The sequence below is a fragment of the Staurois parvus genome, unplaced genomic scaffold (assembly GCF_062004578.1).
Source record: "Staurois parvus isolate SC_StPar_1 unplaced genomic scaffold, SC_StPar_1.0 ptg001053l, whole genome shotgun sequence".
In the NCBI taxonomy this organism is placed as follows: domain Eukaryota; kingdom Metazoa; phylum Chordata; class Amphibia; order Anura; family Ranidae; genus Staurois; species Staurois parvus.
Genome location: NW_028318849.1, coordinates 1,004,120 through 1,076,208, shown reverse-complemented (window position 1 = coordinate 1,076,208; position 72,089 = coordinate 1,004,120). Strand labels below are relative to the sequence as shown.

General features: G+C 44.7%; 2 protein-coding genes across 3 annotated transcripts in view; one reads left to right on the top strand and one right to left on the bottom strand.

Moving 5' to 3' along the window:
* TEX12 (testis expressed 12) overlaps positions 1-17,385 on the bottom strand; it is a 20,572-nt gene extending 3,187 nt beyond the window's left edge. Inside the window, exons 1-4 of one of the 2 annotated variants that reach the window (XM_089658163.1) lie at positions 17,247-17,385; positions 10,714-10,788; positions 245-341; positions 115-166 (exon numbers count right to left, since the gene is read on the bottom strand). In XM_089658163.1, coding sequence (XP_089514289.1) covers positions 115-166; positions 245-341; positions 10,714-10,773 — 209 coding nt within the window. In that variant the 5' untranslated portion in view covers positions 10,774-10,788; positions 17,247-17,385. Of the gene's footprint in view, positions 1-114; positions 167-244; positions 342-8,738; positions 9,023-10,713; positions 10,789-17,246 lie in introns of those variants that run through there. The other variant, XM_089658164.1, reaches the window with a different exon arrangement.
* Positions 17,386-25,315: 7,930 nt separating this feature from the next.
* LOC149440787 (interleukin-18-like) lies at positions 25,316-70,962 on the top strand. Its single transcript, XM_089658161.1, has 4 exons — positions 25,316-25,373; positions 59,050-59,190; positions 67,299-67,438; positions 70,064-70,962. Exons 1-4 carry the CDS (start codon positions 25,316-25,318, stop codon positions 70,280-70,282), a joined length of 558 nt encoding a protein of 185 aa, XP_089514287.1. The 3' UTR covers positions 70,283-70,962.
* The last annotated feature ends 1,127 nt before the right edge of the window (positions 70,963-72,089 follow it).

The following is a 72,089-nucleotide window of genomic DNA, read 5'->3' as shown; positions in this document are numbered from 1 at the left end:
GGTTAATATTATTAGTTACTATGAAAGGTATTACTGATATTACTGACTTTAATTAATTGAGCAGTATTACATTACTACCAGAATGGTGACCAAATTATCAATAAGCACCATTACCTCAATGACGTTGCATATTTTGAAAACAGAAGGTTTATTTCGTTCCTTAGGTCTGTTAAAAGAAATAAAACAGTTTAATACCAAATAAATGTATAAAAGCTCTATGCAATTGCAGATCTAAAATACCAACCTTTCAATACTCCATCAACGTGTCCTTGAGAGATGTCTAAATCAGAGGATGACTGATTTGATGGTAATGGGTACTGAAGCATCTCTGAGTCTGGGACCTATCAGCAGTTGAAAGACATTGAAAGACATGACACAATCACTGACTTACTTTGAGTAAAAACATGACTTTAGTTTCATTATTCACATACAGTGTGTTTCAAAAAGAATGACTCGAATTGAAAACCTTATATCTATGCAACCACAAATCACCAATGAAATCTGTACTATTTGAAAGGGCATGTCCTAGGATTTGAAATGACAGCCGCTAGACACCATTACTAGCACCCAAATAGACGCGGACCTCAGTCGTTAATAAGATGGCATCTATGCAACAGAAAGCGTATTGTGTTCTCAAATTTTGCAAGATCCGTAATAACAATGCAGTGTGCATCTTGACAGTGGTTTGGGGATTGATCCACCAGTGGCAAAGAACATTCGTCGTTGGTATTTTATTTATTTATTTCAGGTACTTATATAGCGCTGTCAATTTATGCAGCACTTTACACATATATATATTGTACATTCACATCAGTCCCTAACCATCTAGGGGTGTACAATCTAAGGTCCCTAACTCACATTCATACATACACATATTAGGGCCAATTTAGACAGGATCCAATTAACCTACCAGCATGTCTTTGGAGTGTGGGAGGAAACCAGAGCACCCGGAGGAAACCCACGCAAGCACCGGGAGAACATGCAAACTCTATGCAGGAGGCGCCATAGTTGGGAATCGAACCCATGACCCATTTACTGCAAGGCAGATGTGCTAACTACTAAGCCACTGTGCCGCCCTGGTATAAACAATTTGAAAAATTGATGTGCTTTGTGAGGTTTCATTTACAAAGATTTATGGCCCTTTCTTTTTTGAGGGAAACACTATTATAGGACATTCCTTTCTTGAAATGCTGAAGGACTGTCTTTTCCCACAACTTAATGAAGACTCTAAAGATTTCATTTTTCAGCAAGACAGAGCACCGCCACATTGGCACAACAAAATACGTCGATTTATAAATATAACATTGCCCAAACATTGGATAGGTTGCATGGGACCCTAAGACTTGACACTACTGTACATTCTTGACCCCAACATCTCCAAACATTAGTCCTGTGGCGAAATGTAAAACGTGTTTTTGTTCCACCATCGCCTGCTGACTTGGATGAGCGCAAAAACAGAATCAAGACTGCAGTAACTTCTGTGGACGAGGACACTCAGACGCCTTGAGGATGAATTCAGCTGCCGTCTTGATGTTATCCGGGCAGCAGGTGGAGGGCACATAGGACATTTATGACATGGTGAGTGAAACTTAAGGACTTAATAGTTTGTAACTAACACATTTTCATTATTAAATATAACTATTTGAAATTGGGTCATTCTTGAAACACACCGTATTTACATGACTCGTGCTATCCCTTTTTCTGTTGCAAGCTCCCCCTTGATTTTGCTTTCATGTCACAGCTTTCTAGCAATCCCTAGATTTATGTTTTTGTTTTTTTATATGCTTTGTTTTGTTTATTATGGCTCTGTTTATAATTCTAGAATTGTGTGTTAAATTTCCCCGAGGAAGCAGGCTTTTGTCCTACGAAACATTTTGAAGAAAAATCTCAAAGAAGTTACATAAGAGCTATTTATACATCTACTGTAATATTTATGAGAATTTGATGGCGTGATCTGTAACAAGCTTGATGTAGTCACAATATGTAATGGTTACCTATTTTTACCTACTTAGCTATGTTGATGCTCAAATCTTCTGTAACAATCGTGGTTTTAATGATGTCTAATAAAGCTTTATTTTTTTTACAATCTGTGTATGGAGTTCTGCTGGCATGGTTCATAAAAAAACCCCTATAGCTTCATTTTGGTTAGGGCCCATGTATTTTTCAAATGAAAAAACAACCTGTGATGTCACTAATCACTGCCAAAATTCATTCTACCTTTGAGCACATTGGGAGGGCTGCACAGAACTACCTATCTCTCATTAAACTTTGGGAGTGTGGTAACATGATTAGGTGGTTCTGTGGGGGTGCCAAAGGTGTTTTCTTTTCCTGTCACCGCACCCACATATGGGTGAGGAGAGAAGCAGTCGCAGGCAAAGATAGGCTTCCCACCTTCTTCCCACCCCGCTACAGTCCAGACTTAAATCATGACATGAGTGCTGTGAATCTGAACTACAGCAGGACTATTCTATGACCGGTCTCTGCTCATAGGGAGTGGAGAGTGGTGACCAGTCTTGCAAACAGGAAATGACTTGCTACTGCAGTGCTCAAAAAAATGAAAGGAACACTATGAAAACACATCAGATCCCACTGGGGAAATATCTCCTGCTGGATATCTATACTGATATGGATGGGTAATGTGTTAGGAACGTAAGGATGCCCCATTGTTTGATGGAAATGAAAATTATCAACCAAAAGAGGACTGAATTCAAAGACACGCTGAAAAACAAGTGAAAAGATTATGCAGCAGACTACTCCATTTGGCTGAAATTTGCAGCAACTCAGAATGGTCCTCAGTAGTTTGTATGGCCCCCACATGCTTGTATGCATGCCTGACAACGTCGGGGCAGGCTCCTAATGAGACCACGGTGTCCTGGGGGATTTCCTTCCAGATCTGGACCAGGGCAGCACGGAGCTCCTGGAGGTGCAACCTGGCCGCGTCGGATGGACCAAAGCATGATATCTCAGAGGTGTTCTACTGGATTTAGGTCAGGCAAGCGTGGAGACCAATCAATGGTATCAATTTCTTCATCTTCCAGGAACTGCCTGCATACTCTCCCCACATGAGGCCGGGCATTGTCATGCACCAGGAGGAACCCAGGACCCACAGCACCAGTGTAGGGTCTGACAATGGGTCCAAGGATTTCATCCTGACACCTAATGGCAGTCAGGGTGTCATTGTCTAGCCTTTAGGAGGTCCGTGCGTCCCTTCATGGATATGCCTCCCCAGACCATCACTGACCCACCACCAAAACGATGTTACAGGCAGCATAACGTCCTCCACAGCTTCTCCAGACCCTTTCATGTCTGTCACATGTGCTCAGGGTGAACCTGCTCTCATCTTTGAAAAGCACAGGGTGCCAGTGGTGGACCCGCCAATTCTGGTGATCAATGGCAAATGTCAATTGAGCTCTATGGTGCCAGGCAGTGAGCACAGGGCCCACTAGAGGATGTTGGGCCCTCAGGCCACCCTCATGAAGTCTGTTTCTGATTGTTTGATCAGAGACATTCACATTAGTTGCCTGCTGGAGGTTACTTTGTAGGGCTCTGGCAGTGCTCATCCTGTTCTTCCTTGCACAAAGGAGCAGATACCAGTCCTGCTGATGGGTTTAGGACCTTCTACGGCCCTGTCCAGCTCTCCTAGAGTAACTGCCTGTCTCCTGGAATCTCCTTCATGCTCTTGAGACTGTGCTGGGAGACACAGCAAACCTTCTGGCAATGGCACATATTGATGTGCCATCCTGGAGGAGTTGGACTGCCTGTGCAACCTCTGTAGGGTCCAGGTATGGCCTCATGCTTCCAGTAGTGACACTGAATCTAGCCAAATGCAAAACTAGTGAAAAACAGTCAGAAAAGATCAGCAGGGAAAAAAAGTGTCAGTGGCCTCCACGTGTAAAACCATTCCTGTTTTGGGGGTCGTCTCATTGTTGCCCATCTAGTGCACCTGTTAATTTCATTAACACTAAAGGAGCTGAAACTGATTACCAAAACCCCCTCTGCTACTTAACTGACCAGATCAATATCCCAGGAGTTTCACTGACTTGATGCTAGACTCTGATTAAAAACCGGTCCTTTAATTTTTTTTGAGCAGTGTATATACAGTTGTGTTCAAAAGTTTGCATACCCTGGCAGAAATCCTGAAATAAACAAAGTTTGTTAGCTTGTGGATACACTGAGCAGACTAGATACTGAGCCATGGAGAGCAGAAAAGAACTTTCAAAAGACCTGCATAACAAGGTAATTGAACTTTATAAAGATGAAAAAGGATATACAGTCCTTGAAAAAGTATTCATACCCCTTGAAATGTTCCACATTTTGTCATGTTACAACCAAAAATGTAAATGTATTTTATTGGAACTTTATATGATAGACCAACACAAAGTGGCACATAATTGTGAAGTGGAAGCAAAATGAGAAATGGTTTTCAAAATGTTTGCAAACAAATATCTGAAAAGTGTAGCATGCATTTGTATTAAGCCCCCCCGAGTCGATACTTTGTAGAACCACCTTTTGATGCAATGTTTTGGGGGGGGGGGGTGAGCTCTAAAGGCCCTGGGAATCTTGTGAAAATTGATGGCAAGAGGAATGCAGCATGTTATCAGAAAATACTGGCAGATGATTTGCATTCTTCTGCACAAAAGCTGCGCATGGGACACTCTTGGACTTACCAGCATGTCAATGACCCTAAGCACAAGGCCAACTTGACCCTCCAGTGGTTACAGCAGAACATAAGTGAAGGTTCTGGAGTGGCTATCACAATCTCCTGACCTTAATATCTTCGAGACACTCTAGGGAGATCTCAAACGTTCAAGCAAGTCTTTGCATGACCTGGAGGCATTCTGCCAAGATGAATGGGCAGCTATACCACCTGCAAGAATACGGGCCCCATAGGAGATTACAAAAGACTGCACGCCGTCATTGATGCTAATGGGGGCAATACACAGTATTAAAAACTAAAGGTATGTAGACTTTTGAACTGGGGGCATTTCATTTGTTTACTTGTTGGCATGTTTTGTTTTATGATTGTGCCAATCTGTTATCACTTACAGCTGAATATGAATCCCATAAGGAATAAAAGAAATGTGTTTTGCCTGCTCACTTAAAAGGGTATGCAATCTTTTGAGCACACCTGTATAACTACAATGTCAGCATTTGTTTTTAAGGATATGCTGCAATAATACAAGAATTAAAGTAGAACTAAAGGCAAATCCTTTTTCACCCTGGAGAGTAAGGGAGGGTTATAACCCTTGCCAATTTTTTTGCCATCTGTGTCCCATTAGGAACATTTACCTTTACTTTCTGCTCCATAGCCACAGGAATTGAGAAGAAATCCCTCCAAAGTGAGGGAACCCTTGTTACCATGGTCACCAGATATGTGTCTCCAGTGGAAGATTTCCCCTCTGTGTCGGTTCTAGTGACAACTAAAAATGTGGAATTTCTTACACTTTCTCTCAAGAGTCTGGTAAACAGGACAAACAGAGAGGGGTAAATCTCCCTAATGGGGGCACAGACAGCAATAAAACCTGACAGGAGTTTTAATGCCTCTTCTCATCCAACACTAAAATAAAGTTTTGCCTTTAGTTACTCTTTAAGTGCAAATCTGGTAAAGCAAGGAATTGCAAATTATTTCTCTGATATTCAGCTTTAAGCTGGTGTAGAGGAGTCATCCACCTGCTATAATGTAAATACAGCATTATGCTGCAAGGCTTTGTTATTATTATTTTCTCCTGTTCTAGTGTGGAGAAATAAAACAGACAACTGCTCTTTAACAGACCTTATGGGGTTTATTTACTAAAGCTGGAGAGTCCAAAATCAGACTCCCTTCTGCATAGCAACCAATCAGCTTCTAACCTCAGCTTGTTCAATGAAGCTTTGGCAATGAAACCTGGAAGCTGATTGGTTTCTATGCAGAAGGGAGTCTGATTTTGTACTCTCCAGCTTTAGTAAATAAACCCCTATGAGTCAAAAATTAAATTCTTAACAAAACATACTGTAGAAAAATATACAGACACTGAATTTGTATCCCTTACAGGTCAGAATTTACAACAATTTACACAACAAATTTATTAAAATACATAATTCTGAAACATAGAAAGGATAATACTGCCATCTAGTGATGAAATCTAAAAATGTACTTAGAAAATATATTTTTGATGTTAAAGTACATCCCAAGGCAAAAAATAAAAGTTTTCCCATACAGTGGTCTTCTATCACATAAAATACATTTACGTTCTGGGTTGTAACAAGACAAAATGTGGAAAAAAGGGGTATGAATATTTTTCAAGGTACTGTAGCTATTTCAATTACATACAATTTATAAGCTGGGTATATTATTGTATTTCTCTTATTGTATTTTATATAACTTATTAATAACTCCTTCTCTCTAGTTCCCTGGTCTCCTCCTCCCATGCCCGCCTCCAGGACTTCTCCAGGGTGTCACCCATCCTCTGGAACTCCTGCCCCAACCCATCAGATTATCACCTACTCTCCTCTCCTTTAGGCGCACCCTGAAAACCCATCTCTTCAGGGAAGCCTACCCCACCCCCTGCTAACCTGCCGACCTCCTCCACTCTTCCTACCACTCCATCCCCCACAGCTATCTCCTCCTGTGCCACCATCCCCTCCCTCCTAGATTGTAAGCTCGAAAAAGCAGGGCCCTCAATCCCCTCATGTTTTGCATTGTATTGGTATTGTTCTGTCACATGTTCTGTCCCCCTTTGTAATGTACAGCGCTGAGCAAACCATTGGCACTTTATAAATAATGTATAATAATAATAATAATTGGGTATTTTTTTTTCTTATGGGTACTAACATGCACTTATTATCCATACATGATTCAGTTGTTAATTTTAAGATATATTTTTAATCCTGAAACTCTAAGCTATAAAAAGCTGCATAACAAGAACTTTTATTTTATGCAACATTTAGGCTACTTTCACAAAAACGAATATGTGACTCAGAAAACACAACAAAAACATAACCACGGGTGCGTTTTTGATGCATTTTTCATTCATTTCATTGAGGATGTATGTTTTTTGTGTTTTTTTTACTGCAACAAAATTGCAACTGACCTGCTACTGACCAGTGTAAAGAGTCCCATAGGATTTAATGGTCATGCGTTTTTGGTTCCACTTTTTGTTAACTTAACTACAGCCACTGTACATATACAGCGGCAGGGCGGCACTCGCAGGCAAAACCACATTTTAAAATGTGTGTTTTGTAAACAAATAGGGGGAGCGCACGAGGCGCGCCGCCGCCCTATCTGTCCCGCGGATCACCGCTGCAGATGTCAGTCGCCGGGTCACAGCGGCTATGTCCCGGCGATCGGCGGCAAACAGTGACAGACAGCACAGCTGCAGTAGCTGTGCTGTCTGTCACTTTCCTGTCAGCTCGAGGATGAGCTGATCGAGAAAGAACAGTTTCTCTTTCTAGATCAGCCTTGTCCCGCCCAGTACACACCCCCGCCCCCTAGTAAAACACTCCCCTCACTCCTATAACCCTTCCCTGCAAAATAAAGTTAACCCCTTCCTCCCCATTGCCATTAGTACAGTGTCAGTGTTTTTTTATTTGCACTGATCACTGTATTAGTGTTTTTGGGGATGTCAGTGACCCCAAGTCAGTACCCCCCAATGTCAGAATGTCCGCCACAGTCCCGCCATAAGTCGCTGGTCGCTGCCATAAGTCGCTGATCGCCGCCATAATTCGCTGATCGCCGCCATTATTAGTATAAAAAAAAACCTAAAAACCCCAGTATCTTTCCCACCATTTGTAAACGCTATAACTTTCACGTAAACCAATTAATTTACACGTATTGGGTTTTTTTTTAGCAAAGACATGTCGCAGAATGCATTTTGGCAGAAATTTATGACTAGATTTTATTTTTGCATTTTTTTTTACTGCACATGTTTTATAGCAAAAAGTCCAAAATAGTCCAAAATATTGTTTTTTTTCCTCAAAATTGTCAGTCTTTTTTTTTATAGTGCAAAAAATAAAAACCGCACAGGTGATCAAATACCACCGAAAGAAAGCTCAATTTGTGGGGAAAAAAAGGATGTAAATTTCATTTATGTACCATATTGCATGACCGCGCAATTGTCCGTTAAACTAGCGCAGCACTGTATAGCAGAAAAATGGCGTAAATTGCAGTATCTATACCATAGTTTGTAGACGCTATAACTTTCACACAAAGCAATCAATATACACTTATTGGGATTTTTTTTACCAAAAACATGTAGCAGAATACATTTTGGCCTAAATTTATAACCAACTTTGAGTTTACTATATATTTTTTATAGCTGAAAGTAAAAAATATTGTTTTTCTTCAAAATATTTGGCCTTTTTTTGTTTATAGCGTGAAAAATAAAAAGCGTACAGATGATCAAATTACACCGAAAGAAAGCTCTATTTGTGTGAAAAAAAGGATGTAAATTTCGTTTGGGTGCAGCATTGCATGACCGCGCAATTATCAGTTGAATTAGTGCAGCACCGAGTAGCAAAAAGAGGCCTGGTCATTAAGGGGGGTCAATCCTCTGGAGCTCAAGTGGTTAAAAGCGGAAACAAAACTGTATTAGTGTGAAAGCAGCCTTATATACAATTTTATCACCCTTAATTCTGAAGAAGGGAGCATGTTCAACTCATGAAATAAGCTGAATTTTATTTATACTCAAAGCACACCTTGAATCAGATAGTAGTTGTTTCAAATACTTCTGTTAGTGCTCTTAAAGTGGAGTTATACTTACCTTTTCTTCAATGGTCCCCATCCTTCGGCGGCATCTTCTGCTGGGTGCTGGTCTTCAGCTGTCTTCACTGGCTGCTGCGGAGTGATTATGTCACTTCTGCACACGCGAAGGAGTCAGTCATACCGGCATACAGGGACTGTGACAGCTGTGCAAGCTGAGCTGCACATGCCAGAGAAGACAGCGAGCAGGCAGGTAGGAGTATTTCTTCTGCAATGAAGAGATTGCCCGCTCCCAGTCTGCGACAGCAAAACTTACTTCTACTGTAATGAGTATATTCATACAAATAGGATTCATTAGATTTTTCTGGTTTAAAAAATGTTTGTGGTGTAAAGGGAAAGGTTTGATTTCTATTAGTCAGTCTAGAAGCTAAGATACAATGTGAGATGTGTGTCACGTCCTTCCTCTTAGCATGTGGCCAAGTCTCATTTAGCAAAATCTGCAAACTATGCAGCATGCTATTAGCAGAAATTCTTCAAAGAAAGGAAGCCACACCTTTTGTACTGTGAGTTCATTCACATAAATTCAACATTTTACCAGACATCTGGTGATGACAGGGTTTCATGGCCCATTCACACCATTTTCATTGGGCTATGCTGGCCAGCACAGTGCAATCACAATGCAAAGACCTGGCGATCTGCCTTGGTTGCTATGAAATCAGTTTGCAACACTGTGTTGTGGTGGTGTGCGTAGAAAAATAAGTAATGTATGCAGCTTTTGTTTTAACGCAGTAAGTTGCAATAAAACCAAAACAACACAACACGGCTGCAGTGAATAGCATTGAATGAAATGTCACTTCTGACATCTCAAAGTTGCAGCAAAAAAGAAACAAAAAGTAAACAGCATGATGCACTCTGATGACACTGTGGGGTTGATTTACTAAACCTGGAAAGTGCTTCTAACTTCAGCTTGTTCAATTAAACTTTCACAAAAAAAAAACCTGGAAGATGATTGGTTTCTCTGCAGAGCTGCACCAGATTTTGAACTCTCCAGTTTTAGTAAATCAACCCCTGTTCCTCTCATTGCACACCACATGGTGTGCGTTAAGTAGGCTGCTGGTGTGAATGAGCCCTCAAAGTTAGCTTCAGAACCTTTTTGGTACAAAGGGAAAAAAAAAGAGGATACATTGTAAGGCCTCATACAGGCGCTGATGCCCATATACTGCGCTGATGCCCATATACTGTACTGTGAACAGGCCATTTGTTTATCCATCCCTGACTGGTAGCTGCTGCATGTAGGCAGCCCATTCATGTCAATGAAGAAGCAGAGGCTGCACAGGCAGAACCGCTAGTCCTAATGTGACAGGCATGTGAGTGGAAGTCCTCAAATGCAGACAGTGTACTGAAAGCTGTACTGTAGCTAGGCTCAATGTACCAATGGTTGTTTATATCTTAGCAAGCAACACAAAAAACTCCTGCTGATGATGATCAGGGATGAAATCGTGTGTTTGGAAACAAGTTGGAACCCATCTAAACTAACTTGCCGGGAAGCTGTCAAAATGTACAGCCAATCATGCCCATAGCCACATACGCCCCTTGCATACGTGTGACTGTGGAGAATGCCTTAGCTGATTAAAGCTGACCATCACCCTATTTGTCCTGTTTACCATTGTCATTGAAAGTGAAAGTAAGAGAAATTCTGGGTTGTCCCCAGAAAAGTAATTTCAATTGGGACACTAGTTCTGGTGACCAAGGAATCTCCTTAATTTGCAGAGATTTTCTCACTTCCTGTTTTGGCTATGGGACAGGAAGTGAAGGTAAATCTCTCCAATGGGACACAGATGACAAAAACTGACCGGGGTTATAACCCTCCATTACTCTATTCAAAAAGGAAATAATGTTGTGCCTATAGTTCTACTTTAAAGGTACAAACACAAAGGACACAGCTACTAAAGTGTATTAGCCACGGACATTTTCTTTGTGAATGCTTACTTATCTAACTGGGTCAAAAAAAGGAATAAAAGGAAAAATCTACTCACCTCCGAAATTCTCCTGTGTTTGACACTTTTACTTTCATCATTAGAAGCAGTACTTGCCATTGCACCCGGAAACAACTGAAAAGCAGATGAGGAAACAGTAAGTAAAATAAAGGAAAGCATGGTGAAGACAACAAAAATAGCAATGCAAAATAAATTATCATCAAACTGATCCAGCTCCCCAGATCACTTTTACCTGATTCACATATATGCGGCTGTGCGGGCCGCGTTTTGCACGGGCATGAGAGCCCATTCATTTGAATGGACTCCGTGCCCCGTGACACAAAGGGAAGAAGTCCCGGCACTTCTAAAAACGCAGCCCACACCAGAACCTCGGTTACCAGTTCGGTTGCGTTTTCCAGTGCGGGCGGCGTGTCATTAGAACTAATGGCACCCGCCCACGGCTCCGCATTCCTCTGTGCGGGTAGTGCGGCTGCATGGATTTTCGTGTGGATCTGTAGCGGCACCACCCGCACAGATGTGAACCTAGCCTTACTGAACAACCCATCACCAGCTGAAAACAAAATTATATCTAAAGACATGCTGGTAGGTTAATCGGCCCCATATAAGTTTGCCCTTGTATGTGTATGTATGAATGTGAGTTAGGGACCTTCGAATGTAAGCTCCTTGAGGGCAGGGACTGATGTGAATGTATTGCTTTGTGTGAAATCCCTGGTGTTCCAGCCAGTCCCTCTGCTTTCCTATTAAAAACTGACCACACTAAGCGTGATAGCACAGCATGGCGAGTTCTCTAGCTGTGCTGGGAACACTGCCTGCTCTCCTCCAATCCTGTCCTGGCACCCCTCCCCCCCCCACATCCTTTCACTGAAAAGATCAGTGTGCTGCTGTTTCTCTTCCCACAGCTCTCTGAGCTCCTTATGCAGCTGAGAACAGAACGTGTTATCAATTATAAAAAGGGGGAAAAGGGTCTTTATAATGTTCTTTATATCTCTACACAAATGTTTTGCCTTTTGTTTCTATTTCAAACTGAATAGGTTGTTTTACAAGGTGAGGGTTCATATACTGGTGAAAAACACCATAAAATTCAGTCAACTCCTTCTTTCCTTTATTTTGCAGAACAAATATCTTTTACATGGACTTTCTAGGCCAAGCAGAAGATCCACATTTTTGCAAACCCCTTGCCCTTAACAAAAATGGCTTTAAAGGATAAGTTCACCTTTGGTAGCATGTCACACCCATATTTAACCTCCCTAGCAGTCTGATTATGTCAGTATTTCTGTGCTCAAAGCGGTACCATTATTTTGCATGGAAATATGTATTTTTTTATTGTAGGCTGTAATTTTTAGGAATAACTCACTGAAATCTGTCCGAACAAGAGTCTAGTAAACATCCCGGGTATGATAAAATTTGAAACACGAAATCATAAATTATAATATAATAAATAATCATAAAAAATTATAATATAATAATAATAAATTTAATTCAATAATATAATCAAACCAAAAACACTGAAATTTGAAATATAGCGCCAAGTTCACACATCACTGAGCAAAGTCGCAAAATTGTTTTCAGTGTCTGATGACGAATTTCCCCCACGAATCATTATCACTCAATTCTGCAAGTGGTTCTGATTTACTATCGCTGTTCTCTAGCTGGTCTAAAACCGCTTTTGACCTAAAGGGACGCTTTTTGGATGCCATGGACTTTTCTCAGTTTTCAGGCAGAAAGAACAGTAGAAAGAACAGCAGGCAGGGCGCCGGACAAAGCACTCGAGACAAAATGTATGTGAAATGGTTTGATACAGTAATGTTTTACTATGTGATTTTAGTGAATGTCACTTTTTGTCATTTTCAAATTTCCCGCCAGTTCCGTCCCCGTGTGTCCCGACGTTGCAGGGAACGGAACCCGGAAGACAGATGCCGGCATCGGCCGGAGGACATTACAGGGGACACTGCAGGAGGGACATCGCAGGAGCGCAGGACAAGGTAAGGGAAGAAGAGATCCCGGAGCAACACTGCAAGGTATTCCCGAGTGTAGCTCGGGGTTACCACTTGTGGTGCTGAAACTTTACCCCGAGCTACACTCAGGAAAACTGCCAGGGAGGCTACGGTGTAACATGGTACCAAAGAAAACCTGCCCGCATCCCCCCGCCCCGATCCCTCATTGTGACAGTGGGTGGGGGATCCTCTCCCTTCACCCAGTCACAATTCAGAAACAGCAATCTGTGAACGAATGAACTACAAGTACCATCTTCCATTGTGGCTGGCGGCTTGTAGTTCTCAATGATCTGAGAGGGCGCTCTCTTGTAGTTCATTGATTCTTCCTGCTCTGCAGTAACTGACTGTGCATATGGGGTATGGGAGGTACAGGCAGACAGCTATATTGACAGTCTTCAGGAGCCTCACACTGCACCCGTAAGCTGCTGATCATGGATGCAATGCTTTACAGGCTGCAGAATAAAAAAATAGTAAATGCACATATTTTACCTGCAAAAAGATGTGATTATTTTTTAATAAAAGGTGAACCTAGCCTTTAAACAGATGGCTTTACTTGTCTCTAATGCTTCTGGGAGGCATGGGTGACATCACTGTGCCTTCCTACAGAACTGGGAGCTCACATTCACACAAAAATGTATTCAAGTCTATTGCAACAGTGCACTTCAGTGGAATTTCGATTACTCAGCAATCCTAGAAGACAGCGGCGATTCCACCTGTGCCGCCTGGAACCTCTGAGGCTGCGGTTGGTCATTTTTTCCCAGTTGATGTGTGTTTACATATGGCTTTTTAACCACTTCAATACTGGGCACTTTCACCCCCTTTCTGTGTAGGCCAATATTTCGCTTTCAGTGCTGTCGCACTTTGAATGACAATTGCCCGGTCATACAACACTGTACCTTAAATGAAATGATCATTTTTTTTCACACAAATAGAGCTTTTTTGGTGGTATTTAATCACCGTTGGGTTGTTTTATGTTTTGGTAAATAAACAAAAAAACGTTTTTCTTCATTTAGGTCAGAATGCATTTCACAATTTTTATTTTGTTTGTACATAAACAGTGCAGTACAGTCATCATATAACTTGTGTGGCAATGTTCAGGGACACTGACTGGTGACAGTAAGTAAAAAAAAAAAAAATTAAAAATTAATTTATTTTCAATTTTTTTTCTTCATTACATTTTTTTTCACTATTTTTTTTTAACACACTGTGACCAGAGCAATATAATGTTACCATTATGACTCTGTACTATTGTGAAGAAGTGATAAGGATTTCTTCACACTTTGATTGCATATACCACTGAATTTCACTGTTATAAGCAACCATTTTTACTGAATGAAATTTGTGTTTACTATTGTGGTTAGCTGTGATTGGCCACAGCTAATCACATGATATAGATGCGCTGTGATTGACCCTGTCTGTACCATGTGATCACTGTGACCAACACAACGGATGGCATGTATGAAATCCATCCATCGTGTACAACTGTCATGTGATCTGCTGTGATTGGTCACAGCAGTCACATGGTACTGGCAGTGGCTGCTACACTGATTGGTCATCCACTGTGTTTGGTGACAGACTGCTCTGCAGTACGGCCCGCAGGGCACGCACAAGGTGCGTTCCGGGAAGAGGTCATAGGATGTCCAATTGGAGCAGTGAATGTCCCATTCGGCCGTCATTTGGCTATAGGCTGGGCAGGAACTGGTTAACCACCTGCCAACCACTCACAGTAAATATTCTGCGAGTGTGCGGCAGCTACAGGCACGGTCATGTACATTGATGTTACAGGCCTTCTTCCAGGATTGGACGCAGCACGAGTTTGACACCAAATTTCAGCCAATGATTTTGGCTGAAACCTACTGAGAGGATGTGTCCAATCACACACAGAATTCTGTGTTTACAAACACACAGAACTCTGCATACATAAGAACAGGGATCTGGCTGTTTCTTCTCCCTGGAAAGCAGGGAGAAAAAACAACCAGATTAGTAAGTAAAAGCAGCACTCATTACACTTGTTAGGAATACAGTTAACCTCTTGATTGCCCCTAGGTGTTAACCCCTTCCTAACCAGTGTCATTAATACAGTGTCAATGTACAGTATTATATCTGATCACTGTATTAGTGTCACTAGCGACATCAGTGTCAGTTAGTGTACCACCCAGCCAGTGTCTGTTAGATTGCCCGCCACCCTATCACAATCCCAATGTAGGTCACCAGTGTCTGTTAGATTGCCCGCCACCCTATCACAATCCCAATGTAGGTCGCCAGTGTCAGTTAGATTGCCCGCCACCCTATCACAATCCCAATGTAGGTTGCCAGTGTCAGTCAGTGTCTGTTAGATTGCCCACCACCCTATCACAATCCCAATGTAGGTCGCCAGTGTCAGCTAGTGTCTGTTAAGATTGCCCGCCACCCTATCACAATCCCAATGTAGGTCGCCAGTGTCAGCCAGTGTCTGTTAGATTGCCCGCCACCCTATCACAATCCCAATGTAGGTCGCCAGTGTCAGCCAGTATCTGTTAAGATGCCCGCCACCCTATCACAATCCCAATGTAGGTCGCCAGTGTCATACAGTATCTGTTAAATTGCCCGCCACCCTATCACAATCCCAATGAATGTCGCTGATCACCGCCATTACCAATATAGTGTCATAGCTGCGTAAATTCCAGTATATATACCAGGAATGGGCAAACTACGGCCCGCGGGCCGTAAACGGCCCGGCGGACCTTTTAATCCGGCCCGCGGAGCGTGATACAAAAAAAAAACAGCCAGGGCAGGCAAACATTTGCATCATTCAGCGCGCTCAAATGCAATGATTGGCCAGTCTCCCTGCCACTCACATCCTGATAGCCAGTGATTGGCTGTCAGGATGTGTGTAGGCGGGGCAGCGTGACGAACGTGAGGGGAGCTAGGCTCCTCTCACAGTCCGCCCTGAAGACCAGAACGGCGTGGGAACACGGTGAGAGGAACGCGCGGAGCAAAGGTAAGTAAATTGACACAGGGGGGACTTGGCTTACTACTTGGGGGGGAATAGTACTATGGGGGATGAAATGTTACAAATTTTAATTGAATTTATATTAATTCACACATACACATCATTCATCTACTCTTGGTCCGGCCCCCGGGTCCAATATATGAACCCATTGCGGCCCTCAAGTCAAAAAGTTTGCCCACCCCTGATATATACCATAGTCTGTAGACGCTATAACTTTCACACAAACCAATCAATATACACTTATTATGATTTATTTTTTTAGCAAAATCATGTAGCAGAATATATTTTGGCCTAAGTTTTTGAAGAAATTAGATTTTATTGGATATGTGTTATAACAAAGTAGAAAAATATGTTTTTTAAAATGTTTGGGTTTTTTTGTTTATTTAATAATAATAAAAAAAAATCCAGTGTTGGTCAAATACCTTAAAAAAAAGCTCTATTTGTGTGAAAAATGATATACATTTCACTTGGGTACAGTGCTGCATGACCGAGCAACTGCCAGTTAAAGTAGCGCAATGCTATGTACATTATACAATAAACCTACACCTGTTAAAAAAAAAAAAGTAGCGCAATGCTGAAGAGCAAAAAAAGCCCTGATCGTGAAGGGGGCCTTCTGGACGTCAAGTGGTTAAGGCTGCTTTCTCATTGATCTGTTTTTCTTTCACTTTTGCGTTTAAAAAAAGCGGGAAAAAAGCGTGACCATGTGTTCCTATGGAACTCTTCACGCTGATCCGTTTTTTAAAACTCCTGGTTGCTGAATTTTTGGTGCAGAAAAGAAATTTTAAAAAAGCATCACCCCATTAAAAACAATGGGAAACGCTGCACAAAATGCATCAGAAATGGTCCCGCGTTGCGTTTTCGATGCGGTTTTTGAGTCACATGCCTTGTAAAATAAAAAAGTACAGCAAAAGCGGTAAAAATACGCTGCGGATCATTGTGTAAGTAGCCTTAATCTGTGTCAGAGGTTCATTGAACTTGCTAAAAAAAAATTGGAGCCTTTATTTGGCGCGGATACAGCTACTGCTCTCAATCCGACAGTCACGTGAGTGCGCATGCGTGGTCCCGTATGCAGATAATGTGCGCTTGGTGAGGCGCACACCGCACGACTGTTGAATGGATGCAGCGCAGGTGTCTGTGCAGCCGCTGCAGCCCAGTTAACATAACTGGGACTGCTTTACGTGGATGTGGGAAAATCGCAGCCCTCGCACACTTCAATATACACGAGGCCATAGAACGCATCAAATCTAGGAAAACGGCGGGCGCTCAGCGTCCTCACATACAATCCTGTGCTTTACGTGATGACGTCAGAGAGCTGTGAGCATGTACTGAGGGGGGGAGGGGTAGTCCTAAGTTATCACCCCCTAAATGGGCTATTAACCTCTTCAGGCGGAAGGCCTGCAAATTGAACTTCTCAGTCCAGCTGGGAGTTCAGGTATAGCTGGTAACTGCGTATATATATCTATGGACACCGGGATACACGGTGCTAAGAGAACGCAACAGCTGGTATCCATTTATTGAGGTGCTCTCTGTCCCTCTATACCGTGTAGACACCATATGCTGCCGTTTACACCCCTTCCAAAGCATACCGGGGTCACAGACCGGCCGAGACGTCACCCGAGTACAATATGGCGCCGGCCGGTACTCCAAGGAACGTGCGTCACCACTGCGGAGCTCCCGCGCCGGCCCAGCGCACCTTGAGGTGATTGGCAGGTTGTACGCGCCAATAGGAGAGCGCCGCCACACACGTGACTGGCAGAGGGCGGGGCTCAGGGCAGCGTAGCTGGTCATGGCGATCAGGGCTGTGACAGTACAAAGGGGGGGTGGCGGTCTGTAGGTGGGGAGAATGGACGCATGCTCAGTGTGTGTCTACCCGCATAGAAGCTCTAATAGGCCATTCAAAAAGGAATTTGTAATATTCTTGACTTGTGCAGCTTTTCTGGAAATAATACACGGGGGTCCTGCCATGGACCTGCTTTATTCAAGGACTCCCTGTTACTGGAAAAAGAAAAACTTCTAACTCCATCAAAAACAATGTTAAAAGTAGAAAGACAGGCAAAACTTTTTTTTTATTTTCCCTAGAAGTTATCCCTAAGTTATCACCTCTGTCATTTTTTTATTTTTTTGCCATCGGTGTCCAATTGGGGAGACTTCCCTTCGCTTCCTGTCCTATAGCCAAAACAGGAAGTGAGAGGAAACCCCTGCAAATTATTTATTTCAGGTATTTATATAGCACTGTCAATTTACGCAGCACTTTACATATATATTGTACATTCACATCAGTCCCTAACCCTCAAGGGGTGTACAATCTAAGGTCCCTAACTCACATTCATACATACACATATTAGGGCCAATTTAGACAGGAGCCAATTAACCTACCAGCATGTCTTTGGAGTGTGGGAGGAAACCGGAGTGACAGGAGGAAACCCACTCAGGCACAGGGAGAACATGCAAACTCCAATGAAATGAAAGGAATTCCTTTGGGGGGGGGGGGTCACCAGAACCCAATGGAACGCAAAATGCATCAAAAATGCAATGCAATCCTCTATTACTTTTCTGGAGACAAAACAAAATGTGAGATTTTCTTTTACTGATAATGGTGAACAGGACAAAGATTTATTATTTCAGGTACTTATATAGCGCCGTCAATTTACGCAGCACTTTATATATATATAGTACATTCACACCAGTCCCTAACACCGCGGTCACACCGATCCCGACTTTGAAATCGTGCGACTTAAGTGAAGTCGCACGATTTCTAAGTCACATGACATGTCGATTTCAGGTGCGATTTACAAGACATCTAACACAGATGTCTATGCAAATCACACCAAAAGTAGCACATTTACTAATTTAGAAACTGGTGCGGCTCCGACCAAGTCGGAACCGTGCCAATATGACCGCAGTAAATGCTACTGGGCATGGGATTTGCAAGTCGCATGGCATGCAAATTGCATGCCAAGTCCCACTCAGTGTGATCAGGGACTTAGACTAGGTTCACACCTATGCAGTTTGCATTTGATCCATTTCTGCAGTGCGTTTGTGTTTTTGACGCGTTTTGATGTGTTTTGCTTTTTTTTCCTTTAAAACGCAAAATGCAGCAAAAACGCAATACATGCTTTACTGCAGCGTTTCCATTGAAGTCTATAGAACCAAAAACGCAGCTTTTTGCGTTTAAAAAAGTCCCTGACCCTTTCCAAAAAAACACACCGGGTGAAAATGTGGAGATGTGGACCTGTCCCCATAGGACATCATGTTACATGGACTGTAGTGCGCTTCTGTAAATGCAAAACGCTGCAGAAAATGCTTAGGTGTGAAGCCGCAAGCTGTCACAGCCTGGCACCCACAGTTGAGATGCCAGCACCGGGGAGAGAAGAAGGAGAGAAGGGACAGCACGGGTGAGCACATCGCTGGACGCTTGGACAGGTGAGTGTGTGTTTATTGAAAGCGGCTACAGTTTTTGTAGCTGCTGACTTTTAATCAATACAATAACGTCTGGAACTCCGCTTTAACCCCTTGCCCTCCAGAGGATTTACCCCCCTTCCTGACCAGTCCATTTTTTGCGATACAGAGCTGCGTTACTTTAAATGACAATTGCGCAGTCATGCAACGCTGCACCCAAATTAGATTTACGTCCTTTTTTTCCCACAAATTGAGCTTTCTTTCGGTGGTATTTGATCACCTGTGCGGTTTTTATTTTTTGTGCTGTAACAAAAAAGGCTGACAATTTTGAGAAAAAAACAATATTTTTGACTTTTTGCTATTAAACATGTCCAGTAAAAAATCAAAAAATTTAATTTCTAAATTTCTTCATAAATTTAGCCCAAAATGCATTCTGCTACATGTCTTTGCTAAAAAAAAAATCCCAATACGTGTAAATTAATTGGTTTACGTGAAAGTTATAGCGTTTAGAAATGGAGGTATAGATACTGGGATTTTTTTTTCTACCAGTAATGGCGGCGATCAGTGACTTATAGCAGGACTGCAGCAGACATTCTGACACTGGGGGGGAAACTGAGTTGATGTCACTGACATCACCAGTGACACCAATACAGTGATCAGTGCTAAAAAAAAGCACTGACACTGTACTAATGGCACTGGGCAGGAAGGGGTTAATATAAGGGGCGATCAAAGGGTTAACTGTGTGTAGGGAATGTTTTACTAGTCGGCGGTGTGCCACAGAACCTTTAGTATATGTTCCGTTTTACCTATCATTCACTACACTATTCTAGGAGCACACTAGAGGGTGCTTGCAGCTTCACAGCCTGGTGCCCACTGCGCTGCGCTTCCTGAATGGCCCCGTCGTCTTCTGGGACCTGTCATGTGTACCCTCGGGGAGGGAGGGTAGGAGGACAACTTCCATTTCCGATCGCCTAGGCAATCGCAGCGGAAGTGGGAGCGGGTACCTGTCAAGTGACAGAGCTGTCACTATCCCTGGAGTTAAAGGAAGCTTTGTTTCTTTTAAGAAACTAAAAGGCAACATTGTTTCTTTTAACTTGGGGAAATAAACTAAAAGGAAACTTTCTCTTTTAGCTGGGGGGAAAGTGACAGCTATAGTGAAGAAAAAAAAAGCGGTAATTACATTAAAAAAAACGGCACCATAATAAATAAAAAAAATAGGGAGGGGTCCCCCCTCCCATCCATACCCAGCCCTTCGGGTCTGGTATAAATTTTGAGGGGAACTCCCACGCCAAATTTGTTTTAAAAATGGCGTGGGGGTCCCCCCCAAAATCCATACCAGACCCTTATCCAAGCATGCAGCCTGGCAGGAAAAAACTAAAAGAAAGTCCCCGCAGTAGATCAAATGTCAATCACGTGGCCCGCCGCCGCCGCTGTCCCGAAAAAAGAATTTGAAAAAAGGGCTTCGCTTCCAACGATGGCGTTGCGCTCCACTACCAACTGCAATAATAAAATTGTGAATAAATAAATATTAAATAAATAATAGTCCAGCATCAAAAAAATATATATCAATATCACTGCAATTATATTACTGCTGCAAACATGTCCTTATTAAGTCCGTGACATTGACACTTCATCTAGTGCTGTGATACGAAATAATAACCGTTCAGTCTACCAATTATAAAGAGTATTATACACCTTCACCGGTTGTGCTCTCATCTGGTGTATATGACCAAACCATTAAGTGAGGTCATAAAAAGCTTGTCCAATCTGCTTTAAATTTGCAGCGGCGTTTGTGCAACCATCCTCTGGCTGTATGTTTGGTTTTAGGTTGGTAGTTGGACATTTCCCAGTTTTATTGTTGTGATGTAGCAAATCATCTACTGTCGGGTTTGGCATATTGTACATTCATGAGACTCCAGAAACACAACTTCCATAGACTAGAGTAAAAGCCCTCGATGTAAATAGAAGAGTAAATAAAACTAGGGAAATACATATAAAATCAGGAACGTCATAACAGGATGTCATTAGGAGGGGTTCTGATTCTACAAATAATGGAATATTTGAAATCGTGCAAATCATATTACATTGCACAATTGGTTTGGTCTTTGCAGGAAGCGATACATTCTGCTGCATGTCCAAGATAACCCCTGGATTATAAGCAGTACTGCTTCTGTATATGATGCAAGAACACAATTGTACAATTCAGTGTGTAAATTATAATGTAGTACCCTTCTAGTTATTTTGCTAGGATATTAGGTACATTTAGTTCTCTGTAATCATTGGAGCGGTTTTGATCACTTTTAGCTGTTCTTGATCTGACAGGCTTGATTGCTCTTCCCTGTTTTCCAGAGGCTTCTGGAACATAGAGGGTTGGGCAAGGCAAAGCCATGCCTGAATATTTATTGTGCTTCAACCAATCCCTAGGAAGGCATGCCCAGAAGGTGACCAGAGAGGCATATACAGTTGCGAGAAAAAGTATGTGAACCCCTTGGGATTACGTGGAGTTTTTCATGAATTGGGCATAAAATGTGCTCTGAATGTCATCTAAGTCACAATAGAAGAACACAGTCTGCTGAACATAATACTACACAAACATTAGATGTTGCCATGGTTTAATTGCACATAACATGTAAACATTCACAGTGCAGGGAGGAAAAAGTATGTGAGGCCCTAGCATAATGACTTCTCCCAGAGCTAATTGGAGCCAGGAGTGAGCCAACCTTGACTCCAATCAGTGTGATGATATTGGATGTGTTGCTGACAGCTGTCCTGCCCTTAAAAAACACACACCTGTTTTGGGTTTACTGGTTTCAAGAAGCACTGTCTGATGTGAACCATGCCTCACAGAAAGAGCTCTCAGAAGACCTACCATCAAGAATTGTTGACTTGCATGAAGCTGGAAAGGGTTACAAAAGTTTCTCCAAAAGCCTTGATGTTCATGTGTCCACGGTAAGACAGACTGTCTACAAATGGAGAAAGTTTAGCACTGTTGCTACTCTCCCTAGGCGTTGTCCTCCTGTAAAAATGACTGCAAGAGCACAGCGCAGAATGCTTTTGTAGACAGTAGCAGAGCTGGGGGGCTGATTTATCAGGATCCTGGTTGGATCTAGTCAGGGAACCATCACCTGGAACGTGGTCTGGAAAGCCCACTGAAGAGTGCCCGGTGGAAGTTAGGAGTCTGGCAGTCCTTTGGCATTGTGAGCTGTAACCCGTCCAATGGATACTCGAAGGAGACATCCAGTGATCCTGTGACATTGTGAGTACTGAGCTGATCCCAGGGCTTTTGTGATTGTGTGCTGCATCCCCTGGGTGGATAAACCAGCAGCATTCCTGCATGGGATTGCTTCTAAGAAGGGGCCCAGTCTTTGCCATCCGCAATTGTTCCTGTTCAAAGATTACTCAGAACGTTTTGGGAAAATTAAAAGTCCTGCTTTAAATATTTAGTGAATCTGGAGTTCTCCATACTACCCTACACCCCATCTAAGATCTTCAACAATAAAACATCTAAAAGACACCCCTCTAGACTGATTATTGAGCCAGAATGAATAACTTGTTGCTGTGTGCTTGGCTGCCTCTGCACAAACTTTTGGGGGAGAATTGGTAAATTTACAGCAGCTCCTATGGGGTTAGTTGCTACACTTACAGTACGAGGTGGTATCAAAAAGTTTAGAGACTAGTTTTGTAACACACCAACAGATTGCAGCACAAGGCTGCATGCACAGTCACAGGGAGCACCGACCTTTATAAGTCAGTGTGCCAAAAGACATCATTCTGTGTATATCGGGAGCTGTGCAACTGGTGCTATTCTGACCACATGTGTTACCACCTCTGCTATTTCATCATGGACAGCAAGTTAGAACAAAGAGCAAATTTGAAATTCTATGGTAAAGTAGGCAAATCTGCCACACAGACATTTGACATGATTCAGCAAGTTTACGGAGATGCTGCAATGAGTCGTTTGAGGTGTTTTGAGTGGCACGTGTGCTTCAAGAATGGAAGAACATCACTGGAAGACGATAAGAGATCAGGAAGGCCTTCAACGAGCTCAACTCCTGAAAATGTCGAAATCATTTGGCAACTTCCGCACCCACCCTACTTTCCAGATTTGGCCCCTGCGGACTTCGCCCTGAAGATGAAGATCCAGCTCAAAGGTCGCAGTTTTGACAACATTGAGGAAGTCCAGATGCTTGACACGCTTCAAAAAGAAGACTCCCAAGCAGGGGCGGGCTGACCATTCAAGCACTCGGGCACTGTCCGAGGGCCCGGGGTCAGTAGGGGGCCCCATGAAATGCCCCTGGTACCTTTTTTATAGGCTTTTTTGGGTGTGCTTTGAGTGTGGGCAAGGACACAGGGGCCCCATGATCCCCTATTGCCCAGGGGCCCCATGAGTTGTCAGTCCACCCCTGCTTCCAAGACACATTCCAGAAGTGTCAGGAACACTGGGAGCGCTGTATTGCTGTGCAAAGGGACTATATTGAAGGTGATAGCATGTAAACAGAGATAAATAAAGTACTTTCTTATTAACAGAGCTAGTCTCAAAACTTTCTGATACCACCTGGTCTGTCAGTAAAGAGCAAGATTCAGCTGTTGTCTGGTAGCTGCACTCATGATTGTCTTTGCAATAAATAAATGGTTCTCCAAGATCTATTGCTTGAGGACTCCTTTAAACCAAGCCACAGATGTAGAGGACCTTGTCTACTAAAGAACATTTTAGATTGTAAAAATCGATCTTTTTGTGTTCAAAGTAATATAAGTATTATTAAATTATTTTATGAACCTTAATACTTTGCAGATCTCTATAGGCAAGCAATGGTATTGTAGAAATATTGAGTTGCTTTTATGTGGAGCAATCAGAGACGTAATCCAAGATCCAAGCTGGTCGTTATTCCTATTTCTGGCTCCACATTTTAGGCTTTTTTTTAAAATGTAGAACAGCTCATCAGCAGCTTTAAAAAGAACAACAACTCCCAGTTGGAGTTTCTTTATTACAGGTGAATCAATTTTCATGTAGTCTGTAATTTTTTTCTGGTTTATTCTTGAAGATTTCAAGATTACAGTTTTAGCAAGAACCTAGTTTCGTCCACAGTTTCGCTATAGCATTCTTCATTGTTTCTATCCTGTCACTCATCAAGCATGCCTTCATGCATACAGCTTTTCACTCACATTTATCAAGCTGTTGAGATTCATGACAGCTTTCATTGCATGTGTGACAAATCACTTTACTCGGTATTTTGACTTCTATTCTTCCTGTTACTCACACTTTTGTCTTCACTATGCAGTAAGTTCCATCGCTAATTGATGGAAAATCTGTTTCTGTGACATGATTTGGGCTTTACATCCCGGTCACACCGATCTCGACTTTGAAATCATACGACTTACAGCGAAGTTGCACGATTTCAAAGTCAGACGACATGCCGATTTGAGACGCGATTTGAAGGACATCTGACATTGACCAAGTCTGAACCGCACTGATATAACCACTCTAATTACGGACAATAGGGTGCAACTTGGCATTTGCAAGGCACATGGCATGCAAATCGCACACCAATTCACATCCAGTGTGGCCTGGGACTTAGGGCTCATTTACACAGATGCTGAGACCCATCCGCCATGCTGAGCTGCTTTTTGTTATGTGGGCATCCGCCTTGGAACTGCATACAGGCAGCCCATAGAAGTGAATGGCATGCAGCGGCTGCACGGACACAGTCATATGTCAAAAGTTGACATGTGGGCAGGAGCAGGGGCGGACTGACAACTCATGGGGCCCCCGGGCAATAGCGGATCATGGGGCCCCTGTGTCCTTGGCCAAACTCAAAAAAGCCTATGAAAAAGCTACCAGGGGCATCTCATGGGGCCCCCTACTGACCCTGAGCCCTCGGGCAGTGCCCGAGTTTCCAAATGGTCAGTCCGTCCCTGGGCAGGAGCACTTACACAGATCCGAATACAGATATCCGCATGACATACATACAGACCTCTCCCCTGTCAGTGTTCTGCGGCAATCACGGAATCTCCAGCCAGGACCCGGTGATCGACAGCCGAAGCTGCCAATGGTATATATACGTGATTTTACACAGCCCTGCCGCCCCGTAGCAGTATTTGTGCTATAGGGTGGTGGGGAAGCGGTTAATATCTCCTAAGCATGCACCATTAAGGAGATATTCTAGTTAGCGGCAGCCTGTGACACCTCCGGCACATGTGCTCTGAAGGAACGGCACACCTGTGCTGTTCCTCTAGAGTTGTGTGCTGTGGTCATAGCATGAAGATGGAAGCCTCTGCAGTGTTGAAAATGCTCAGCTGGAGGGCTTCATTCTCAGGTAAGTCTTTCCTAATGTGCTAGTATGTGATGCATAGTTGCACATTATGACATTACCTTACAGGGGAAAATCTTCTTTTTTTTTATGTTTACTACCACTTTAAACTATTACAAAAAATTTTTGCAAATAGATGAACAGTAGCAGGAAATTTACAAAAACAAACAATTGGTGTAGAGAGCAACCTCTCCTAAAGCTAATACTTGGGGCAATCCTAACTATGGAGATTTACATGACAGTTCAGTACTTTGTAGTATAACATCTCTCTTCTGTCAGCCAGTTTGTTGGGGCCCATGTGCTATGTTGGAGCTCTCAGGATAATGCACCTTTAAGCACTGATAAAGGCACTAACTCTGTGATAACTGCAGGCAACACTGTTCCTCTTTTGTCAAAGTGTAGTAGGGTTTTGGCCAGCAGCCTCTAACCAACTCCTGTGGTAATAGGTGATCTCCATTTGTTTACTGTTGGCAGCACAAGCAGTCAGTGTTTGCAGCATCCTTCCTATTGTTCAGGCAGTAGGCTCCGTTAGCATCCGTGGCTTCTTCTGGGCCATGCTAGGCACCTAAAACAAGGTCTGGTTCCTACACATGGGGTACCTTTACTTTGCGATGCATCCTGGCATTGCAACAAGGGTGAGTCCACCATGGGGGAGATTTGACCTTAAGGCAGACCTCCACCATCAGAGATGAGCTATGCACCATGTACACTTGCACAACCGTTTCCTAGTTAATTCTCGGGTTCCCATGCTTGTGTACATTTCCCTACATAGCTTGCAATTTGGCATGATGAACACCAACCATAGCTACCCGCCGTTTACGTGAATGGAACCCCACCATGCTCATAGCGTGGGCTCCACCGTGCACATAATCTGAACTCTTGACTTTCCATACCTCTGTGCAAGATGGGGATCTCTGCTTAGCATTTCTGCTCAGGTTGCTCTTGGAAATGGAATGCAGCATAGGGAGCGCCAACATCATCTACCTCGAAGCTGGAGGCTAATCCAACTACAACAGGTGCATGCTGTAGACAGACTGCTTGCTAACTTGTACTCTCAGTTGTTAATAGCGACCACATGTATAACTTGCTTTAGGGTGACTTTAGCGGGTTTACAAAATTTCACATGCTTTACTTTAAGCAAAGTGCAGAACATTTCACAGTTCAAAGCACGTTAAACACAGTCTTATTTCCTATTCCCTAAAACCTAATCAGGCTAAGTGCTGCCCTGGCGTACCTTCAGAGGGGAATTCCATGTCTCTGACGTTTGACGTATGGCAGGCACCAGCAGCTGGCATCTTCAGGGATAAATCCCTCTAATCCCCCGCCAAAACCAGGAACCAGGAAAACAAGTTAGCTCATAACTTCCCGTTCGGGCTGCACCTAAGTTCTAACCTGCTTGCAAATGCACAGTCCTACCTTGCATAAAAATGTACCTATTGCTCCTCCAAGTCTGTTCAAGTTCCCAGATCAACAAGTTTTTTCACCCCTTCCAGCTCAAAGCCTGTGGATAAATCCACCACTTCATGAAGGTCCACCTCCACCAGTTCTATAAAAGGTGGGGGGACACTTGATGGCTTTTGAATAGGTGTCTGCTTTGTCTGTTCTTTTTCAATGTCCTCTTGCTAACATTTCACTGATTCGTAATTTCATACACTGGGCTGCACACTTTCCTCTCCCCATTAGGCTTCCACTCCATTCTTATGTAGCACCCTTCTTGGTAGCTAGGGGGAGCTAAGTTAATTTGTTTTTAGAAAGAAGCTGAATAGCAGCTGGGAGAATTAGTCAGAGGGGTCAAATTTTGCTCAGGGTTGAGTGACTCTGCAGACTTCCCCCCGATCTATAGACTGGAAGAAGTCACTAGAATTCAGTGGGTGAGGGTAAGGAGAAGCTGGTCTGCACTCTCAAGGGATCCTGGCCAATTCCCAAGCAGGAGGCTTGGCATGGGGTCAGGACAGCCCTTAAGAGTGACCAAGCCTGCTCAGTAGCAGGAGAGTTCGGGTGGAAGATGGAGTGAGCAGGATGGTGTGTGGAGCCTGGGAGGGGTCCCGGGAGAGAGGCCTACCTACAGGTGGATGAGCTAGAAGGGAGGATCTCTCAGCCTCATCGTCCCAAGAGAGGACAGCCTGGGAAACAGGGAAGGAGCCAGCCAAGTGTAAGGCCTGAAGGCAGCCACCAACCCAAAAGCTTGCAGGAATGACTAAGTGAGTAAGCCCACACCCCCTGGGCCAGATAAGGAGAAATGGTATTCAAGTGGGAAACCCGACTAGCTCTCATCTGGGACTGCTTTCATCTAAGATGGCAGTTTCTGGGTCCTCCTGCCCAGGGATTCCCTGAGGCAGCTGGGTTATAAGGAGATTTTATTTGGGGTCTGCGATGGTACACAAGGAGAGGCTGGATAGCTTTCCAAGAAGAGAAAACCCTTCTGAGTACTTGTACATAGTTCCAGGAAGATGTCCTCAATTTTACAGTTCCTTGGGCATCCCATGTATTCCTCATCCCCAGCCAAGTTTCAGTCCCCTAATAAAATCCAAAAAAACAAGTTCAAGGACTGTTTACTGTCTCTGGAGTACAAGGCTGGAGGGAAAAGCGTGCTGCCTGGCTGTGCAGGACCATAGAGGGACCCAAATCTCTAGCGACTCCTAAGGGGGTAGTGCTACACTTAGGATTCCTGTTCTTACAGCCTCATTGCTGTATATCTGCAGTGTGAGATCTAAGGTACTGCTGGTTCTGTCTGCTAGTCCCAATGGATTTTAAAGAGGATCTTCACCCTAGAAAGAAAAAAAATAAAATTCAGCAGCTACAAAAACTGTAGCTGCTGACTTTTAAAATACAGCCACTTACCTGTCCCTCGGTCCAGCGGTATCCACCCCACCGCTGGTTTCACCGGCCCTCTTCTCTCCCTGGCACTGGCATCTTTAGTGTGGGCACCCGGCTGTGACAGCTTGCGGCTTCACAGCCAGGTGCCCACTGCGCATGCGCAAGAAGTGCTGCGCTTTGTGAATGGTCCCGTAGTCTTCGGGGACCTGTCACGTGTCCCAGAAGACTATGGGGAGGGAGGGGGGGGGGACAACTTCCACTTCAGATCGCCTAGGAAGTGGGATTAAGTACCTGTCAAATTCAGGTACCCTCTCCCCCCCCCTCTGGGGAGCGGGGGACAAAGCATTAAAGCGGAACTTCCTCTTTTGGGTGGAACTGCATTTTAAAGTAGAACTAGAGCCAATTTTTTTTTTCATTTTGTATAGCATAAGGGAGGGTTATAACCCCTGTAAGATTTATTTTCGCCATCTGTGGTACAATGGGGAGATTTTCCTCCACTTTCTGTCCCACAGCCAAACAGGAAATTTCTTTTCTGGGGACAACCCAAAATTTGGAATTTTTTTTTACTTTCACTCTTAATGATAATGGTAAACAGGACAAATAGAGAGGGTAAAACTCCCTAACGGGGGCACAGACAGAAATAAAAACCTGACAGATGTTCTAATCCCTCTCCACTCTATCCTAAACTAAAACAAAGTTTGCCTTTATTTACACTTTAAGCCTAAATTCACATATTCACATGTATGCAGATTATGGATTTTTTTGCTTTTTTTTTGCCAACAGGAAAATATTGACTTTGATTCAACTTTGATGTGACTTTGGATGTGTGAGACTTTGATATGACTTTTTTCTTTTTTTTCTTTGCTAATAGGAAAGTATGACAGCTCTGTTCATTTAGCACAACTTTACACTCTCTGACACTCATAGTAAAATCAATGATGCATCAAAATGGTACTACATGAACAAAACTATCATACTTTCCTATCAGCAAAAAAGAAAAGTCGCACCAAAGTGGCATCAAAGTAGCACCCAACCAAAGTGGCATCAAAGTTGCATCACCGTTGCATCAAAGTCCATACTGTCCTATTGGCAAAAAAAAGGAAAACGCATAAAAAACACTTGCGTTTTCGGTGCGGATCCATTGACATCTATTACACGCAAAATGCAAACTGCTGTGGGAAAAAAAGTCCCTGACCCTTTCCAAAAAATAGATCGGCTCAAAGCACACAGATGTGAACTAGATTCATGGGAAATCATGTTAAATGAGCACTGATAGGCGGCACTGATGGGCAGCAGTGTTTGGCACTGCTGGGCGGCACTGACTGGCATCACTGCTGGGCACTGATGGGTGGCACTGGTGGGCACTGATGGGTGGCACTGCCGGGCACCACTGATGGTGAGCATTGCTTGGCACTGGTAGGTGGCACTGCTGGGCACTGATGGGTGGCACTGCCGGGCAGCACTGATGGTGAGCACTGCTGGGCACTGGTGCGTGGCACTGCTGGGCGGCAATGCTGGGCACTGATCATCAGTGCCCTGATGATCAGTGCCAATCTTTCCTCACACTGTGACAGCATGAGGAAAGTGCAGCCGATAACCGCCAACTGTATTTACCTGGTGATCTGCTGTGTCCATTGGACACAGCGATCATGGAGATTGCCGCTGGGGACACGTGGGAGGGAGCATTCTGGGAGGACGTCATATGACACCCTGCAATGCAGAGCCATACAAAGCAATGTGCAGGAGCTGACAGGGGAGAGATCTGTATTGTTTACATACAGGTCTCTCTCGTCAGTGATACTCGGCGATCCAGTGATTAACAGCTGACACCACCCTACCCTGAAATGCAAAATCACATATTTATATATATATATATATATATATATATGTAACTGTGTGTAAGCAGGTATGATATTTATGCACTGTGTACTGTTTTATTAGGGAATGTGTTGAGTTTTATTCCCTGCTTTGCAGGGAGATAAAAAAAAAACAGCATATTCTCACTGACAGGAGAGAAATTTGTGTTGTTTACATTCACAGATCTCTCTCCTGTCAATTGCTCCGCCGATCTCCAGGTCCTGGCCATGAATCACTGGCCGGGACTTAGTGGTTGACACATACAGGAGCCAATGACAGCATGGGTAGGCGGGCATGCAGATGCGCCACCTACTCAGAAATGTAGACTTACGTATATTTACGTGATTCTGCATAGAGCAGCTGCCCTGTACCAGTAAAGCTGCTATAGGGCGGCCAGGAATGACATTTGTTTATTTGACATACTTTAGCATGTTAAATGTCATTCAGCTTAAGATTACATGTAGTTAAAGCGGAGCTCCACCCAAAAGGGGAAGTTCCGTTTTAAACCTTTGTCCCCCGCCCCCCATTGAGGATTGGAACCTTTGGGGAGCGGGTACCCGAATTTGACAGACACCAGTTCCCACTTCCGCTGCGATCTCCTAGGTGATCGGAAATGGAAGTTGTTCCCCCTACCTCCCCGTAGTCTTCTGGGACATGTGACATGTCCCAGAAGACTACGGGGCCATTCACAAAGCGCAGCGTTTCTCGTGCATGCTCAGTGGGCTCCCGGCTGTGAAGCTGCAAGCTATCACAGCCAGGTGCCCACACTGAAGATGCCGCCGCCAGAGAGAGAAGACAGCCGGTGAAACCAGCTGTAGTGAGGACACCGCTGGACTGAGGGACAGGTAAGTGGCTGTATTTTAAAAGTCATCAGCTACGGTTTTTGTAGCTGCTGACTTTTTTTTTTCAGGTGGGACTCCGCTTTAAGTTTTGGTTTATGTGTGGGTTTATGCATTTTACTGTTTATACCATGGGGGGGATTTACTAAAAAAAATATGGTTATGTTGGATGAAGGAGAAGCCTGCAGCTTCTTTGCACCAGTGATGATCTAGCCTGGACATGGTTTAAAATTCGTTCTCATCACCCTTTTTTCTGTCTTTTGCTAGCTATGCATTCATTGAAACTCGTTTCATGTCAAACTGAAGCAAAAAAAAAGAAATGATGCAATCTTTGTAGAAAAAGCTTTACAACCTCTGAAAAACAGAAGCTCCCACAACTCAAATTGACCTCTTGCTTCAACTGGGAAACCCCCTTTTCTCTAAGGTAGTCAGGATAGAAGAAGAGCCCTCCCTCTATTGTATCACCGCAGACCATAAAGTATTTAAGATTGATCATTTGTGCTGACAACATAGAACACCCCAGGCAGCAAGAGATCTACAAGTCAGGTAAGATATTTCACTTCCGTATAACAGGGAGGTGTGTTCAGGTACAGGACGGCATTGCTGATCTTCTTACTGTCCTTGGCTTCGGAGAAGGGAGCGCGCCATTCCTGTTAGTCATCATATATTGTCTTCCTGCCAATTCATTTACTTGGTATGTGGCTTACTGCCTAGGATCTTTAGGTTAACTGCTTATGTGTGGTTTTTTTTCATGTTGTTTGCTGATGCACATTTTATTGCAGTGTATGTGTGTGTAGCCTGGATACTGTATGTCCCAAGTGAGATAAGGAGTACACGTGCTGCAAGAAGTAAAGCTGATTGTGTCTTCAAATAATTTAATTTTGGGGAAAAACAGTAGTATTGGTTTGCAGGCATGACAATAATATGTGGAGAGTTATATAATACCCCCACAAATGTTATATAATACCCCCACAAATGTACATTTTTTTATAGATCCTCTGCTGTCCCCTAATACAGGTGGGGCTGTCTTAACCATAAGGGGCCTTGTGGGCAGATCCGGGACAAGGGGTGGGCAGATCCGGGACAAGGGGTGGGCAGATCCGAGACAAGGGGTGGGCAGATCTGAGACAAGGGGTGGGCAGATCCGGGACAAGGGGTGGGCAGATCCGGGACAAGGGGTGGGCAGATCCGAGACAAGGGGTGGGCAGATCCGGGACAAAGGGTGGGCAGATCCGAGACAAGGGGTGGGCAGATCCGAGACAAGGGTGGGCAGATCCGGGACAAAGGGTGGGCAGATCCGAGACAAGGGGTGGGCAGATCCGGGACAAGGGGTGGGCAGATTCGAGACAAGGGGTGGGCAGATCCGGGACAAGGGGTGGGCAGATCCGAGACAAGGGGTGGGCAGATCCGGGACAAGGGGTGGGCAGATCCGGGACAAGGGGTGGGCAGATCCGAGACAAAGGGTGGGCAGATCCGGGACAAGGGGTGGGCAGATCCGGGACAAGGGGTGGGCAGATCCGAGACAAGGGGTGGGCAGATCCGAGGCATGGGGTGGGCAGATCCGGGACAAGGGGTGAGCAGGAGGAGAAGCTGCCGTAGGCACTCTGGTATCATGTAAAGGGGGGGGGGCACCACGAGAAGATTGGGCTAGGAGATTTGTTTTGGAAGTTGGAATACGGGGAGCGGCAGGGGTTAAGAATTGTTCTGGGGGGGGGGATTTGGGGAGTGGTGATTAGATTGTAAGCTCCATGAGCAGGCCCTCCTATTCCTTCTGTACTGAACAGTATTGTAATTGTACGGTCTCCCTTATACTGTAAAGCGCTGAGCAAACTGTTGGCGCTATATAAATCCTGTATAATAATAATAATTTGGGGGGGTTTGTGTTGGGGGGGTGGGGGAAAAGGATTTGTGCTAGGAGCGGGGATTTGGGGGGTTTGTGATAGAAAAGGTAATGGTAGAGAGGAAGGAGATTTGTGCTAGATGGGGAATTATTTTTTTTGGGAGGGGTTGTGCTAGGATGGGGAATTGGGGGAGGGGGATATGTGCAGGGAGGGGGGATTTGGAGTGGGGGGAAGAGGAGTTGTGGTGGCAAAGGATTTGTGCTAGGTGGGGGAAATTTTTTTTGGGGGGGAGGGGGGGTTGTGATGGGGCATATGGGGAGAGAGAGAATTTGAGCTGGGGGGTCAGGGGGCAAAGATTTGTGTCGGAAGGGGAGTTTTCAGTAGGGGGCCAGATTTGTATTGGGAGGAGGGGGAATTTATGTGTAGGGGCTAAGCATGCAGATTAATGGTCAATTTGATTTTTGGGATGGGTCTTTCTTTTTGCTGACATGTAATGCTCACACATCTTGGGGGGGGGGGGCTAATTTGGCATGTTCACCCTGGGCTCTAGCAGACCTTGTTCTGGCACTGCTTGTGGGCCAGTGACTAGGGCAGCAAGGTTAAAGGGGGCAGCACCAAACCTAAACATTTAGAAAGTGAAATAACCTCTTACTTGTTTTCTTTCCTTCTTCTGTCCACCTCTGGAGTCCACACATAGATGCACTTACTGACTTATGAGATACTCATGCTATAGGCAGCGAAAGGAAAGCCATATACACATAGATTATACAATGCAGATGGATCAATCTTCCCGCTGTGCAGTTAATGTATTGGAACAGATGACAATTTTGCACCCATCCCCTTCAATTTATTAATCAAGGGATGTCAGGTGGATACAGTAGGTGCCCAAAAGGTCCATCCACAAAGCAAATTTTTGCAGGTTCATCAAGAAGAAACAGAAATTAGCTCAGTGTATGGCCACCATAAAGGAGGCAAAGTGCTCTATGTAAGTTCAAATAGTTCTAAAGTCAAATGCTTTTTCTGTAATGCATTCCTTGCATTAAACACCAGTTCACATTACATGCATTGCAATTGCTTTTTTTCTGCATCCAAAATGCACAGAAAGTAAGTTATACAGTTGTCAATGTCATAGTTCACATCAGTGGTTGGGTTGCAGAAAAAAAAGTAGAACAGGCTGCATTTTTCCTGCACAGAAGTGTACTGGAACACGGTAAAACACAAAAAAATGCACTGGAACGCACCAAAACGCATAAAAAATGCATTGGAATGCACATGTCCCTATTTAAATTGGAAAAAAAGAGTAACGGAAAAAATGAACTGGAACGCATAAAAAACGCACTGGAATGCATCAAAAACACATTGGAACGCGTCAAAAACGCACATCTGGAACGCATCTGGACTGTGTTTCTATAGTGTGAACCAGCCCTAAAGTAAAAACACCCCACTACCTGTTCTGCCCACCCCATCCCTAAACACTTGGCTCCTGTCACCTTTCCAGCACTGTCTTTCGGATGCAGAACCACTCCCCTCACTGACACTGACAGCAGCAAAAGCCTCAGGCTGCTGTCAGTCAAACTCCTGTAAGGAGGGATCGGGGGCGTGTCTTACTGGCGCAGTGTGGGTCTATGGATACACACAGCCCGGCTCAGGAACACATGTGCACAGGTGCCTCCTTGGCACCCGGCTTGCTAAGGAGGCACCCGGAAGAAGGAAGACCGGACAACTTCAGTGGGGGGGGGGGCTTCTGGAAGAGGAGGTAAGGGACTGTTTTGTGCAATATTGTTGAGCAGGTAAGTATAATCTCTTCTTTATTTTAACAAGACAAAAATGTTATCCCTATGTGGCTATCTTTTCAAGGGAAGCTTGAACCGGAGCGAAGAAAGTGGATCAGCAGCTCTAGAAATAAGGAACTTGTGGCAAGCAAAGTCTCAGCTGATGCAGAGCTTGAAGGGGGGGGGGATGAAAGTTCCAAATTTTGTCCCAGCTGAGTCACGCGTTCTGTGCCTGAACATGCTCTCCTTTACTAATAATATAAGAAAAGCCAGACTGCACAAACCAAAACTAAAACAGTTAGATAATATAGCTTCTAGAGCCCTTCATTTATTTACTTTTCCAGCCACGTGTGCTGCGTGGTCAGACACGCCTTAGTTAGCTATCACACATTATACCGGACCATATCTTCTACTGGGTATTTCTGTGTTTGTGATACAAGTGTGCTCTATTCATTATGGGATTTGATGTGCCAAACAGACAGTTAAGCTGCATCCTAACTGTGGTATGATTTTCATTTGTATGTCAGAAAACGAGCAAACAGCTGATTGTCTGTCATGATCAACAGATATTTAATTCCCATAACTAGTTCCTGTCAGCCCCAATTCTGACATTTCTCTTATACCCGGAAAATGTTTTTTTTTTGTCAGAAAATTACTTAAAACCACCAAACATATATATATTTTTAGGCAGAGGCCTCGGGGAATAAAATGGTTGTTGTTGCAATTTTATATACTGCATGGTATATCAAATGTAAATTTTCAGGACAAAACACAATTTTAGCAAACACAAACACAATATAATACCCAATTTTTGGTAAAAAATAAAAGATGATAGTACGCCAAGTAAATAGATACCCAACCTGTCACATTTTAAAATTGTGTACGCACGTAGAATGGCTCCAAAATATAGTACCTCTTCACGCCTCTCGGCGTCTGGGCCTTGACGTTGAGCGGCCGCACATTTGCGTGCAATTAAAAAAAATGTGCTGAGAGCGCGCGCCCTGCTCGCTCCCAGCACACATGTCCAGTACTCACGGAAAGGTCCCGATCTCCTCTTGTGGTCGGGACCTTTCCCAATCATGTGACCGCTGTGACAGCGAATCACTGCGGTCACATGACCCTAAAATCCCGCCCGCATCCCAGCTTCTGAAACCCTTAAAGAGCCAGGAGGCGCTAGTGCCAAGGGGTTAAAATTCTCCTAAAGTGACTCTTTAAATGCCTTTACAGGTTACCAGTTTAGAGTTACACAGGAAGTCTGGCACTAGGATTATTGCTCTTGCTATTATGTTCGTGATGATACCTCACAACTGTGGTGTGATCACTGCAGTGGCGTCACTAAGGTTGGTGTCACCCAGTACAGTAAAACATGGTGTCACCCCGCCCCTGGCCTCTGAAACCATGTTTTACCGCATTGCCGCGGCTCTCCTCCACAGCCTGCCACAGTGCTCTGTCCTGCTGCTGTGGAGTGACGGCAGGAGCAGGACAGAGCAGTGGACACTGGGCAGGCTAGCTCATCGGGCTCTCTCCTGTCAAGCCTGCTACAGTGCACTTGATTGTGTCACCCACACCCAGAGCTTTTTTCTCAGAGAATAGGTGCAGGAACTCAACCACGCCCCCACCGGAACCCCCTCTCCCCCACAGGAGAGCAAACTGCATGAAAGAGTAGGTGTGACCGAATTGCACTAATAATGGGAGGGCTTTACAAAGGTTAAATATCATGAGCACATTAAGCACAGGGTTCAAAAGTGCACTACATACAGAGTGCAGGGTTCAGGAGTGTGGTACTAACAGGGTGCAGAACTCAGGAGTGCACTATGTACAGGGTGCAGGACTCAGGAGTGTGCTACGTACAGATTGCAGGACTCAGGTGTGTGCTACGTACAGATTGCAGGACTCAGGTGTGTGCTACGTACAGATTGTAGGACTCAGGTGTGTGCTATGTACAGGGTGCAGGACTCAGGAGAGTGCTACGTACAGATTGCAGGACTCAGGAGTGTGCTACGTACAGATTGCAGGACTCAGGAGTGTGCTATGTACAGGGTGCAGGACTCAGGAGTGTGCTACGTACAGATTGCAGGACTCAGGTGTGTGCTACGTACAGATTGCAGGACTCAGGGGTGTGCTACGTACAGATTGCAGGACTCAGGTGTGTGCTACGTACAGATTGCAGGACTCAGGTGTGTGCTACGTACAGATTGCAGGACTCAGGTGTGTGCTACGTACAGATTGCAGGACTCAGGGGTGTGCTACGTACAGATTGCAGGACTCAGGAGTGTGCTACGTACAGATTGCAGGACTCAGGTGTGTGCTATGTACAGATTGCAGGACTCAGGTGTGTGCTATGTACAGATTGCAGGACTCAGGAGTGTGCTACGTACAGATTGCAGGACTCAGGAGTGTGCTATGTACAGATTGCAGGACTCAGGTGTGTGCTACGTACAGATTGCAGGACTCAGGAGTGTGCTACGTACAGATTGCAGGACTCAGGAGTGTGCTACGTACAGATTGCAGGACTCAGGAGTGTGCTACGTACAGATTGCAGGACTCAGGAGTGTGCTACGTACAGATTGCAGGACTCAGGAGTGTGCTACGTACAGATTGCAGGACTCAGGAGTGTGCTACGTACAGATTGCAGGACTCAGGAGTGTGCTACGTACAGATTGCAGGACTCAGGAGTGTGCTATGTACAGATTGCAGGACTCAGGAGTGTGCTACGTACAGATTGCAGGACTCAGGAGTGTGCTACGTACAGATTGCCGGAGTCAGGTGTGTGCTATGTACAGATTGCAGGACTCAGGTGTGTGCTATATACAGGGTGCAGGACTCAGGAGTGTGCTACGTACAGATTGCAGGACTCAGGAGTGTGCTACGTACAGATTGCAGGACTCAGGAGTGTGCTACGTACAGATTGCAGGACTCAGGTGTGTGCTATGTACAGATTGCAGGACTCAGGAGTGTGCTACGTACAGATTGCAGGACTCAGGTGTGTGCTATGTACAGATTGCAGGACTCAGGTGTGTGCTATGTACAGATTGCAGGACTCAGGGGTGCGCTATGTACAGATTGCTGTATTCAGGAGTGTGCTATGTACAGTTCGCAGGACCTTGGGGTGATTGCAGGACTCGGGAGTGCGCTACATACAGACTGAAGGACTCAGGAGTACGCTATGTACAAGGACAGGACTCAGGAGTGTGCTACATACAGATTGCAGGACTCAGAAGTGCGCTATGTACAGTGGCAGAACTCAGGGCTGCGCTACATACAGGTTGCAGGACTCATGGGTGCGCTACATACAGGTTGCAGGACTCAGGAGTGCACTACATACAGATTGTAGGACTCAAGGGTGAGTTACATACAGACTGCAGGACTCAGGGGTGTTCTATGTACAAGGGCAGGACTCAGGGGTGTGCTATGTACAAGGGCAGGGGTGTGCTATGTACAAGGGTAGGACTCAGGGGTGTGCTATGTACAGACTTCAGGACTCAGGGGTGTGCTACGTACAAGGGCAGACTCAAGGGTGTGCTATGTACAAGGGCAGGACTCAGGGGTGTGCTATGTACAAGGGCAGGACGCAGGGGAGCGCTATGTACAAGGGCAGACTCAAGGGTGTGCTATGTACAAGGGCAGACTCAAGGGTGTGCTATGTACAAGGGCAGGACTCAGGGGAGTGCTATGTACAAGGGCAGGACTCAGGGGTGTGCTATGTACAAGGGCAGGACGCAGGGGAGTGCTATGTACAAGGGCAGGATTTAGGGGTATGCTATGTACAAGGGCAGGACTCAGGGGTGTGCTATGTGCAATGGCAGGACTCAGGGGTGTGCTATGTGCAATGGCAGGACTCAGGGGTGTGTTATGTGCAATGGCAGGACTCAGGGTTACAGTACGTACAGCAGGACATAGGAGTGCGCATGATGCAGGGATGTGCTACGTACTGACTTCAGAACTCGGGGGTCTGCTATGTACAATGGCAGGACTCGGGGGTGCACTACATGCATGGTGCAAGGCTGAAGAGTTCGCTATGTGTAGGGTGCAAGGTTAGGTTCTGCATACTTCACAGGAGAGGAGAGAGGGGCTGCTGCCAAAGAGCAGCTACAACTTACAGGGTGTGTGCAGTCTGCGGGCTGCAAGGAGCTGCCGCCAGAACAGTAGAGCGGCTATGCACATCTCCCACCTCCTCTGCTCTCATAGGGATACTGCAGGGCAGAGAAGGCTGTGCTCAGCCCCAGGAGAGGAGCGCTGTCACCTGGAATTGACAGCTGTGAGCAGCGAGTTTCAGGACATCCAGCAGAGAAAAAGCCCTGGTGTCACCCCTCTGGCGACTCTGGCAGGCCGCACTCCCCGGCAACTTTATTGCTATCACAAGAGATGAATAGTTATCTATTTACTTGGCGTAACATTTACATTTTAGAAAAAAATTGGGTATTATATTGAGTTTGTGTGCAATAAAATTCATTGAAGTGTATTTAAAAAAAAGCGTTTGAAAAACCACTGCGTAAATAACTTGTCACATAAAAAAAGAACACCCATCATTTTATTCTATAGGGCCTCTGCAAAAAATTTTGGCCTAAATTTATGACTAAGTTTGATTTTTGAAATTTTTTTTCTGGACATATTTAACCACTTCCAGACCGGACACCTTTACCCCCTTCCTGACCGGGGCAATTTTTAGCTTTCAGCACTATCACACTTTGAATGACAATTGCGCGGTCATGCAACACTGTACCCAAATAAATTTTTTACCATTTTTTTGACACAGATAAAGCTTTATTTTGGTGGTATTTATTCACAGCTGGGATTTTTATTTTTTTTGCTATGTAAATGAAAATGTCCAAAAATTTTGAAAAAAATTGTTTTTTTTATAAAATTTTGCAAATAAATAATATTTCATCATAAATCTTTGCCAAAATTTATTCCGTTATATTTTTAGTAGAAAAAAAAAATCCAAATTAGTTTATAACCAAAAATTATAATTTTTAAACATTTTTTTTAACATTTTTATTTTAATTTTTTATATTATTATTTTTTATTTTTTTTTTACATACTGTCACCCTAGCAGTACAGTGTCACCATGGTGACACTGTACTACTTATGGGGGGTGATGAAGATTTTTTTTTTTTTTTTTTTTACACTGATTGCTTTTACACCCATATAGGATGTAAAAGCAATCATTTCTCTTTCTCTCTGTCTGCATTCTTGCACTCATTGAGAAGTACTGAGTGAGCTGTGATTGGTCACAGCTTGTCACATGGTACAAGGCTGTTGTGAATAGCCTTGTACCATGTGACCTCTGTGATCATTCACAGATTTCACACGTAGTAAGCCATGATGTCACAAGTGACATCTTGCTTACTACTTTGCATGTGATCACTGATTGGCCAATTAGTGATCACATGATCGGGACCTCGTACAGAGGTCCCGTCCGACGATCGGTGCTTCACTGTGTCCGGAGGACACAGCGGGCACCGGATCACGGTGCTGCGAGCTCCCAGGGAGCGTGCACAAGCAGGGTGCAGGGAGGCCACCCGACCCTGCACTGCCACCGTCCGGCCATTTATATGCAACGTGCGGTCGGGAAGTGGTTAATAGCAAAAAGTAAAACAAATTGTTTTATTTTAAAAAATGGTCTTTTTTTGTTTATAGCGCAAAAAATAGAAAACACACAGGCGATCAAATAACCAAAAGAAAGCTCCATTTGTAGGAAAAAAGGACATACATTTAATTTGGGTGCAACGTTGCATGACCGCACAATTGTCAGTTAAAGCAACACAGCGCCGTATCGCAAAAATGACCTGGTCAGGAAGGGGGGTAAATCCTCTGTAGGGCAAGTGGCTAAATGAGTATAACCTAGTTTCATATACAAAATACAAATCCTCTGCTTTCCGGGAGACCTTATTATAACCTGGGGCCTGTAGGACTAATATTTAGCGGATGATTCATTCACATTCCACCGTAGATAGTTGGAGATATTAGTCACTTTGTGATACACATATCACTATGAAATAGTCATTACATTAATATGTGCGTGTGTTCTGTATGAACAAACAGACACAATTAGATTTTACTAAGCCTAATGAACACAAACAGGCATTGTTCTGTCTTGGCATCGGTTGTACTTGTTGCGAGATTCGTTTAGACCCAGTCTGTCAGAATGTGTGCAGCAAGTTGAATGATCGCCTTAACTGATAGTTTACTCAATGAATAACAACTTCAGAGGTGTTTTCCAATGCTTCTTTATGCTTCAAGGTAGCAAAGGTATGAACAGGGGCGGACTGACGGGCAATAGGGGATCATGCGGCCCCCGTGCCCTTGCCCAAACTCAAAAAAGCCTATGAAAAAGGTACCAGGGTCATCTCATGGGGCCCCCTACTGACCCCGGGCCCTCGGGAAGTGCCCGAGTTTCCAAATGGTCAGTCCGCCCCTGATGTGGACTAAGTTGCTTGCTTTCACACCTTCTGGGCTATCCAGTAAACAGTATCTATCCTTCTCTTAAAACATCCTCACCTATATGGAGGTCACATATAGTGAAACTTTCTATAATGTTTTATTTAGCACATAATATGAGTTGAATTTGAAAAGAATAATTACCTTTTTCCTTGATAGAATAATTAGAAAACTGTGTAGAATTGGTGCCTTCTGTGTTCCATTTGAAAAACTGAGCAACCATCATTTATCTTTTGGACAATATATCTTCCATAGAAATGTTATCAGTGGATGAAAATTGTGACATTGCCTTATCAATTATTTTTTTAATTTTTCTTTTGTAATCATCCCATTTTTTTCTGCATTCTGGAAGTGTTCGCATAATATTACCTCCCATATTAACAGTTCTTACCACTTCATCCCAGATACCAGCTTTTCCTGCAGCATTGGCTGTTTTAGGTCCAAACAACTGCTCTCTGTATTTCAGGATTGTATCTACAAGAGTATGGAGTTCCTGATCAGTAAACCTAACCTTCCTCTTTTTAGAGTTTCCAAATGGTCAGTCCGCCCCTGGGTATGAACATAGAGGTGTTTTCATAGGTAAATTTCCAGTGATGTACATAGCTTCCTCACTCTACAGCAGTGGTTCTCAACCTTTCTAATGCCGCGACCCCTTAATACAGTTCCTCATGTTGTGGTGACCCCCAACCATAAAATTATTTTCATTGCTACTTCATAACTGTAATTTTGCAGTGGGAGGAGTAGTGCCATGTCATTGGTGTCAGTGGAAGGAGTAGTGCCCCATCACTGATGTCAGTGGGATGAATAGTGCCCCATCATTGGTATCAGTGGGAGGAATAGTGCCCCATCGTTGGTATCAGTGGGAGGAATAGTGCCCCATCACTGATGTCAGTGGGATGAATAGTGCCCCATCACTGGTGTCAGTGGGAGGAATAGTGCCCCATCACTGATGTCAGTGGGATGCATAGTGCCCCATCGTTGGTATCAGTGGGAGGAATAGTGCCCCATCACTGATGTCAGTGGGATGAATAGTGCCCCATCACTGGTGTCAGTGGGAGGAATAGTGCCCCATCACTGGTGTCAGTGGGAGGAATAGTGCCCCATCGTTGGTGTCAGTGGGAGGAATAGTGCCCCATCGTTGGTGTCAGTGGGAGGAATAGTGCCCCATCGTTGGTGTCAGTGGGAGGAATAGTGCCCCATCGTTGGTATCAGTGGGAGGAATAGTGCCCCATCGTTGGTGTCAGTGGGAGGAATAGTGCCCCATCGTTGGTGTCAGTGGGAGGAATAGTGCCCCATCGTTGGAGTCAGTGGGAGGAATAGTGCCCCATCGTTGGTGTCAGTGGGAGGAATAGTGCCCCATCGTTGGTGTCAGTGGGAGGAATAGTGCCCCATCATTGGTGTCAGTGGGAGGAGTAGTGCCCCATCATTGGTGTCAGTGGGGGGAGTAGTGCCCCATCATTGGTGTCAGTGGGGGGAGTAGTGCTCCATCACTGGTGTCAGTGGGGGGAGTAGTGCTCCATCACTGGTGTCAGTGGGAGGAATAGTGCCACATCATTGGTGTCAGTGGGAGGAATAGTGCCCCATCATTGGTGTCAGTGGGAGGAGTAGTGCCCCATCATTGGTGTCAGTGGGAGGAGTAGTGCCCCATCATTGGTGTCAGTGGGAGGAGTAGTGCCCCATCATTGGTGTCAGTGGGGGGAGTAGTGCCCCATCATTGGTGTCAGTGGGGGGAGTAGTGCTCCATCACTGGTGTCAGTGGGGGGAGTAGTGCCCCATCACTGGTGTCAGTGGGAGGAGTAGTGCTCCATCACTGGTGTCAGTGGGAGGAATAGTGCCACATCATTGGTGTCAGTGGGAGGAATAGTGCCCCATCATTGGTGTCAGTGGGGGGAGTAGTGCCCCATCATTGGTGTCAGTGGGGGGAGTAGTGCCCCATCATTGGTGTCAGTGGGAGGAATAGTGCCCCATCACTGGTGTCAGTGGGGGGAGTAGTGCCCCATCACTGGTGTCAGTGGGAGTAGTGCCCCATCACTGGTGTCAGTGGGAAGAATAGTGCCACATCATTGGTGTCAGTGGGAGGAAAAGTGCCCCATCATTGGTGTCAGTGGGAGGAATAGTGCCCCATCATTGATGTCAGTGTGGTGGAGGGGAGAATAGTGCCCCATCGTTGGGGTCGGGGGGGGGGGGAAATAGTGTCCCATCGTTGGTGTCAGTGGGGGGAGGAATAGTGCCCCATCATTGGTGTCAGTGGGAGGAATAGTGCCCCATCATTGATGTCAGTGTGGTGGAGGGGAGAATAGTGCCCCATCATTGGGGTCAGGGGGGGGGAAATAGTGCCCCAACGTTGGTGTCAGTGGGGGGAGGAATAGTGCCCCATCGTTGGTGTCAGTGGGGGGAGGAATAGTGCCCCATCGTTGGTGTCCGTGGGGGGAGGAATAGTGCCCCATCGTTGGTGTCAGTGGGGGGAGGAATAGTGCCCCATCGTTGGTGTCAGTGGGGGGAGGAATACTGCCCCATCGTTGGTGTCAGTGGGGGGAGGAATAGTGCCCCATCGTTGGTGTTAGTGGGGGGAGGAATAGTGCCACATCGTTGGTGTCAGTGGGGGGAGGAATAGTGCCACATCGTTGGTGTCAGTGGGGGGAGGAATAGTGCCCCATCGTTGGTGTCAGTTGGGGGAGGAATAGTGCCCCATCGTTGGTGTCAGTGGGGGGAGGAATAGTGCCCCATCGTTGGTGTCAGTGGGGGGAGGAATAGTGCCCCATCGTTGGTGTCAGTGGGGGGAGGAATAGTGCCCCATCGTTGGTGTCAGTGGGGGGAGGAATAGTGCCCCATCGTTGGTATTAGTGACACAAATGATGGGGCACTATTCCTCCCACTGACACCAATGATACTTACTTTGCTGACCCCTGCTCCAGCCTGGGCTCGCTCTCTCACTTACCTGTCAGCTGTCTTCCTTCTCTGGCCGCTCTCCTCTTCACTCGCTCCGGCAGCTCCCTCGGTCTTCTTTGATGTACGCGCGCTGCCGCTCGGCTACTCCTCTCCAAGCTCCACCTCCTCGCCGGTGATTGGCCGCCTGTGTGCCTCTCCTGAGCTACAGTTCCGGTGGCCAATCAGCGGCGAGGAGGCGGAGCTGCTGAGCGATCCCGGAGGTGTGGCCAGGTGACAGCAGCGTATCATCCCACCCACACATCGCCGGAGACTGCAGCGGTGTCTCGGTTCCTAAGACCATCGGAAATATGTGTTTTCCGATGGTCTTAGGCAACCCCTGGGAAATGGTCGTTCGACCCCCAAAGGGGTCGCGACCCCCAGGTTGAGAACCGCTGCTCTACAGTCTCTTGATAACCACTAAACAGCAGGAAATGAAGGTGGAAGCAACCAACTAGTCAGAAACAGCAGAAGTGTGTGGATGATACCAAATAGAATTATAACATAACATGTAATAACAACTGCTAATCAGTAAAGCTGCGTGGCAGCACAGGCATTCATTCCTAAAACAAGGCTGCATGGCAGCCCCAAGTGATCATATGGATCATATGGAGCCCTTTGATAACGTGCTCGTCCGCATGAAACGCGTCAGTGTGGAGCCTAGCCGGTGATGTCACGCCGCCCCGCACCTCGTGGAGGCCGGTGGCCATCTTTGTTTCTGGGCTACCCTATGTGAGTGTACTGCATTATGTCCAAATAAAAATCTCTGAACATACTACACTATCAGTGTTTTTTGGGGTGGGCTGTATGGTTGAGCCCCCCCCTTTTCAAGGTGGATATCTATTTTGAGTGCCCTGCTCTGAGGAGTCCTGACTAGCTGTATGACAACCATTGCTGGATGCCTGGTGCCCCCCTGCTGGTTAGAGGAAGGAGCATCATCAGAGTGACAGCCTGCTAGATGACCCACATTGCCTCAGCCTTCTAGTACCAGGAGTGGTCTGACAACTCAAATGCGCATATTATGCGCTTTCTGGTGAGTGCATAAAGTTTACCCACCTATGTGCACGGAGTCAACAGCATTTGCACCTATTACTGGGACGATTGATATATCACCTGAGGGCGTTATTTTCACTTTAAGCACTTTAGCCACCACCTATTTTAATTTTAATTTTATTAGACGCATGATGTATATATGAGTCATTGATTATCCTTTTTTAGCGCTGCATATGTTTTTATTTTGTAATAACAACTGATAATCAGTAAAGCTGTGTGGCAGCACAGGCATTCATTCCTAAAACAAGGCTGCATGGCAACCCCAAGTGATCATATGGATCCATACATGCAGTGTTTGTGATCCCTGAACCTATCTACTGTAGCTGATCACACACTGATGTCCAATGCGTATGATACAGGCCTAGATTTTATTTTGTGTTTCTGTGTTACACTGTCTCACCTTGCTCTGCATATACTCAGTTGCTCTCTATTTTTTGGCACTTCCCAGAAAATCTGGAGGCCAATCTGCTGACAGCCTAAAGATTTACAGCTGCTAAAGACTCTGGACTTTGGCAAAATGGCAGCTTCCAGTAAGAAGAAACAGGAGCAAAGCTGGGGGCAATTTACAGCACACACTCATTTTAGTAGCCTAATTATTAATGTGGAATGCATGTTTCTTGCTAAAGAATATTATTTTCTATCAAGTTGTTATGAGTAAAGTTCTGCTTTAAAGAAATGCCCGCAGTGATAAAAGAAGAAAAGAATTAGCGAAGGGCAGGCATGACTAGGCCCAGAGTGGGAAGGAAGACGTGTGAGGGTTAATGATTGTTTAGAGTTGGTAAAGGATAGCTGGGGGATCTGGTTGGTAGAGGAGAGTGTAGGAGGGGTCTCCTGCACTTTAGGGTGGGGTGTTCTGGGGAGGGGCGTCAGTTGGGAGCTGGACGTGGGAGAGAGAGCTTCCCTCCCGCCTGCCCTGTTTGGTGAATGTTGTGTTCCTCCTGGGGGGGGGGGTTAATTTGGTTCCTGGGCGGTGGTTGGTCTTTGGAGGCGGTTCTTATCTTGGAGGTACAAAATGGTGTGGGACCCATCGTTGGTATGGTGTGCCCGGGAACATTCCCAGTTAACCGAGGTTTAACTGGAAGGTGGTGGTGCTGCACTGCGGATGGTATGGTTGTCTCCGAGCTGGTTGGTTGCGGCTGGAGGCCTAATGGAATATGGTTGTCCTCAGGTGCATTTCGGATCGTTTTGGGGGTGCCTTCAAAGACCAATGACAACTCTTTATGTTTTCTGTTATAAGGAATGGTTGATGTGTTTAAACTTGATTTGTTAATAAAAGGCCGTGCTGGCCATTTTACTCCAAAATTGGTGTTGTGTTTTCTGTAAGTATAGTAAGTAAAGGGGATTGGTATGGAAGGGTAAAGGGTAACGGTGGTGTAGTGGGGTCTGGATGAACCTATCTCGGGTGCACTAGTCATGCATAGGTGTGAAAAGGCAATGTACATAGGCCGACCAGTAGTGGAAGGTTACAGCCCTTGAATACGGATTGACAGGGGTATCTCTTCAACACAGGCAAGACCTACATTACCAGGGCGCCATCTGCTGGAGGGGTGGCTGTCTGGCGGGGTACTGACACAGGTAGTGACACTGGCTTGCACAATCGGACGGATCGTGACATCGTCACATGCCTGATGAAAGGTTATGAAACATCGCTGCTGTATTTATGATATGATTGCTGAATAAAGCTTTTGACCCACTTTGAATGTCTTTCATCCCAGCCGGTGGTCGCTGCAGTACCCACTTACATTCACAGCCATTTTTCAGGAAAATGTGCATTGGGAATATTGGAGATTATTTACTAAAACTGGAGAGTGCAAAATCTGGTGCAGCTCTGCAAATAAACCAATCAGCTTCCAGGTTTTATTGCCAAAGCTTAAAGTGGAGCTCCAGTTTCCCCAAAAAATTTAATTCAGCAGCTACAAATACTGTAGCTGCTGACTTTTATTATAAGGCCACATACCTGTCCAGTGGCCCAGCAATGTCTTAACCTGAGACCATTCTTCAATCGGCTTTGGGTGAAGGTGCCAGCATCCTAAGTAAGGGAAACCAGAAGTGAAGCCTTGTTTCATAGCCGGTTTCCTACTGCGCATGCGCAAAGCATGCTGCACTTTGTGAATGGGCTGCAGTCTTCTGGGACCTGTGAAGTGTCCTCAGAAGGCTGTGGGTGTTAGAAGGGGGGGGAACCTCTGCCTCAGATCGTCACATCAATCTGACCCGGAAGTGTCAAAACCAAGTACTCAATCCCCCCCTCAAAGTGCCAAATATGGCAGTGGTGGGGGGAGGCAGACAAGCAGAATGTCTCCTTTTGGGTGGAGTTCCACTTTAATTGAACAAGCTGAAGTTAGAAGCTGATTGGCTACCACGCACAGCTGCACCAGATTCTGAGCGCTCTAGTTTTAGTAAATCTACCCCAGTGTGTTTTGATTTGTGACTTATGGGGAATATATTTAAATTAAAGTTGTCTGGAGTTCAGCTTTAAGAGCTAACAGCCAGAGATGATATTTTATTCATAGCTGGACACTAGATTGTTGAATCATTTACTGGCTTTTTGTATCTCTTCGTGACCCAATTGCAGAATTTCCAAACGGAAGGTTATTTTACCGTTTTCTCCACCTCCTCAATCATTAGTGCAGAGAAGGACTTCTCCCCCCTTCCCTTTCTCGCCATAATGATCAGCAGCTTGGCTTATCGGGACTTTCCAAGTAACCACTGAAAAATAAAACAACTAACTTTTGGTTCAGCCCACTGAAACCCAGCCAATAAAGAAATGCCACGTATGCCATTTCAGAAGTTGAATGAGCGCGTGAGTCAATCTGGTGAGGTCATCAAATGAAACGAGAACTGCTGGCATAACATTAGTTATCGATATTAGTGTGATGCAACAGCATCTCAATTCTTGGACTTCTGTGTAGTAAGTATTGTTTTCAATCTGTTCTTTTTTATTTCTAGTTTGATCTAGTTCTGCTAAATAATACAATTATGCAATATTGTTCTCAAGATCCTTAAATGAATCGCAGATGAGCTTGTCATTGTCAAAGGCACAAATGTTCTACTTGTACATAAAGCAGCATTTATACAGTAAGGGATACAATTCCTCCAAGGCCACTTTCACAGGAAGAGTCCAATTAGGTCCACCTGTCAGTTTTTCAGACAGACCTGATCGGACCCTCCATTCACCCCTATGGATTGGCAGGTGTAAACAGACTTGTGTCCATTTACATGCACCTACCTCCAATTCGGTCTGGTCCGCTAAAGAAAAAAAATAGAAAGGGTATCAGTCCTCCTCCGTTTAGGTGGATCGGATCAGAGTGGGCATAAACTGAGTGGACATGGACCTGTCATCCACCCACTGTGCTCTTATCAGTAAGGGAACAGTAGACAGATCTCCTTCTAATCTAAACAGAGCCCGTCCCATGTGAAAGGGGGCTTAGTTTTATTACATGTGAGCAGTCCCAGTGCCCTGGGTATTATTGAGGCACTACAGCTGTGAATTCTTCCCTTCGGCACACTTTTCCTTGCTCACTACATCAGTGAGTGTGACCTGATGGAAGATGTGCACAACAAATAAAAGATGCTCTTTGCCCATGCATGACTAGTGGGTGTACTAAAGCTGGCCATACACTAGTAGAATGTCATACGAAAATGTTCATTTTCATAATATTTGTTAAATTTTCTAATGGATATTGGGGTTAAATTGGCATTCAGGTATATCTGAGATCGAAAACAACCAGAGGCAGTCCCATAGAAGTCTATGGGGCTGCAATGCTCTGGAAGGTGAAGACTTGTGGTGCTCAATGTAAACAAACAACGGAATCGCGGTTATCAAATCTAGGTAAGTAAGCATCTGAGGACGGGTGGGTAAGTTAGATTAGGTCCTGAGGTATAAAGAATAACTGTTTTAAAGAGCACTGATCTTTAAACCTCTCTGTGTCCTTTGAGCTAAATAAAAGCCCTGGTCCAGAGTGATGGCTAGGGTGCCAACCTTCGGTCTCCCTGGCCAGGTTCCCCAGCCTTAAAAAGACCTGGATTCTCTGTTATTCCTGGGATAATTGATGGAACCATCTGAGACAAGGTATCCTTTTAAATAGGAAATTCCTGTTTAAAGAGTAGGTGTGCAAACACAATCTGTGAGTCTCAACGGACAGACTTGAGCAAATAGTTCAAGTCCTCAGTTTGTTTATATTGTATGTTGGACCAGGGGCGGACTGACAACTCATGGGGCCCCCGGGCAATAGGGGATCATGGGGCCCCTGTGTCCTTGCCTAAACTCAAAAAAGCCTATGAAAAAGGTACCAGGGGCATCTCATGGGGCCCCCTACTGACCCCGGGTCCTCAGGCAGTGCCCGAGTTTCCAAATGGACATCCCGCTTCATGTACAGTATATTTATTTTTGTAAAGGATGCCAGGATGTGCCCTGGATGGGAGGTATGTGTCCTCAATAATTGGGTTGTCGTTCATTTAAGAGACGTTTTTGTTTTTGGGGTTTCTCACCTGTGCAGGGTGAAGGGTACTGTTGCAGTCCAGTTGGAAAGGAACCTGGAATTTGGATGCTTCCAGAGACTTTGGGTGGGAAACAGCCTTCAAATCCTGATTTCAGGGACTTTGGTCCCAAAAAGGCTAACCTGCCTGCAAAGAAAGGTTGAAAAGGAGCAGAAAGGAGACAGTAAGGGGTTTATTTACTAAAGCTGGAGAGTCCAAAATCAGACTCCCTTCTGCATAGAAACCAATCGGCTTCCAGGTTTCATTGCCAAAGCTTCATTGAACAAGCTGAGGTTAGAACAGCAATGGGCAAACTACGGCCCGCGGGCCGTATACGGCCCGGCGGACCTTTTAATCCGGAGCAAAGGTAAGTGAATTGACACAGGGGGGACTTGGCTTACTACTTGGGGGGGAATAGTACTGTGGGGGATGAAATACTATATGAGGGATGAATTAATATGGGGGATGAATTAATATGGGGAATGAATTACTATAGGGGGGATGAATTACTATAGGGGGGATGAATTACTATATGGGGGATGAATTACTAAATGGGGGATGAATTACTATATGGGGGATGAATTACTATGGGGGATGAATTACTATATGGGGGATGAATTACTATGGGGATGAATTACTATATGGGGGATGAATTACTATGGGGGATGAATTACTATATGGGGGATGAATTACTATGGGGGATGAATTACTGTATGGGGGATGAATTACTATATGGGGGATGAATTACTATGGGGGATGAATTACTATGGGGGATGAATTACTATATGGGGGATGAATTACTATGGGGGATGAATTACTATATGGGGGATGAATTACTATGGGGGATGAATTACTATATGGGGGATGAATTACTATGGGGGATGAATTACTATGGGGGATGAATTACTATATGGGGGATGAATTACTATATGGGGGATGAATTACTATATGGGGGATGAATTACTATGGGGGATGAATTACTATGGGGGATGAATTACTATATGGGGGATGAATTACTATGGGGGATGAATTACTATATGTGGGATGAATTACTATGGGGGATGAATTACTATATGGGGGATGAATTACTATGGGGGATGAATTACTATATGGTGGATGAATTACTATATGGGGGATTAATTACTATGCTTACTATGGGGGAATATTACTATACTTACTATGGATGACACATACACATCATTCATCTACTCTTGGTCCGGCCCCCGGGTCCAATATATGAACCCATTGCGGCCCTCAAGTCAAAAAGTTTGCCCACCCCTGGGTTAGAAGCTGATTGGTTTCTATGCAGAAGGGAGTCTGATTTTGGACTCTCCAGCTTTAGTAAATAAACCCCTAACTGTCTGTGAAGAGGAGTGGAATGGTTCATAGCTGTGTGAAAGTGTGGATTGTCTGAAGACTGAGACACTTGTTTGCTGAACTCTTTTAGCATTGGTGGAAGTAAAAAGCAGGTGTTCACCCTAAAAACCCTGATGTGGGACTGGTATATTGGCAGTAAGCTGCTGGGTTTTTTCGGTACACCAGAATAATGGACTTCTTGAGTTTACTTTTACTAAAGAAAGATGTTTTGTTTGCTTGATTTTGAAAACATTAAAGACTGTTTTACTTTTACAAGCAGACTGCTGGTGATAACAGACTTCCTATAGTACAATATACAGTATTTAATGACAGGAAATCATTAGCTCTGACACGGTTTATTTCCACTTTAACAAGTAAAAGCAATAGAGTTTGTGATTCGAAGTCACTGCTGGGAAGTTGAAGCAGTGTCAGCATTGTTGTTTTTGACTTAAGCTGAACCACAAGTTAGTATAAATGGCCACAATGTGGTGTGGCAAAAACTAGACCACAGGTCATGTTTGGCAAGCAGTACTGCCACTTATGCAAATGAAAGAAACACAACTGCCTTTCAAATGCACTTCACGCCATTTTCAGTGGGCTTTCAATGATTGAATCTGGCATCCAAGAGGGGACATATTACCTCTGAGCGGCCTATCAAATGTTTAGCCATTCTAACTGTGAAGTGTGGACCTAGAGTAGATATTCCCAGTATCAGACAACTGGATGGCACCATAAAAAATAAACTACCTGAAATTTTGAGGGTGCTTTAGAATTACTATGAAATACTATATTGCCCCATTCCACATTCCAAAAATAATACTAATAATAGCAACGCAAAAAAAAATGTGAAACACAATAACAAAGTGGGAATATGATACAAAATATATACACAAATATTGAAACCATTTGACATAAGTCCACCAACTGAAAAATTAAAATTTTGATGAAGTGCAAAATCCTTAATGATCCACCGAGATCACCACGTGAACGACATAATGATAATTGATTGAATACAGTTCAGAATCTGGAAGCTCTGGGGCCCGAAATCTGGCACCTCCCCCCCCCATGTGAATGAGTATGCGGTACATGGTACCTCTACCCATTCACAAAAAAAAGTGTAGTTTAAAAAAAAGGACAGGAGACAGTTTTTTATTAAAAATTAAAAAATGTCCCCCAAAGTAGATCCCACGCCAATCACGATGCCCGCTGCCTCCGCTACCCAAAAACAGAAAACAAATGTGCTGCACTTGCAACGCTGGCTCCCGCCATATGACAGCTGCGCCTCCCATTGACAGTTCTTAAATACTGTCATGACGTCACAAGGGGACGGGGTTCACCCCATCCCCTTCTGACGTCATCCTATACAGTGATTAGCCAAAGCATTGCACCTGACCTGTAGTCAGGTGCATAGCTTTGACCAATCACAATGCACTATCAGGGTGCAGTGCATTGTGGGGTGCGGTGGGCGAAGTACCATTCTTGTGCCGAACACATGAACGACCCATGTTCGAGCCGAACTTAGGTTCGACTCGAACATGTAGCCCGTCCCTACTTTGGGGGAATCTCCCTGATTCTTTGTCTCAAGCACAAGGGATATTTATACAGAAACCTGCCAGTGATCTGTTAAACTGGACCAATTTTTTATCTCAATATCTATCTCAATATCTGCCACATCTCAAGATGCGGAACCCCCTTCCACAATCAGTGGTTTGAACGGGAAGTGTAGAGAATTTCCAAAAAATTTTAAATGGGCATATTACTGAACACAATATACGGAGATATGGGAAGTGGGAGAGACATACACACAGACACGGTGAACTAGATCGAATGGTATCTTTGTTCAACCTTACCAACTATGAAACTATGACTATGATTAAAATATTCCCTTGGAGCAGTGATCCTCAAACTTTGTATACAGTGTACTATCATCACAACCTTTGATGTGAGCGCTTGATCCAAAAGCACACATCTAGGTCTTTTCATCTCTGAAGTTTTGGTCTAGTCTTGTCTGTCTCATTCTGGTTGTCAGTTGATTATGCTTTCTGCCTGTCAGCCCTTGATTACCTTTTTGTGATTGGTATTAGTTACTAGACATGATCCTGTCCACTCTACATTACACTTAGGGATCCATTTGGAAAGCAGCGGCATGACAATACTGCAGCCATATTGGAGTTTAAAAAAAAGAGGCTGTTTAAAGGCATAGGTCTGTGCTTTACAAATGTTCATAGCAAGAGGATCTCCTTTCACTTTAATGAATGGGGGGGAGAAAAAGCTGGAAGAGTGGAACCAAGTCACATGATATTAGTATCATGCAGCTGATCCCTTCTTCCCAGGGGCAGACTGACAACTCATGGGGCCCCCGGGCAATAGGGGATCATGGGACTCCTGTGTCCTTGCCCACACTCAAAAAAGCCTATAAAAAAGGTACCAGGGGCATTTCATGGGGCCCCCTACTGACCCCGGGCCCTTGGGCAGTGCCCGAGTGCTCGAATGGTCAGTTCGCCCCTGCTTCTTCCATTATGGAGTATGTTTATGGGAAGATAAATCCCGCAATTTACATTGTCCACCTTTTGCACCTACCTGGCTCGCTTTGCCAGTGATCCTAAAATTCCTAATAGTGAAATGTAATACTTCTACTTTTAAGGCATTTTTTTGCATGCAGTTTAATGTGTTGTCCTCCCTCAGAAAAAAAAGACCTGTCAGGGTTTAGATGGAGTTGGATATTATTATTATTATTATTATTATTATGATACTACTGTACTGGATTTATATAGGGGGAGATTTACTAAAACTGGAGCATTCACAATCTGGTGCAACTGTGTATGGTAGCCAATCAGTTTCTAACTTCAGCTTGTTCAATTACGTTTCAACAATAAAACCTGGGAGCTGATTGGTTTCTCTGCAGAACTGCACCAGATTTCTACTCTCCAGTTTTAGTAAATCTCCCCATAGCACCAACAGTTTGCACAGTTCTCTACAATTTAAAGGGAAGCAGTACAGTTACAATGCAATAAAATACAAAAGGGTTAAGAGGACCCTGCTCATAAGAGCTATCTAAAAGGGTGGGGCATGTGGTACAAAAGGTAATAATTGTAAGGGATAAGCTGATAGAAGAAATAAATGTTCAGTTGTTTCGGTGGAGGCAGGATAGGCTTCCCTGAAGAGATGAGTTTAAAGGGATCACCTAAAGGAGTAGGATATAGCTGGACAGATTGAAGCAGAGAGATCCAGAGGATGAGAGAGACTCTGGAGAAGTCTTGGAGATGGGCATGGGAGGAAGAGACTAGAGCTGGAGAGCATGAGGTCTTGGGAGAGTCTGAGTGGTTGGTAAGGTAGATGAGTCTGGCAGCAGCATTCATGATAGACTCTACCCATGGTTGGCCTATGAGAAGGGAGTTGCAAAGGTCAAGGTGAAAGATAGCAAGGGAGTGGATGAGTAGCTTGTTGATTTAATTAGTTAATTTGAATTTTAGAGATGTTACAGAGGTGAAGTCTACAGGATTTGGACATTGATTGGACTTGGGGCTAAGCAACTTATTCACTTCCAGTCCTTATAGCAGTCCCGCTATAAGTCCTGATCGCCACCATTACTAATATTAAAAAAAAAAAAAAAAAGTGTTTCATATCGGCATGGATGTCACTCCACTTCCTCATACTCAATCTTTCAAAAACTGAGCTCTTAGTATTCCCCCCAGCCCATGCCCCCTCCCCTGACTTCTCCATCAAGATCAATAATAAAACCATCAGTCCCTCCCCTCATGCCAGAGTACTAGGTGTAATCCTAGACTCCCATCTGTCCTTTCAGCATCAAATCCAATCTCTGTCCAAAGCTTGTAGACTTTATCTCCGCAACATCTCCAAGATACGCCGGTTCCTAACCTTGGAAACTACTAAACAACTTATTCACTCCCTGGTTATCTCTCGCCTTGACTATTGTAACTCCCTCCTCATTGGCCGACCTCATCACAGGCTATCCCCTCTTCAGTCTATCATGAATGCTGCTGCCAGACTCATCCACCTTACTAACCGTTCTGTATCAGCCACCCCTCTCTGCCAATCCCTCCACTGGCTTCCCATTGCCCAACGGATAAAATTCAAAACATTAACAATAATATATAAAGCCATTTATAACTCTGCTCCAAATTACATCACCAATCTTGTCTCCAAATATCACCCAAACCGTACTCTCTGCTCCTCGCACGACCTCCTGCTCTCTAGCTCCCTTGTCTCCTCCTCCCATGCTCGTCTCCAGGACTTCTCCAGAGCTTCCCCCATCCTCTGGAACTCTCTACCCCAATTTATCAGACAATCACCTACTCTGCTCACTTTTAGGCGATCTCTGAAAACCTCTCTCTTCAGGGAAGCCTATCCTGCCCTCAGCTAATAATGGAATCTTCTACTCCTCCTAGCAGTCCATCCCCCACCGTTATTACCTTTTGTACCATTAACCCCTCCCTCTTAGACTGTAAGCTCCAAGGATCAGGGCCCTCCTATCCCTCTTGTATTGAACTGTAATGTTGCTGTATTGTCTCCCGTTATATTTTAGAGCGCTGAGCAAACTGTTGGCGCCATATAAATCCTATATAATAATAATATATCAGTTAGTAATGCGGGAGGAGACTAAAGGAGTGAGGTGAGGAGTAGAGAGATAGATTGAGGTTCATCGGCGTAGGCTATATGGTAACATGCTATTTGTTTAACACTTCTTTAATGTCTTCTTTTTGTTTGTTTTTGTCATAGAAGAAAATGAATACCTGCTGTTCTGATACTATGTCCATGAGTTGTTCATACAACGGTAAGAAGTATAAATTAGCATTCAGCATGTTAATAACCCTTGGGCCTCATGCACACAGGACATTTTGGAAAATCTCCGAGAAGTCTTTCCTCCTGGCAGCAGTATTTTGGCAGAAAAAAAGCCTGCCGCTTGTAAGGCCTGATTCACATATGTGCGAGCCGCAATTTGAACGGGCACGAGAGCCCATACAGTGGAAAACACTTCTGAATGATGGAAACTGACTGCTGGAAAATGTAGGTTAAAAAATGTCTGTTTAGCCGCGTTTGCATACCGCGTTTATGTGCGTATTTGCGTTTAGAAGCATTTTTTAAAGATAACATCAGGAGACCTTCCAAAATGCCCAGAATGCACTGAAAAACAGTAACAATTTAACAATTTCAGACATTTTGAGAGAAATAGAGATAGCAGAAGCAGAGAGAGCAGTATGTGTTGAGATGACCTGTCTTTTCTGGTTGCATTCACTGTGGATCCCATCATGACCATAATGCGGCACGTTCTACCATTTTTTCCTTCACACGAAACCTGTAACTGACTGCGCTGGTGTACCGGGTCCATTTGAAAACATGGAAAACGCTTTGCATGCATTTCTGATGATGAAAATAGGCTCTGGACAGCATCTGGACATGGAACAGTTAAAAAACGCTTCTAAATGCAAACGCTTATAAACGTGGTTAGCTGCGTTTACACTCATTTGGCGTTTGAAACTCTGATAAAATCTACTCCTGAACGCAAGTTTGGTGCGTTCAAAAAAACGACTGTAAACTCAACTGCCTGTAAATGACGATGTGTACATGGACACATAGGAAAACATTAGGGAGAGTTCAGGGGCTGCTGAAAAAAACGCAGAAAAGCTCCGGAATGTCAGTTTATCAGCTGCAGTGTACATGCACCCTAACTACCGTATTTTCCGGCGTATAAGACGACTGGGCGTATAAGACGACCCCCCTACTTTTCCTGTTAAAATATAGGGTTTGGGCTATACTCGCCGTATAAGACTACCCCTCTACCAACCAATCACGGCAAGCGATGTACCAGTATTTTCTGTGCACACTGCATACAAAGCCTGCTTGGATTGGGTGGGTCAGCTCTCCCTGCCTGCCCAGCCCTGCCTGTCTCCAAGATGATCCGAGCGGTACCATAAATTGCACAAAACTGCCACATTATAATATTAATAATTAATTACCGTATTTCATAGAAATGAAGGGGACAAGGTCGGATGCAGCAGTACCATACCGGTACTTCCGAGCTGACGCTTCTGCGCATGTCTTCGGCAGCAGTAGACGATCGCTGATCACCATTCCTCGCAGAACTGCATGAGACGTCGGATGCAGCCGTTCAGTGCTCGATTGATCGTGACTGAAATTGTGACATGCGCAGAAGCCGCTACCCGATGTGTATCCCTTCTCTGCATATCACAGTTTCAGTCAAGCTCAATCGAGCACTGCTGCATCCGACGTCTCATGCAGTTCTGCGAGCTATGGTGATCCGCGATCGTCTACTGCTGCCGAAGACATGCGCAGAAGCGTCAGCACGGAAGTACGGTAAGGTTTCAGCCCAGCACCCGGCGTATAAGACGACCCCCGACTTTGTAGAAGATTTCCAGGGGTTAAAAAGTCGTCTTATACGCCGGAAAATACGGTATGTAACTTTGTAACTATTTCCAGTATAATGCTGGATGGAAGAGAATGATTTTCTGTTTTTGAAATTAAATATACTCAGAGTAATACATAGTAACTTTCATGCAGGTTCTTTTTTTAAGGTAATACTATTTGAAAAATGTTAAGGAGTAGTAAGCATATATTTTGTTTTAAATGTGGTAGTTTTCCTGCTGGTGTAAAGGCTGGCCCCTGTGGCATTTATGCAGGGTGGGTTGCCTGAGTGACTCCTAAGGACACTTCACCTGTAAATAACACACTGCTTCTGGTGACTAGTGTCACATTCCCATTAGTAGAGGCCCTTATTCTTCTTAAACCTTCCATCCTATGTAGGTCCACGCATAGATCTTGTATGAAAGATTCCACTGCCAGCAGGGGCGGACTGACCATTTGGAAACTCAGGCACTGCCCGAGGGCCTGGGGTCAGTAGGGGGCCCCATGAGATGCCCCTGGTACCTTTTTCATAGGCTTTTTTGAGTTTGGGCAAGGACACAGGGGCCCCATGATCCCCTATTACCCAGGGAGTTGTGCCATCAAGCATCAGGATCTAAAAGATCTTGGCAAAACATTATTTTTCTTGTGAATGGAGAGGGAAAGAGGAACATTATAAGAGGAACTGTGCTACTTATCTTAAAGGGAAGCAGTAGTGATTGGTAAACAGTTTCTAATCTGCTTTAGATGCCAGGCTGCCAGGACAGGGGTTCCCAATGGTCATGAGATTATTGGCTGCTATGAGAAAATAAAAAAAAACAATTTATAGCAAACATTCCTACAAAAAGTCCATATAACAAATTGCTCAAAAAACTGTGAACTCTGAAACGTCCTCCATTTCCACCTTGTGCTCCCCTTCAGGTCACATACTCACCAGATTTCCTTGACCCCTTAATTTCCCCCAGAAATACCCTTTTTATTAGTGAAAATGGTGCTTACCAACCTTCCACTTCATCAGGGGCATCCCTAGGGTTTGTGTCATCTGGTGCTGGAACACTTGGTGACACCCCCTCTCTCTCTGCCCTCTTTCTCCCCCCCTCTCTTTGCCCTCTTTCTCCCCCTCTCTCTCTCCCCCCTACCTACTACATGAAGCTGCAGTGCTGTCACCAGGGTTGGGGGATTACACACTGACCTGCCCGCCCCTCCAGCTCTCTGACTTCAGCACCCGTGGCAGGGATGTGGACCCGCCTCTCTGCTGAAACTCCGAGGAGGAGAGCTGTCCGAAGTGCCTGCCTCACTGTCTGTCCCCTCAATGCTTGCTTATTTCAGCAGCGGCACATACAGGGACAGACTGAGCCTGTCATGGGGCCCTGTAGTGACCCCGGGCCCTCAGTCAGTCCACCCCTGGTGGAGCAGGTCCAGTGTCACCCCGTGCAAAAGGTGTCACCCGATGCGGCGCACCCCCCCCCCCGCACTCCATCACTGTATATTGGCATAGCTAAGTAAATTCCACGCCCCTATTACTGAGTGCTGATTACTAAGTGCTCTAGGTCTAACTCAATTGGGTTTATTTACTAAAGCTGGAGAGTGCAAAATCAGGCTCACTTCTGCATAGAAACCAATCAGCTTTCAGGTTTTATTGCCAAAGCTTAATTGAACAAGCTGAAGTTAGAAGCTGATTGGTTTCTCTGCAGAAGTGAGCCTGATTTTGCACTCTCCAGCTTTAGTAAATAAACCCCACTGTCTCAATTTTAGACCTTGCAAAACTGCTGTAACAGGAACATGGAGGTAAGATTAGGAAAACAGAGATTGTGAGTACAGTGAGTGAATGCAGATCTCTTTCTGTGACTTCAGTTGGACTTTCAAAGCCTCAGGTGATCTCTTATCTATATGACATTGACAGTAAATTATTTGCTGTTTACAGATGAAGTGGATGCTTTTAAGTGTGGATCCAGTGCAAGTATTCCTTTCAGTTTTAAAAATATCTTCAATCAAATATTAATTCCATACCCGGAAAAATCCTTTGCAGCTTTTCAATCTTTTGGATCTCAAGAAGAAACTGACGGTAAGCATTTCTTTATTTCTAACATTTGTTTTGTAATTGGGATTTATGTAAACCAAAGATAGCCCGTCCCATTGTGGGGGAAGGGTCTTGTTAGGAGACTGTTGCCTTGCCATGAATAAGCAAAGTGATAGTATCTCCTTAACATAGCACAGACTCCAGACTGGGTTGATTGCTTGATCCCCGGTTCCATTCCCTGATAGGCACATGGTAGCCAGGCACACAGTAGTTCACAATCACTCAAGTCAGAAAACAGGTCATGCATGTCTTTTTGCAGTTTATTTGCTGGATTAGCTTGGATGGGGTGAGGGTGAGCCTTGGGACACTCCAGAAGGAACTAGCAGAGATGCAACAGAGGGCACTAAAGCTGATCTGCTCTTTCAGCGTGTAACCATCCTCTTGAATATGTAGGTTGAATGAACTTCAATGCAGGAACCCTTCATCAGGAGTATATAGGTGAAACTCAAAAAATTAGAATATCGTGCAAAAGTTCATTTATTTCAGTAATGCAATAAATGAACTAATATATGAGATAGACTCATTACATGCAAAGCAAGATAGTTCAAGCCGTGATTTGTCATAATTGTGATGATTATGGCTTATAGCTCATGAAAACCCCAAATCCACAATCTCAGAAAATTAGAATATTACATGCAATCAATAAAACAAGGATTGTACATTGAACAATAATCGGACCATTTAAAGGCTCAGGAATCCTTTGCAGGTGTTATGGCTTAATTAGCTGATTAGAGTGGGACACTTTGAGCCGAGAATATTCACCTTTTCACAATATTCTCATTTTCTGAGATTGTGGATTTGGGGTTTTCATGAGCTGTAAGCCATAATCATCATAATTATGACAAATCACGGCTTGAACTATCTTGCTTTGCATGTAATGAGTCTATCTCATATATTAGTTTCACCTTTTAAGTTGCATTACTGAAATAAATGCACTTTTGCACGATATTCTAATTTTTTGAGTTTCACCTGTAGTCCTGTCAGACTGTAATGAGCTCTCCCAAATGTTGCAAGGAAAGTCTCTAGGATCCTAGAGGCTAGTACTCACTGTGTCCTGGGTGCTGTAATGCCTCCTGTAGTACCAGCCAATCTCTGTACTTGGTGCCCATGGCCAGGGCTGCTGTTAGAAACCACGGGGCCCCATACAGAAAAACCTGACAGAACCCCCTGAAAAGTAAAAAAAAAAAAAAAGTTTACTATGCTTTAATTATGAATTAACACAGCAAGTCAAGTGGTTGTTACCAATCACTCATTGTGTTCATTCAGGAATGAAAGGGGCTGGTAAAGGTGATACTTCTCTCACTCTCCATCCTGAAGGATCCTATTATGTGCTTGCAGCTGCCGGTGTCATGGAGAGGAGGGAAGTTGGGAGTAAAGGCACACAGAGGGGCCTGGGCAGCAGGGGGAAACGTATGGTGCACAGGGAGGGTGATGGGTGCAGCGGGGGGTGCAATTACTGGAACAAATCCCCTGTATGGCTCTCTCTGCAGCAGCTGAATGCCAGTGGGAGGGAGAACTGAAGGAGCCAACTTTCATCTGCTGCAGAGAGATCCATACAGGGGATCATTCCCAGTAATTGCCCCCCCACCACCACACTGTACCGATCACCCTTCCTGCCCACATTCAATTCTCTGGTCTCTTTTTTTAAAAGAAGAGTTTAGCTACGATGGTCTGTTTTCCTTTGATGATGAACACAAAAGCATTGCCTGTCTTCTCCACCATATTCCTCTACACCATTTTGTTTTTCTACAAAATGACAGGTGCAGTTTTTAACATGGAGTATGAACATATAGAACCAGCATTAAAGTAGAACTTTATACTGCTCCTATATATTCATATTTCCTATTTTTCATTTTGGATAGAGTAAGGGAGAGTTTTAACCCCTGTCAACCCCTTTTTGCCATCTGTGTCCCATTGCGGAGATTTCCCTTCACTTCTTGTCCTATAGCCAAACAAGAAGTGGGAGGAAATCCTTGCAAATTAGAGGGACTTTCTTGGGGACCCCCCAGGGCACCAGAAACAGTGCCCCCATTGGAAGAATTTCCCTCTATTTCTTTCCTGGGACAAATAGAATGAGTGACTCTCTCTAACGAGGGGGGGGGGGGGGGGTGTCGATAAAACCTGACAAACATTCTAATCTATCTCCACTCTGTCCAAAACTAACAAAAACGTTTTGCCTTTCGTTATACTTTAAAGCAAAAAAGTACTTGTTCCATCAGCAGAAATATATGAGTAATGAGAATCTATATGTGAACTGCACTGGTGGGCAGGGTGGTAGTTCATATAAATTGTGATGCATTTGTGGCTGTGTGCTGCCCTAGGCCAGGGGGTCTTCAAACTTTGCAAACAAAGGGCCAGTTTACTGTCCTTTAGACTTTGGCCGGGCTGGATTGTGGATGATGGGGGTAGAAAATGTCTCGGGCCCAGCATCAGTGAGAATAAACATGGCCTCAGGCTTGGTGGTCAATAGGAGGAATATTTCCCTATCATTGGTATTAGTGGGAGTAATAGTACCCCATCATTGGTATTAGTGGGAGGAATAGTACCCCATCATTAGTGTCATTGGGAGGAATAGTGCCCCATCATTGGTATTAGTGGGAGGAATAGTACCCCATCATTGGTGTCATTGGGATGAATAGTGCCCCATCATTGGTATTAGTGGGAGGAATAGTACCCCATCATTGGTGTGATTGGGAGGAATAGTGCCCCATCATTGGTATTAGTGGGAGGCATAGTACCCCATCATTGGTGTCATTGGGAGGAATAGTACCCCATCATTGGTGTCATTGGGAGGAATAGTGCCCCATCATTGGTATTAGTGGGAGGAATAGTACCCCATCATTGGTGTCATTGGGAGGAATAGTGCCCCATTATTGGTATCAGTGGAAAAAACAGTTCATCACTGTTGGGATCAGTGGAAGAGACAGTACTCCACTGTTGGTGTCAGTGGAAGGTATAGTGGCCCGCTGTTGATGTGAGTGAGAGGAATAGTGCCTCATATCATTGGAAGGAATAGTGCCCCAAGGGCCAGATAAAGGCTAGCAAAGGGCTGCAACCGGCCCCTGGGAGACCACTGTTCTAGGCCATGCACTCTATTGACTGTGCACAAATTTGGTCCAGAGTATGTCTATGAAGAAGCCACTACCTCTGCATCATTGTAAAAAGCTTCCAAAGAACAGAAGGTCATTTTTAAAAAGTAGCATGGGCCTTGGACTTTCCAGGATAGGGAGTCAACTGACAACCAAAACTACAACTGGAATAGCGAGGCTTGTGTGTCCCATTAAACTATGAATTGTGTCAGATTAAAGTATGTACTTTGGGATACCACTTTATTAAAGGTTTCTTCTTTTGATAAAATCAGTATGACTCACTAATAACATTGTTTCAACAAAATTAACGTGATTGTAAAGTCTAAAGGGCTTTTATTTACCTTTATGCAGTCTCTGTAATAAAGGCTAAGTTCACCTTTTGGAACATGTTACACGTTCTACCCATATTTGGGGTGGAATGTGTAACATGTTCCAGCTCCTGCCGCCAGTTCCCCATCATCCACCATCGGTGTGACAGCGGGCACACAGTCACATCATTCATTCACAGTTTTCTGTGAATGGATAGACTACGACTACAGTCAATCACCGCACCCAACGGCTTGTAGTTCTGAATGCACTGATGAGCACTCTCATAGTTCGTTCACAAGCCCTGACAGCCTGTATGAAGGTATATGGAGAAAGTTGCAGGGCTTGTCTGCAGAAACCTGACCATTGCACCCCCGATCCACTGATCATGGGTGCAGCACTTTCCAGGCTCCTGCAGGATAAAATAATGAATGCACATGTTTTTTTTCCCTGAAAAAATGTGTACATTTATAAATTTTTTATTGAATGTTGAACTCAGCCTTAAAGTTAACAAAAACCTTCCACTGTGTGTTCTCCTCTCCCCCTTTCTAACACTTTCCTGACTCCTGTATCATTCCAGCACTGTGCTCAGATCCAGGTCTTCTTTCCCTCTCTTCCTGGTCTCACAGGCTTTGCTGAAAACATCAGCAGCCATTGGCTCCTGCTGCTGTCAGTCAAATCCAGTGAGCAGAGAGCAGGGAGGCATGAGCTGCACTGTGTGTGTCTATGGACACACACAGCCCAGCTTGAGAGCGAGCTCACACATCTGCCCCCAGAGCAAGCTCCTGCTATGGGGCAGACACAGAAGAAGAGGAGCGGATTGTGCCTGCAGGGGACCCTAGAGGAGGAGGTAAGGGGTGTACCTGTGCAATACCGTTGCACAGAGCAGGTAAGAAAAAACCTGTTTATTAATTTAATAACAACAATAGAAAGAAATCCACTCTTTTATTATAATAACATGCTAATATGATGTTAAAGCAGCAAGAAATGGATATTGTGGCTTGGTGGTGATCCTGTCTTATGAGAGCTGAGAGAAGAAACATATCCAAATACAAGGATCCCATGGCATGTGAAGGAGAGGAATGAGACCCCGTAAAGGGGAATGCACAAAGTGACCTATCTTAGCGGATAGGTCAATATAATATACTGTATATGAATGGTGCTGGAACTCATTTTTGCTCACTACATGCTGAAGAAATCAGTCACTTCACAGTGGACATAATGTTTATCACAGAGGGAGTGGATTTGGAAGGACTGTTTAGGAATGTATTACATTTATATACACTCACCGGCTACTTTATTAGGTACACCTCTTCAATTGCTGGGTAACGCAATTTGCTAAACAGCCAATCACATGGCAGCAACTGCATTTAGACATCTAAACAACTTGCTGAAGTTCAAACCGAGCATTAGAATGGGGAAGAAAGGGGATTTAAGTGACTTTGAACATGGCATGGTTGTTGGTGCCAGACGGGCTGGTCTGAGTATTTTAAAAATTGTTGATCTGCTGGGATTTGCACACACAACCATCTCAGAGAATGGTCCCAAAAAGAGGAAATATCCAGTGAGCAGCAGTTGTGTGGATGAAAATGCCTTGTTGATGTCAGAGGTCAGAGGAGAATGGGCAGACTGGTTGCTGCGACATTCAGATGGTAGGGTCAGAAATTGGCATGAACAACATGAAAGCATGGATCCATCCTGCCTTGTATCAACGGTTCAGGCTGGTGGTGGTGTAATGGTGTGGGGGAGATTTTCTTGGCACTATGAAGGTGTACCTAATAATGTGGCCGGTGAGTGTACATAAGTATTAAAAAATTAGTGTGACATGATTATGATAAATGGATTGATTTGAATGCATATATCCACTAGACACATTGAAGGAGCAATATTGGGCACATGGTATAGTTAAACTCCTCGAGCGCCTAGTCTACACCCGCCTATGCTCTCACCTCAACGACAACAACCTCCTCGATCCCCTACAGTCCGGCTTCCGTCCCCTACACTCCACCGAAACTGCCTTACTCAAACTCTCCAACGACCTGCTAACCGCCAAAGCTAATGGACACTATTCAGTGCTCCTACTCCTTGACCTCTCTGCGGCCTTCGACACAGTCGACCACCCCCTCCTCCTCAAAAAACTACACTCTCTCGGCCTCAGAGATTCTGCTCTCTCCTGGATCTCATCCTACCTGTCACAACACTCTTTCAGCGTTACCTATAATGCTACCACCTCCCCCTCACTCCCCCTCTCTGTTGGGGTCCCTCAAGGCTCTGTCCTCGGGCCCCTTCTCTTCTCCATCTATACCTCCTCCCTTGGCCAACTCATACACTCTCACGGCTTCAACTACCACCTCTATGCCGACGACACACAAATCTATCTCTCAACCCCCCACCTCACCCCCTTGGTCTCAGCCCGAATCACACAGCTACTGAGCGACATATCAGACTGGATGTCGCTCCACTTCCTTAAATTGAACCTCTCCAAAACCGAGTTTCTTGTCTTCCCCCCAGCCCGGACACCACCCCCCATTGATTTCTCCGTCACATCCAACAACGCTACCATCAAACCCGCCCTGCAGGCCAGAGTACTGGGTGTCATTCTGGACTCCAACCTATCCTTCCAGCCCCAAGTCCAATCTTTAACAAACTCGTGCAGACTCCACCTCCGCAACATCGCCAAAATCCGCACGTTCCTAACCCCAGAAACCACTAAACAGCTCATCCACTCCCTCATCATATCACGACTCGACTACTGCAACTCCCTCCTCACTGGCCTGCCTCGCCGCTGGCTATCCCCTCTTCAGTCCATCCTGAACACGGCTGCCAGACTCATTCACCTTTCCAACCGCTCTGTCTCCGCCACCCCCCTCTGCCAATCCCTCCACTGGCTTCCGATTGCGCAACGGATCAAATTCAAAATCCTAACGCTGACGTACAAAGCTGTCCACCATACTGCCCCGAACTACATCACTGACCTAATATCCAAGTACCGCCCAGCACGCACACTCCGCTCCTCACAAGACCTCCTTCTCTCTAGTTCCCTGGTCTCCTCCTCTCATGCCCGCCTCCAGGACTTCTCCAGGGTGTCACCTATCCTCTGGAACTCCCTGCCCCAACCCATCAGATTATCACCTACTCTCCTCTCCTTTAGGCGCACCCTGAAAACCCATCTCTTCAGGGAAGCCTACCCCACCCCCTGCTAACTTGCCTCCCTCCTCCACTCTTCCTACCACTCCATCCCCCACAGCTATCTCCTCCTGTGCCACCACCCCCTCCCTCCTAGATTGTAAGCTCGAAAGAGCAGGGCCCTCGATCCCCTCATGTTTTGGATTGTATTGGTATTGTTCTGTCACATGTTCTGTCTCCCTTTGTAATGTACAGCGCTGAGCGAACTATTGGCGCTTTATAAATACTGTATAATAATAATAATAATAATAATAGGGTGATATCCTTGGTAAATATATTGAGCTGCACTTTTTGGGAAGACATACAGTAATAATATTAAAGTGTTACTAAACCCACAACAGTAAAATCAGTCTGTCTATGCAGTAAAGCATGCTTGGTATGTTCACCGTGGAACCTAAGGTGTTAATCCTCCGCATTGTGTAAAAAGGATGTTTGATCCTCTCTTCTCTGATCCTCCCCTTCTTCTATTGTCTCCAATATATCTCCTGATAGAACAGAGGCTTGGAGTCACTTTGCACATGCTCAGTTTGGTGTGTATTTCTAGAGTTTTTTTTTTCCTTGGGAGAGTGCATGTGATTAGCACAGGACCAATCAGCACTGTCCAGACAGAGGGTCAGGGGTCCTGCAGCCTCACAGGGGAGAACGAAAACTCCTCCTGAAAAGTTTAACTAGTGCTCTGCTGGACACTGGTAGGAGTCACAAGACTGCTCTAACTGCTGTTGAGAAAAGGTATTTAGCAGTTTATATTTACTAAAATAATTGCATTTCCATGTTTTGTGTACTGTGGGAGATCATATATAGTGAATGCAGGGTCCGGGGAGACCAGATATAGTGAATGCAGGGTCCGGGGGGACCAGATATAGTGAATGCAGGGTCCCTGGAGACCATATATAGTGAATGCAGGGTCCGGGGAGACCAGATATAGGGAATGCAGGGTCCTGGGAGACCAGATAAAGTGAATGCAGAGTCTGGGGAGACCAGATATAGTGAATGCGGGGTCCGGGGAGACCAGATATAGTGAATGCAGGGTCCTGGGAGACCAGATATAGTGAATGCAGGGTCCTGGGAGACCAGATATAGTGAATGCAGGGTCCTGGAAGATCAGATATAGTGAATGCAGGGTCCTGGGAGACCAGATATAGTGATACCGGGTGTCCGGGGAGACCAGATATAGTGAATGCAGGGTCCGGGGAGACCAGATATAGTGAATGCAGGGTCCGGGGAGACCAGATATAGTGAATGCAGGGTCCGGGGAGACCAGATATAGTGAATGCAGGGTCCGGGGAGACCAGCTATAGTGAATGCAGGGTCCTGGGAGACCAGATATAGTGAATGCAGGGTCCTGGGAGACCAGATATAGTGAATGCAGAGTCCTGGGAGACCAGATATAGTGAATGCAGGGTCCGGGGAGACCAGATATAGTGAATGCAGGGTCCGGGGAGACCAGATATAGTGAATGCAGGGTTCTGGGTTTAGTAGCACTTTAATTGTGTGTGTGTTTTTTTTTTTTAGGGAGCCAACCAATATTCTTCTTAAAGATGTACAGAGAACTAACTTTTCATGACAAAGGACTAGCAGTGGCCATCACTTTCAAAAAGAATAATAAAAACTACATTGTGAGTGTTAACAGTGATTCCTCTATTACTCTTAAGGTAAGCATGTCACCAGAATGATCTGTAAGCCACTAAAAGAAGACACCTGTCACTTCTTAGAGTACATTTCATATGATATCGGATATAAATGTAATATATTTTCTAGCGTGCAGTATTACTTTTCTCAAAATGATTAACAACAATTTGATATGATTTAACCTGATAATCAAGTAAAGCAGCTCTGCTCAACACAAACTGAGAAGCAGGGAGTTCATAAAATGTGGGATCTTATTTTTCAGGTGGCCTACAATAAAGGACCACTAGACTGTCCTAATGTTGGCCATTGACAAGCCTGGATTGGATATCCTTTTCCATATGGACATTAAGGCCTTACAAAGGGCAGAGTAATGGATTAGTGATTAACATGTCTGCCTTTCAGTCACTGAGGGCCCTGGTTGGTATCCCAACCATGTTCATTAGGTGTGCATGTTCTCACAGTGCTTGTGTGGGTTTCCTCCAGGAACCGTGGTTTCATCCCACATTCCAGAAGACATGCTAGTAGATTAACTGGCTGACGTCTAAATTTGCCTTACTCAGGGGCGGACTGACCATTCGAGCACTGCCCGAGGGCCCGGGGTCAGTAGGGGGCCCCATGAAATGCCCCTGGTACCTTTTATAGGCTTTTTTGGGTGTGCTTTGAGTGTGGGCAAGGACACAGGGGCCCCATGATCCCCTATTGCCCGGGGGCCCCATGAGTTGTCAGTCCGCCCCTGGCCGTACTATATGTGTTTATTTACTCATGTAAGATAGGAACCTTAGATTGTAAACTCCTTGAGGACAATGACTGATGTGAACATATGCTAAAAAGGAATGGACTTTGGTAGTGCTCAAGGATCCCCGTTTTTAGGGTGGAACATGTAACATGTTCCCAGGGGCGGACTGACAACTCATGGAGCCCCCGGGCAATAGGGGATCAGGGGGCCCCTGTGTCCTTGCCCAAACTCAAAAAAGCCTATGAAAAAGGTACCAGGGGCATCTCATAGGGCCCCCTACTGACCCCGGGCCCTCGGGCAGTGCCCGAGTTTCCAAATGGTCAGTCCGCCCCTGCATGTTCCCATAGTTGCAGCCACCGCCCCCCCCTCCCCCTGACAGATAATACAGGGAGAAGTTTCCCCGTACTATCTGTCAAATTTGAAAATAGCGCAGCTGTGCGGGGCTCCGCCCACACGGTTGCGTCATTCATTCATGGACTTCCATGAATTAATGGACTGCAGGTCCCAACAGCCTTATGCCCCGTACACACAATAAGAAAATCATACAAAAAACTTCACGGGACCACTGATAGAACGATTTTCTCTTAGTTGATGAGCAGGATGTTTTAACCGATATCGATATTGTGAACAAAAAAATCTGGTTGAACAACAATGAAAAATGTGGTCATTTTACATACGAACGACCGACTTTCTATGCGGTGGTATGACGGTCGCACGAAAAACATCTATCAAGCGCTATCACGCATGTGCGGAAACAGGATATGACCCGGATGTTTATGTCCAAGGAATCTTCGTAAACACGAACGAACAATCCAAATGTTAAAAGGAGATCGGCCTCATGGGATCATGAAACCAGAATTGTGCAGATTATATTTTATGTATCACTATTGATGTATATAGGTCATGTAATAATCTATATTATACTCATTGCTGGTCATTGTTGTGTATATCGCTGGTTCTGGCCGGAAGGGCGTGGCTACAAGGTCACACGCACACCGCATCACTTCCACTTGTACGGAAGACGTCAACACTACGTATTGCCCGATGAACGATTTTTTTTCAGTTTGGTTAATGTGGGCCACGATTTCAACCAACAAATGAACGCCTCTCGGTCGTTGGATGACCGATCGGTCGATTTTCTAATCATGTATTCCCACCGTTAGCGGCTGTGGGCTTGTAGTTTTCAATGAACTTCAGTTCATTGATTCTTCCTATCAGAATATGTGCTTGCTCGTACATCCCAGTACAGCAAGCAGATATTCTGACAGGTCTGCAGGAGACTTGCATGGCATCAGCAATGTACTGATTGCTGGTGCAATGCTTTCCAGGCTCCTTTGGACATAATAAAAGCACATTTTTTTTAATTGCATTTATTATTTTTGTCCAAAAGGTGAACTTATCCTTTAACCCAATTCTGCCTTGGATTCATGATAATCTGTGTACAGAGAATAGAAACAATTTAGTACTGTCCGTGATACTTTTTTTATTTGCACTAACATACAATTTTGAGGACAAGCTTTCGGGGTATGTCCCCTTCTTCAAAGTCCAAACAGTACTATTACAAATCACAAAGTTTAAGCAGAATGTTAGAAGGGATTGAAAAAAAAAAAAGAAAAAGGCTACAGATAAGATACATCAAAAGGGAGGGGGGGGGATACTACACTCACACAGAGGGGGTCAAGCTTCAGCTAATAGATAGTCATAAAACTGTCCGATAATGGTTGAGGAATCCCATCTCTAAACCACATTTTCAAAATGGTCAATGTTCTCTTTTTGTTTTGTTTTTTACTCACTAGCAATACACATATATTCACAATGTACCAATATATATATATATATTATCCTAAAACATACCCTGATTCATTCAGTATTTTTGCACATGCATTAAACCCTTCTGTTTCACTTATTTCAGCAATGCGAGCTTCCGCAGGATATACCGGGGAAGCAGAGTGAGATTATCTTCTATCAAAAATTATTTTGTGATGAGCACCCGAACGCCTTCCGCTTTGAATCATCACTCAAACAAAACTTTTATCTTGGTTTCAGTGCGGACGACTATAATAAGAAGCTGGTTCTAAAACACCTGCCTGAAGATAAACTTGACGAAACTGTCAGGTTTACTTTTGATTGATGTCTGATAATGTGGCAGCATTTTAAGCCGAGTATGAACTATCAAGAGATTTAAATGAAGATAAAATCAAAAATCATTGGCCTTGCCTCCATTTTGGCTGTTATATACAGGACTTTTTTAAATTGGGAATGCAGTTTTGGCACCTCCATCACTGAATGTATGCAATGGCAAGGGGTGCTGGGGTGTTCTGGAGGATCTATTGTTGCTGGCTTCAGGGGATCTATTGTCACTGAAGGGGGTCTATTTTTTTGTGGTGGCCTATTGTTGTAGGGAAGATTTATTGTTGCTAGTGGGGGATCAACTGTTATTGGAAGGGATCTACTGTTGAGGGAGTGGTCTATTGTTGCTGGCTTCCGGGGATCTATTGTCACTGAAGGAGGTCTATTTTTGTGTAGTGAGGGAAGGTCTATTGTTGCTGGCTGCTGCAGACTTTATTGATGCTGGCTGCTGGGAGATCTGTTGTAGCTGCTGAGGGTCTATTGCTGCTTGGGTGGTATTTTGTTTTGGGTGTCCATTGTTGCTGGATGGATCTATTGTTGCTGGGGGGGAGGGTTCCATTGCTGCTGGCAATCTATTTTTCAGATTTTCTTGCTATCATGAACAAATTACATACAAATTATTTATCACCACAAGATGATACTTGGTTCTGTATTCTCTAAAAGGAGAGGTACCGGGAGGTGGCTAGGGGGTGGAACCAAGTGACGGTGCTCAGAGGTGGGTAAGGGGCAGAGATAAGTGACTCAGAAGGGGGATGTTCTAGCCAGGGGCGTCCGTAGGGTTGGTGTCACACTTGGTGACACCCCCTCCGACGATCCCCGCAGTATGGTTCGGATCTGCGGATGGAACATTATGGATCGGAGTCCGATCCATTATGCTCCCCAATCCGCAGATCCGATCCATCCTGCAGGGATCGTCAGCATCCCACCTATACGGGGTGACACCAGACCCGCTCCACGAAAAGGTAAGTTGTAAAGAAACCCGGCGATCCCCGCAGGATGGATCGGATCCATCCTGCGGGGATCATCGGCTCCATCCTGCTGGGATCATCGGCTTGCTTTACAACTTACCTTTCCATGGACCGGGTCCAGTGTCACCCTGTGCGATTGGTGTCACCCGGTGCGGTGTGCACCCCCCACACCTGCCTCGGGATGCCACTGGTTCTAGCACCTATTTTTTGAGAAAAAAAGCCCTGGTTATATATGATAATTATTAATAAGCTGATAGGGTTCCTACTTTTTCTTTTATATGGTTTCAGTGTGGAACTCTAGCCAAATGTTGGGTAATCTCGGAAAAGGTTGGGAAGAGTTAGAAATTAGTTGATTTCTTTCTGTTTCCCTGATAAGGACCTTTCTCTTCACTTTCTGTCCAAGTAACAAGTGAGAAGGCATCTCCCAAATCAGGACACTACACTAGTAAATTCACTTTTTATTAGTTATATTATTATTATTATACAGGATTTATATAGGGCCAACAGTTTGCTCAGGGCTTTACAATATAACGGGAGACAATACAGCAACAATACAGTTCAATACAAGAGGGATAGGAGGGCCCTGCTCCTTGGAGCTTACAATCTAAGAGATATGTGAAATACCAGGATGTACTAGGCCACTAGTACTCGCCAGTTCACCAAAAGGTAGCGTGGTACTAGTACTGGCACTCTGCCGCATATGAGAGTCATCAAAATTTACTGACAAGAGATATTGGAGAAAGGCAAGAACCTCTGTTTGTTTTTTGTTTGTTTTTTTTGTCCTCAGTGTCCTTGTATGAGTTTTCCATTCACTTGCTTTTCCGGTAAAAATATTTTCAC

Excerpts from the sequence above, each read along its gene's own strand:
- LOC149440787 (XM_089658161.1), top strand. The coding sequence starts at position 25,316 with ATGAAGATGGAAGCCTCTGCAGTGTTGAAAATGCTCAGCTGGAGGGCT. Across the intron at positions 25,374-59,049 it reads CTGGAGGGCTTCATTCTCAG|ATGAAGTGGATGCTTTTAAG; the intron begins GTAAGTCTTTCC and ends TGCTGTTTACAG. Across the intron at positions 67,439-70,063 it reads ATTCCTCTATTACTCTTAAG|CAATGCGAGCTTCCGCAGGA; the intron begins GTAAGCATGTCA and ends CACTTATTTCAG.